The sequence below is a fragment of the Brachionichthys hirsutus genome, chromosome 20 (assembly GCF_040956055.1).
Source record: "Brachionichthys hirsutus isolate HB-005 chromosome 20, CSIRO-AGI_Bhir_v1, whole genome shotgun sequence".
Lineage (NCBI taxonomy): Eukaryota > Metazoa > Chordata > Actinopteri > Lophiiformes > Brachionichthyidae > Brachionichthys > Brachionichthys hirsutus.
The window spans coordinates 5,627,063-5,688,010 of NC_090916.1; the positions used below are offsets into that span (position 1 = coordinate 5,627,063).

General features: G+C 45.7%; 3 protein-coding genes across 3 annotated transcripts; all 3 read left to right on the top strand.

The window, feature by feature from the left end:
* The first annotated feature begins 39,206 nt into the window (after positions 1-39,206).
* kcnk13b (potassium channel, subfamily K, member 13b) lies at positions 39,207-41,834 on the top strand. The gene is made up of 3 exons (XM_068753644.1): positions 39,207-39,558; positions 40,290-41,080; positions 41,679-41,834. The coding sequence occupies exons 1-3, from the start codon at positions 39,213-39,215 to the stop codon at positions 41,832-41,834; spliced, it is 1,293 nt and encodes a 430-aa protein (XP_068609745.1). The 5' UTR covers positions 39,207-39,212.
* A 1,310-nt stretch (positions 41,835-43,144) lies between these two features.
* On the top strand, positions 43,145-47,559 carry psmc1b (proteasome 26S subunit, ATPase 1b). Its single transcript, XM_068753643.1, has 11 exons — positions 43,145-43,154; positions 43,627-43,680; positions 43,911-44,007; positions 44,135-44,259; positions 44,330-44,515; positions 44,656-44,784; positions 45,064-45,160; positions 45,409-45,598; positions 45,922-46,073; positions 46,451-46,605; positions 47,242-47,559. The coding sequence occupies exons 1-11, from the start codon at positions 43,152-43,154 to the stop codon at positions 47,374-47,376; spliced, it is 1,323 nt and encodes a 440-aa protein (XP_068609744.1). The 5' UTR covers positions 43,145-43,151; the 3' UTR covers positions 47,377-47,559.
* A 3,222-nt stretch (positions 47,560-50,781) lies between these two features.
* Positions 50,782-60,078, top strand: calm1b (calmodulin 1b). The gene is made up of 6 exons (XM_068753646.1): positions 50,782-50,888; positions 54,867-54,897; positions 55,349-55,492; positions 58,077-58,183; positions 58,365-58,500; positions 58,884-60,078. Exons 1-6 carry the CDS (start codon positions 50,886-50,888, stop codon positions 58,910-58,912), a joined length of 450 nt encoding a protein of 149 aa, XP_068609747.1. The 5' UTR covers positions 50,782-50,885; the 3' UTR covers positions 58,913-60,078.
* Positions 60,079-60,948: the final 870 nt, after the last annotated feature.

Here is a 60,948-nt window from a genome sequence, read left to right on the forward strand (position 1 = left end):
ACAAACATCGGCACGAAAATGTGCAAATATGTCGTCTCCAAACTGCTGTTCAGCTCATCTGAAAGATATTTAGAACCGTGAACATCCAAAGGTAAGAGGTAGGTTTTTCCTCAGCAAGTTGTTTTGTATCTATAACGGAGCTGTCACTATGGCAACAGCAGGGCAGAGGCAGAAGCAGAGAGCCATGTTAGGGGGGGGGGGGTGTAGGAGCCTTTATATAGGTGAAGGATAGAGGGGACATGTCCTTTGCTTCAGAAATGATATTTTCACCGTTTCCATGCTGAAGCCAGGACCTCACTGAGCAGCCTCTTCTTTTTTTTTTACATTTGTGTGTGACTATATCCACCCAAGGTCACACCGCCCACACACGAACCACTTGTAAAATAGTCACCAAATTGCATTTCTGTCTGAAGCTCAGGGACTGATCAACTCCCACTTGTATTTTAACATGCGAGTCATCTTCTCAAATAACCTCATCTTTGATGCGGCTACCTTCTTCCTCATCTCCTGCAAAACCTCCCTCTCATTTCTCCCTCCCGTTTTTTCCCCTCAGAGCGTCATCAGGTTGTCCTGGCAACGGCCCGCCTATGGGAGACATGAGATCAGATCCACGGGATCCAGAAACTGAAGGACATTTTATTATTTTTATTATTATTATTTTCTGCGAATACAGTGAAGTTGGAAACCTTAAGAGAAAAGCTTGAAGTCGATTTTATTTGAACTTACAGATGGATGCTTTTTCATGAGTTTTGGGATGGAAAGAACTAAAGAAAAAAGAAGAAGCTCTAAAGGTCCAATCAGAAATGTAGCGTCTGCGACTCCAGCTTTGTTGTAAATGAATAAACTGAATAAACCAGGATTTGATTTCACATGATGTAAACACTGTTGCCTCAAGAAATGGTTAACCAGGACTTGCGCGCAGACGTTGGAAATAATGAATCTGGCAGATGTGGCACCGACCGGCCTGCCGAAAGCCCGCAGTCAGGAAGCTCAAATCTGTTCTCGTTTTATTTCATGGGCGAGTGTGTCGCAAATACGCGAGATGGAAACGCAAAATGCACCAAGGAATTAGTTTAGTTTGATAACGATCAAAGAGAATTGTTGGGAAGGAAGAAGTGTGTTTGTTTACGAGTCCTCAAATCCAGTTTGCTTTTCCCTTTGCCTCTTATTAGTGGGAGGCTGCGTGCATATGTGTGTGTGTGTGTGTGTGTGTGTGTGTGTGTGTGTTTGTACTGGGAGCCCAGGGGGGGCGACATTAAGCTGATGTGACAGCAGGGATCTTTAAGAAGACTTCTGAAGTTTGCCATCAGGGGAGATCCTATAGCTCTGAACCCCAAAAACCAGTTGAGGGGAGGAGGTGGGAGGTTTAAACGGATGAGAGGAGGAGGTGACAACATGCGAAAGGTTGCGAAAGAGGAAGAGGAAGGTGACAGTTAAGCTCGGAAAAGTGAGGCAATTTTTAGGGTCGGTGACAAATAAAAATAAAAAAACGTGATAATAAAGTGTGACGATGGCTTAAAAGATCAACGACTGTGCTCGAAGGCCACCAATCAGGACTTAGAATGCACTGTGTCAAGCAGCTGTGATGTTTTCTGATGTTGCTAGGCGACTGTCAGTCAGTCTAAAGGCGCACAGCCCCGATAAAACAGGTCAGTTGAGCTTTCTAAGTGTTTAACCTTTGAATAAATTATATCTCGGGATGTTTTTAAACTTTCATTGTTGCTTAAATATTAAGGGCTGCACCGAGATGCTTCGGTTTTTGGCTTCCAGGGGCTTTTTCCGAAAAGAAGCCAAACTGTAACAGACTTGACAGATATAGGATAATAGTTCAATCAAAACAAAAAACACACCCTGAGCATCTTACGGCAGACGTATCTTTTGTGTTTTCATATATTGTCTGGATACAGACTGCACCTAAATGTTAATCACGACTCTGGACGGGACCCCGATCATGTCGCAGATTCTTCTGACGACTTGAGGTGGCTGCACTTTAAAAAAGACAGAGGGCTCGGCCGGGCGGGGACGAGGGCCCGCCGCCATGTGTTTGATGTGAAACATGCAGGCCTGCTGGCCGTCAATCAAACAGCTTCTTCCATTCTGCCTGTCTTTCTCTGTTTCACCACTTTTCACTCTCTTTTTTCCTCTCATTTCGTCTCGAACCTCAAAGTCTGACAAGAAAAAGATTTTCACTTACATCAGAGGAGAAAAATAAGTGAGACATAAAGAGACTCCCTGACTCGTTTTACCATTCTCTCTTACACACACACACACACACACACACACACACGTTGTCTCATATGTCTGAAAGCCAGTTAGTGGTGGTTTGTCATTGTAACAGTTTAGTTGACCGTGTTTCCCAATCACCCCTTACACTTCTTTGCAGACTTTCAGTCAAAGAGCATTCCTCAGAAGACGAAGACAGGCGGAGAGAGAGAGAGAGAGAGAGAGAGAGAGAGTGGTGAAGTTGTGTTCCAGCTCACTCTCTCTTTCCCCCGGTGCGGCTGAGTGCTCCACACGGATCGATAGTAATCCTCAGTGGGAGCTGTTTATTTTGGAATGTGCGTGAGGCCCAGTGGGTGACAGAATCCACATCCACACTCAAACATGTGCGCAACATTATAAATCTCGCTCGGGCCCCGAGTCGTAGCTGCCTTCGAACACCTCAAGCGCCGGCGTAGACAAACTGACACCAACTCACACGGGCTGACAAGTGCACACTCAACACGCTCGCTCAGGGCCTGACAAGCAGAGCTTCCTGTTGGGCCGGGCCCCCCCCACCCCCATCCTGCTAAGCAGGACTCACAGAGCTCCAGGCTGGAGGAGGAGACCCAGTGTGTCGCAACACTATCCCCTGCCAAGGCCTCCGTTCCTGGGGATGGCAGCTCTCAGCAGCGTGCAAAACTAAGTGGTGCTTAAAGTTACGTTGAAACCAGAGCAGTGATTTTTGTGAATCAGGGAAAACGACGATAAACGGCCGGTTAAAAAGTGGAATATAAAATTCCATGTGAGGATGTGAGAACCGGAGTCTAAGCAGAGCCAAGTCGTTACGTAAGGACGTCATTCCTGACCGTGAGGCTTTGGTGGCCTTTTTAACAACTCTTTCCCCGCACATAATTCAAGAAATCATTGCAAATGGGTTTAAGATTTCAGACGAGGAAGCTGCAAACACAGACATCCAATAATCACAGAAACCTCTGGAGGGTTTATAGCATGGGCTGCCAATGCGGAGACTTGTCTGGGCTTGGTGTCCGACGTTTTTTGGGGGGGATCATTTGGGATCTCTGGGTAGGAACATTCCCCACTGAGGAAGCCGTCAAGTCCCACATGCACACACACACACACACACTCACCTGTGCCTCGCCTGAGAGCATTGCATTATCTGAGGCAATCTAGCAGCACTTCCAATCATGCCGCCATTTCTGCAGGGCAGAAAGTGAGAGCAGTAAAAATGACCAAAAGCAGGGAAAGGAGCATTAATTTTGAACAATGGTCATTTTCAACGTAAAAATTGCATCATGGTACGGAATGTCACGCTAAAGCAAACACTGAGGAGGAAATTGATCTTTGTTAACACAAATCCATTTAGGTAATGCTTTTACACTGGATTTGTACATCAGGATTTAAACAGAGGACCTTTTGGGTATTATTTCATACCCCCCCCCACACCCCACACACACACACAAAAATACATTAAAAAAAATAATCACTGCATCATCATATAAGTGATGCAACTCAGTCTGACTCATCTCCAATCATTAAATTCCCATTTAACCCAGTCTAACATGCCTTTCTTTCTTTCTTTCTTTCTTTTATCAGATGTATATCTAACCCCTAAAGGGTTCAGCTGGTGCAGGAGGGGGGGGGGGGGGGGGGGGCGGCATGTGTCTGTGTTGCTCTACAGGCACACGGGAGCTGACCACTCAACTATCCCAGGGCTGTGCTGCAGTCAGCGATACAGACATATCCGCTCTCTTCCTCAGCAATACAGCCGACTCAAGAGTGCACCTCCTTCGGCGAGCTACAATCCGCCTCTTGTGACAACATTCCTAGCTCCTCAGGAGTCCCTCGACCTCCTCAAATACCCTCACACCATAAGATAAAGACATTAGAGACTATGGGATTTGCAGCAACTGGGTCTGCGATCTCCGATGCAGAGATACAGATACTAATGGAGGTTTGGGATCTTGCGGCGGGGCAGACGGCAGCAAAGCTCAGCATGAGGCCGAGCTCAGCGGCTTCCGTCAGTAGCTGCGCCAGCGCAATGCAAAGGAGGAGAAGTGATTTAAAGCGAGAAGAGCCAGTCAGTGCCGGTACATAATACTGCAGTAAAGGGTGTTCACAATGATGCCCGGAATAAAAGAGAAGAGAAAGTAAAGGACAAGAAGAAAACCTTTCGTGTCATATGTCTTCTCCCCTCTCCATCCATCTCCTCTCTCTCTCCTCCCTCGCTCTCTCGCTGTCCCTGGGTGGGATGAGTCATCGAGGAGAGAGAAGAAAAGAAAGGAGAGGAGTTTTATTTGTGCGCATGTGTGTTTTGTCTTTCCTCCTGAGGTGCTGTGCCCTTCACACTCCTTCTCATCTTCATGTCAGCCTTGCTGCTGGAGTGAAGATGTATGCAGCAAAAGTGCACACACACACACACACACACACACTCCAATATGTAAAATGGTTATATATAATCTCTTATATGTTTTGACAAAATGCTTCATGACCACCTACATTGGTTCCTTTAAACAAAGGAACCTACAAGTTACTCAGAATTGCTCTACAAAAAAAAGCAAGTATGATATAACATATAACTTCTTTTCACAAAATATTCCAGCAAAATATCACTCCTTCATACTTTCAGTGTCATTCTCGCCTTGGAGATTCTGAGAATCTTAACAGATAAAATAAATGAATACATTGTATTCAAGTATATTAAAGATTATGCGTCTCTTGTAATAAAGGTTATGACCCAGACAATGAAATAAACACCCCAAATATGTACGTCTTCAATCTTCATCACTCCTCCGCCGGTGTGGCTGTCCACGTTTGACAAAAACGTCCGAGATTCATTTGATCTGTCCCGTCGGTGAGGAAAACGATAGATTAGTAGAGACACGGGATCATTTAACGGTGATAATATATTTATAAAAGCAAAGTAGAGCTTCAAAGCACATGTGGGAGAATGTTGCATAGTTAAAGAAGAAAAATGACCAAATAAGGTACAATTAGAAACACGAGTGAGCCGTTAATAATGATCCCGTTAGTAAAAGAGGATGATGAACACTATTGTCCCACAATGCAGTTCTCAAAAAGAACAAAGGAGCTCCTTGAAGAAAAACAGTCCAGAGACACAAGAGAGACAGATGGACAGTCCAGCTCTCTCTTTCTCCATCCCTCCCATCATCTCTCTCTCTCTCTCTCTCTCTCTCTCTCTCTCTCTCTCTCTGTCAGAGAGCTCAGTCCTTACAGCTCTAAAGTATTTGGATTACATTTGCAGCAACAGGATATCCTCTGCGGAGTCTGGTCAAACGTGCAATGCAGCGGAGACACAACTCACTCCGGTTCAGGTCCAGGATCAGGACCCAACAATAAATGAATAGCATAAACCAGGCAGCACTCAAAGTGAAAACCTCTGCCAAGTCAATTTCTCCGTTACACCAGCGCACTTAAAAGCAGCAGTCCTGTCGTAGTTGAAGCTACAGTGAATTTAGCATCATATTTATTTCATTATATTATATGATATTCAAGAAAACTACATTTTACTAATGGCGGACTTTTTCCACCATCGAACTCTGTAATTTTTGAAAGTGCATCACATTTTATTCCAAGTTCAATCAGAACAGTTTCACAGTCTCAGATCTGGTCTGCATCATTTCATATCATGTGTTGTCTCACATGTAAATCCAAACATTCTGGATGAGCGGCTTTTACTACTTGGATCCAAATCAGACATATCGGAATGTCAACTAAAAACATCTGGATCCAGATACTGATACTGTATCAGCACTCAAGTTCAATGGACGTGTCCACGGGGCGGTACCCTAACCGCTCCATCAGTACTCATTCATAGCCTTTTATAGACAATGAAATATATTGAGATGGCAAATTAAATAAAGCAAATTAAAAAAGTTAAACCAGACCAACACCAGGAGAAAATGTCCGTCCTTGTCGGAGGAAGGAAGGAATTAAATAAATAAGAACCATCATCATTCTTGGACATACACGTAATTACTTGCGAACAGCACAAGTGAGCTTTGAAGTCCACCTGGTGCATACACACACACACACACACACACACACACACAGGAACACACATTAAGCAGCCAAGCCGAGCGTGCACCTCTCCAGAGCGCTGGACTGTCATTTCCATAAATACTCTTAAAAGGTGCAGCCAAAACCACAGAAGGGTGCGATTGCCTCTCGGCTAGAAACGCACAAAAAGGCTCTTTTCTCTTTCAAGAGACTGTAGGAGAGGATGACCCACTTAATCGAACAATTCGGAGCGCCTGCATGTGTGTGTGTGTGTGTGTGTGTGTGTGTGTGTGTGTGTGTATGTGTGCCTGCCAGTGCCCGGAGACAACCAATAAACAAAACCAACGAGCTTGTGGTATTGCAGAGACACGGTGTGAAGGCTGTTTTGCGCCAGCCACGTGTGTGTTGGTGTGTTGGTGTGTGTGTGTGTGTGTGCGCTACGTTAGTGAGTCATTTCCATCTACTGGACATCTACAGGTATGTTTCATCACAGTGCAGAGGTTATATGTTTTTTGTGGCATCTGTGTGTGTGCGCGCGTTTGTGTGTGTGTGTGTCATTCCCAAAGCTGTAGCTGTAATGATGCCGTCCATCTGCCGTTTGGAGGGTTTGTGTGTTATATGTAGAGAAGGGGGGGGGGGGGGGGTCAATCCTGGTTTAGCCTCGAAGCATTCCTGATGTCACCCATGTGGATTTTTGAAATTTACTTGCTTTTGTTTTCCATTTCTTTGCACAAGAATTACTCACACTGTCGGTCTCCAACACTCGCCAGAGGCTTTCATTTAATGATAAGGCATCATGCTAAGCAGATCTCAGATTCGCTCACTCTTTTACTTTTTGATCGTTTCCTTCTATCACCCCCCCCCCCCCCCCCACACACACACACACACACACACACACACCCCACACACACTCTTCACCAGCCACAGCCACGGGGATCCACTTTCATCTCCTTTTCATAAAGCCATAAAACATCGGGCAGAGACATAAATCTAACGTGTGATTGCTGTAATGGCCACGAGCTGCAGCATCGGCGACTAGAGCCCGACGGATGCATTACTCGCACAACACAGATGGTGTGTGTGTGGGGAGGGGGGGGGGGGGGGGTCAAGGCTGCCCGAGTGTGCGTCGCGTGGTGGCACATAGCTGCACAGACAGCAACAGAGCCGCTTCAACGTAGCCGGCTGGTTTGACATGCTACTCATGCACAGAGGGTAAATCTTACAGGTCAGATAGTGCTGTACACACACACACACACACACACAGACCCAGAGACACAGGCTGAATAGAACATTAATGGGATTCAATTTTCTGATACAGGCCATGCAGCCTAACACAAATATCACTCACAGAGGGGCCATTCACAAGAGAGGGGACAATGAATGCAGCCACAGCCCTTCATCCTACAAGCTACACACACACTCTCAGAGACACTTGAGCTGCAGGCAACCGGGCGTCCCGGCGAACGCTGCTGCAAGTGAAGGAATTCAAACGCTTGCATTTGTAATTGTGTGGTTTCAAACATCGTGGCCACTGCAGTGGATTCCATTTGTGGCGTAATATTTGTTTGCATGAATCTATTACGCTCTATCAACCTGCTTAAAACCCCCATTTACTTTCAAAAGGGTGAATGGGTAGTGATTCATTTCTCTTGGGGGGATGAAAGGTGTTTCAGCCACAGAGGTTAGACCCTTCTCATCCACTACAATGTCTGATTTGATCAAGATACTCAACTGAAATCAATTTGTCCTACAAATACTGATAACGCCGCTCGCCAAAAAGTTGCCTTAATATACAGCGGCATGCACATAGCTACAGACAACAAACAAATTATAAATCGATGTGCGACAAGAAGGCTAGATGGTCAACTTAGAGAGCAGCAAAGTCTACGGAGGGGAAATATCAATGGCCTTTATCTCGACTTTAATGGGATCTAAGAATGTAATCCAGTAACAACATGAATCCCACTCTGTGATTTCCTGACCTAAACTTCATAAACTTTCTTTGAAATCCTTGCTTAATTTTGCTGACTCGACACAGGACATCAATCATTCACTGGAATGAGACAATAAAAGTCAGTCTTCCCTTCAAGTTATCCGCAGAGAGACATGCACAAGCTGATTTCGTCAAACGATTATTTGCGTGAAACTGCACGTGTTCTTTTTTTTTGTTCCGCTGCTCTCTGCAGACCATCTGTTAATAAATCATCTCCTCTTACAGGCCAACCGTGTGAAAGCAGCAAATCTGAGATCGCTTTGACGTCGAGCCGCGTTACTGTTAACCAAATAGAAATGCATTTACAGTTGCTGAGATTAAGTTTGGGCGTCTTAACATTCTACCTCAGCCTGTTATTTATTAGACTGCTTGCCGTTTGTGTGCATTGATTGATTCAAGACCATGATTGTGACTCACACCACCTCGAGAGTTGTGCTTTTTTGTGTCCTAATTCTTACCCTAACCTATTTGACGCACATGTAAACAAGCATTTTCTGACCAAAAGGGGCATCTTTTCACAGAAATGAACATCTCTTCATGATCCTTTGCAGCATTTCTCTCATCGCTATACTCCTCAGCATCGTGACGCATCCTTGAATCGCAAGTTTAGGTCGATCGCTGCAAAAGAACAAGCTTTAACGCTGACAACAGACTTAGTCGCTGTAGAGTTTCTGAGAGTCAAGTGGCACAACACAAAGAAAACTGATTTCAATCCAGGGTCGTGCAGATTGGCATTGATCTGTGATAAGAGTGTTTATGATATTTGTAGCAGTCCAGACCTTTTAAATGATTGGGAATACATCAAATGATTCAAGTAACTAAAAGGAAAAAGAAGCAGCACATCCAGCAGCCGCTGGCTGCAGTCCATATATGCTGGAATAATACCAAGGATCTTTGTACTTATTAATCATCCAGACACCCAAACATGAATATGTAATGCCCAGCTTTACAAAATATCACTGTGACACCGCAATGAATCAATGGCGCTTAAACAAGCAGTCCATATTTATTACAGCCAGAACCTCCTGCAGCCTGAAGAGCTCTCCGCTCCTGCATCGGGTGATCTTCCTCTTTAAGCAGAGCCAAGACAACAAGCAGTTCCCTCAAAATGCCTTAATGCTCTTGACTCCGGGAGCGTTAAGTGCATCCCCATTGAGACAGGCCTGACCCCGACGGCAGCGCCAAAGGCCGTACATCACCGTGACCTTTCCGGAGCACCCCCCGCAGCCCGGCGCCTTTTGTGCGGCTAACGGGTGCCACACAAAGCGACTTTTGAGCCACAACAGAGAAGGAACGAGGGCAGAGATGGAGAGATAGTGGCGGAGGGGAGCGGATGAATGGACAAAGGGCCAGGCATCGGCTGGAGGTCTGCGCTAATGGCCCTGGTGTGTTTTGTAATTAGGAGCGGTGTCAAGGGAATGGGGGGGGGGGGGGGGGGGGGGGTCAGAAAATGGGGGGAAAAGAACAAGCTGAGAGAAGAGAGGGTGGGCAGAGGACAGATATCCAGATGGACAGAATTGAGCCTTGTGAAAGAAGGGGAAAAAAGAGAAGAGAGAAGAAGAAGAGATTAGGGGCCAATTAAGAGAGAGCTGGAGAGGTTGACTTCTAAAGAAAGCCAAGAGCTCCAATCATCTCTGATCATTAATTGATTTTGTGCCATGGCGCCTTCTGCATTCATATGAGTGTGTGTGTGTGTGTGTGTGTGTGCGTGTGTCTCAGCCCTCAGACTCCACTTTCTGAAGGCAAACCTAACGCCCACACAGACAGCTGGAGAGCAGAGAACATGTTTTTTTTTTTCTTTTCTGGAATTAAAGGCTTATCAAGCTCACTCAGTCAGGTTATTTTGCGAGGCCGATGTTCTCCAGGAAACTTTAAATCAAATATGTGGTTCTCATAATGATCAGGAGCTGCAGCATCAAGAACAGGTACCAGGGAAGTTATTTTGGGCCTGCATGGGGCTCTGGTTCCAGAAATATTTCCCCGCCTCCCTATCCCTGTTTATCATCAGCGGTTCTTAATGTCATCTCCCATTTATTTTTAAGGCCAGTAGATTCACTCAATTCTATTCTTTTATCATCCATTTGACATGACAGGTCTAAAATAAAGTTACAATCCAGGTAAACCTTGGCTGCTGTTGCCACGTAGAAACCGGCATGGCTCCACTGGCTGCAGGAATCAACCAAATGCCCCTAAAAAGTGAGTGAATTTAAGCTGCTGATTGGGCGTCATGTGTTTTGCTGTTGGCTGGGGGGGGCTAGCAAAGCAAGCCACACGATTGGATGTGCATTTGTGTCAATCAAGCTGTGATTCACTGGAGATCGTCTAAGGAGAAATGAATGACGCTCAGAACCAGTGGGGTCCGTCAAGTGCGTCACCACGGTTTCCATGGTGACACAACACGCTTGCTTTCTGGCTAAAGAGTTATCCCATCAGCTAAAAATAGATTGTTCCTGAGAAATTAATAGGATAAATTGTTACTCTGAATAAAGAATTTGTGCAGACGAGTGAGGTAAAAGCTTTTTACTTGTCGTATTTTAAATCCTGGATGTCTTAGAAATGTAAATATTAACCTTTAACGAAACTGAAGACATTTATTTGCCAGGTAATTAGTGATATTTCCATATATTTGGTTACAGTATCTGTAAATCTCAACAGACACCACGGTGCGTTTTTCTTTTCTTTTTTTTTAAGTGATTCAGAATTGACCTATAATATTTGTAATGTTTTGCGACCTCCATAAGTTCATCCTTGAACAGTAACAATGAATGCATGGAAGAACCTCATTCAGTGTGGATGCAGGAGGCTTCCTGCTTTCTTACCACACAGTGTCCACGAGACTCTTCATCCTCTGTGTGGGAGTGTGTGCATTAGTGTGTGTGTGTGAGCGTGTGCATTAGTGTGTGTAAGCGTGTGTTTGCTGCACGTGCGACGAGGGATGGGCACCACGAGGGCAGCGCCACGAGTGAACAGAGCAGTCGAAGACGTAAAGCTCCGCTCCCCATCGGAAGGGCCGAGGAGGCTTTGATGTTGACGTGAACAAATAAAAGGAAGCCAAAATGAGTGGGAATGGAGCATTATCTGCTGCGGAGAGGCCCATCGATGGAAGACAGCCCGTCTGCTTCGCCTCCAATCTTTGGGGGTTAGAGGAGGTGAGGGGGGGGAGAGTATTTGTCAAAGGCACACAAAAACTGCAAGAGAGGGGGGGTAAACCCAAATACTGTAGTATCCTGCCTTTGCTATGCCTTTTTACAATGCACACTTCGACATGTAATACTAACTTCAATGCTGCAAGAGGTCGAGTGAGGATGAAGGTCAGAGGAAGATGTTGTAATTGCTTGATTTGTGCAGCAAATTCCATCTCATTCATGAGGAAGACTATTAACAGCGAATGGTCCTAAAGGAAAAAATTCCTCTCCTGATGAAATAAGCAAAAAAAGGCATCAATTTCCTGCTGCCCTGGAGCAAATCTAACAGCACTGATCATAAGATATGTTAGTTATTAACTAATATGAACTCATAGAATGATGCAGGGCTGTTTGCCTCAAATAGGCAAAATCCAAAAATAAGCTACTGGGAGATGGGACGAGTTTGTAAAGTCACATCTGCTGCAGGGCAGTCAACTTTAATAGATAGGACCGTCCTTACTGGTCGTCAGGAGAACGGCTGCATCAGTCGGGTCCTTCATTCCCTTAGATGTTCCACTCTTCTGTGGTGACGACCCGCCCTGCTCCCCAGCTTCCTGTATCCATCTGGACTGAAACATCACATCTCTTTTTATGCAGCAGAATAAATCTTCCACAGTCAAGCATCGTCCGCTGAACTTTTATGGAATCTTAAACAGTTTCCGCAACTTGGATACTTCTGAGATCTGAGACGCCCTGTTTATTATGCCACCCCCCCCCCCCCCCACCCCCACCCCCCCGCCCCCTCCCATTGTCTGCTTCTCCTACTTTGTAGCTTCAAACATTTTTCTCAGGTTTTTTCCTGTTTTAAACTTGAGCACTGATCCTCTGAACCTGACCAAGACTTTGGTTTATTCATGAGATCCAATGAAGAGTGTCTTTTGGATTATTTAAGGCCAAAGCAAATCATATGTCTGTCAACAATTGGGATGCTTTTAAGTCAGATAAATAAGCGTGAAATATTGTGCACGTGTTCAGCAGAGCGATCACGCTTTTTTTTGCTGATTAAATATTCTTGTTGTTTTATTTCTACTGCCGATAGAGCTATTTTAAGGCACGTAATTATCAGATAGGACCCGAAACTGAAAGATGAGACTGGTACTGCTGGAATAACAATCGTGTGGAGGATTATTGGGCCTCGGTGGAGGTTTCTATTGTTACTTGATTGATGGTCTCAAAATAGACGGGAGCAGTCGGACTCAAAAGTGTCTTTGTTTCGAGTTGTAGTTAGTTTAGGGTCCATGGATGCAACCAGAACGTAAAATCTATCCAACATGTTTGGGGAAGTTTTAGTAATCACAAAACATGATATCATGTGAGCTGTTAGAATAATATTTAGAACTTTTGAATGTCAATTACGGTTTCACATTTATTGTAAACATGATTGTCCAACAGACAGAAATGTCACCAACGCTGCTTCCACTATTAAAGAAAGGCTGCGCAATGATTTTATTGCATGTCTACAATTTCCTCAATAATTATGCACCCTTTAAAAATATTTTCAACCTGTTTTTTTTTTTGTTTTAGTTTTTATGCTTTCAACTACTGTTTATCATCAGCGTTGAACCGCGAGGATGAAGCTGCGCTGAACTGGGGAATCTCTAGTGCATAAGGAGCGTTTATAGTTTATATAATAATCTATTAGTGATATCTCAACCCCACTGGTGTGCTCAGCAGCCTCACTTAGATGTTAAATTATGCACACTGTTGATAAGCCTGGTGATTAGCGATAGCTGAGACCCCCTGCTGGTCCCCAATGCTAAGTCCAGCGGGCATCGACGGAGCTCCGACTAATCTCAGCTTGTCTTTCATTTGATTTGTCCACCGAGTGGTAACAGAATCCTGCCTCGTGTGGCATCGTTAATCCTCCAGTTCTGTCGTAAAGCGACAGCATTGCACTTTCTGCTCTGTCGGTTCTTGTTGCCAGCATGCACAGGCAAATCCCTCCTCTGTCCAGCCGTCCCTGTCTTTGAATGTTGATATCATGCGATACCATTTCATAATGGGGTGTGAGGGCAGCGGAGGGAGCAGTGGCTAGAATCCTCACCTCGCCACGCTCCGCTGTTTTACCCCATGCGGCGGCACAGAGCGCAGGGAAGAGTGATATAATTAGAATGGAAATTACAGAAAGTTACAGGCGAGCTAAATCCCCCCCCCCCTTGCGCATCGCGTGGCTAAAAATGTCCTGGGCAACGCCAGTGGATGTATCACCATAGCAACAGCCTTCTTCCGCACTCTATTTTCAGACTGAAAAGGGATCCAGAGAGAGGAAGCGAGCGAGAGAGCAGCGAGAAATGCAAACATTGCCGTTTCTGTAGAAATGGATACATTATTCAAGTAAGGAAAACATCTCAGAGTGAGCGCCGGAGGAAGGGAGGTGGGCTGCGGCATGTGCAGGGCTAACCTGGACTGTCTTGGGGGGGCATTTGTGTGACAAGGACAATAGGGTTGGCTTACACGTCTCAGCAGAGGTCAGCACTGAAATCGACACCGACAGCCAGAGATGCTAACATCAATGCAGCGGGCAGGCTTTCTAATCAGTGCTGCACCGGCCTCTGTTCTAATCAGTCACACGTCAGATGGTTGGACGATGAACTGCAGTGGAAAGTGAATCGTGTTGTGGAGGAAATTGAATAACGTGGGCATTAAAAAAAAAAAACCTTCATCAATGAGCCCCAAGTGCAAGTCGGCATTCGAGTTCACCGCAGTGTCAAGGGCACGGGGTCGTTGCTCCGACTCGGCCACCGACTCAAGCGTCCGACTTGCACTTGACATCTTGAAATAGCTTTGACAGAGAAAATCACAAGATGAAGAACCCCCCCCCCCCCCGTCCAAATCTGCTTAAGTCTCTATTTCTCAATTCTTTTTCACTCCAGTTCTATTTATTATAATTCATCTCGGGCCCGTGTGGTTTATTGGCATGGCAGCGGAGAATGAAGCGCCAGAGCACCAAGACAAAAGAGCCAAATTTTCACTCTGCTGGTTTAATCAAGTCTTAAATGAAAGCGTACTCTCTCCCTCTCACTCACACTCTGTCCATCTTTCCGTCTCCTCATGTTGCCCCCCACACCCTCCACGGGGGGGTCTGATTGAGCTGGCTGGGGAGGCACAGATCGCTCTCTATTGATCGGCCTGCTGAATCACTTATCCCTTTTCCAATGGCCTTCATCACCACACTCAGGTTTTTAGCACTCACTGCATGTCGAGATTTCTTTACGTGTAACGACCAATATCCGGGCTTGGAAAGAAGCACTTCACAGGTGTGGTGAGAATATGGTGATTGAACGTCTAATGAATTACAGTTTCTGGACAAGGAGACATGCAAATCACGGCGATCAGATAACGTGCAACTCCAGGGACAAAAGGCATTGTCTAAGATGAACCCAATTTGCAGGAGCAATCAATAAGGTTGCCAAAAGGAAATTGGGTCATTATATATATATCGTATATATATATCATTACAATGTACAATATCCAGAATATACACAGCAAGGAAACGTACTCTTGTTTCTGACAGATGCTGTTGGAGATCAAAGCAGACGCACATAGCATGAAGAATTAGTGAATAAATTCCCATTCCTGCATGCAAAAGTGTGAAATCCATGCATAGGCATGTGCCCGTCCAGGGTTAATGTCCTCTAAGTAATGCCGTTGATTAATGTGAGGCCACTCGTCACAATTCTAATATCCCGTATTCAGTTGCCATGACATTCAATGATGACATTTTCCCACATCAAGAGAGAGCTCCTATTCAAGAGAGGCTTCACAATAAGACTGGATCAAAGCAGAGCCTGGACAGATGTAAAAACCCTTCATGTGTTTCAAAAGGCATCCAAAAGAGTCAAGCATCTGAACAATAAGCAGTAAAGTAGCCAGCGACAAATACGCAATGTGGTCAAAGCCCGACATTTTTCAGCGGTGAACGTATGCGACCACAATCCCTCCATCCGTGCCCACGTGGCTGAGAAACTAGGCAGAAGAGGCAACGCCTGGGCATACATTTATACGGCACGCTACGCAGGAATGCTGCAGTGCCCTATGCAAACCTTTTATTATCACCATCCATCAACTTGGCATGCATCACTTTTTTTTTTTCACTCCGCTGAACTGACCAGCTGAAGACAAAATGGGAAGAAAAAAAAACAAGAAACTGTCCTCACCGACTGCGATTTAAGCTGCATTCATCATCGTCTTCATCGTTCATTTCATCGGCGCAGAGAGGAGAAGAAACGTCATCGGAGGCCTGCGTCCTTTGAACCTCTGGACGACCCTTCTCGTCCTTTGTTTTTTGTTGCTGCTGCCTATTCAGCAGGTGACTGTCTCGGTTGGACTCCTGTAAAACACGCTTTAAGGCACTGTGGGGTTTTTTGGAACACTTTCTCCGCCTGGCACACTGAACGGTAGAAATACGCTCTCTCCAATGCTGCTGGGGATGCGCGAGAGCATGTTGCTACCATGGAAAACAGCAAGAAAAAGGGGCCAACACTGTAAAAAAAAAAACAGGTCCCTGGTGGTCCTGCAGCCTTTTGCTGCATCAACCAGATGCCTGTGGGCTGACAGAGACGCTTTCATTCTCCTTGCAGGACTGACACTGCCAGCCTCTGTCCAGGCAGAGAACCAGTCCCTGCATGCAGCCTGATAATGCCTGTTTCTGACCCCCCCCCCCACTCCGTTTCACTGTTTTCCACCATCTCTTTTCCCGTCTCTTTTATTTCCTGTATTCCCTCTGCTTTCTACGTGTCCTCTCTTCTGCTCAACTTTAAGAGGCTCTGACTTCCGGACCTCTTTGAACCCGTTGCCGTCCTCCTGTTGGGCTAACGCACGCAAGACAGAGGACAGACCAAAGAAAAGGGGGGAAAGTCCACTGGAAATGAGGGCATCAGATTAAATGAAAATAGCAGACGAATGTTGACAAAGAAAATGTGATGATTCCACGTTGAAATATCATTTGGGGCACCTCAGAGCTCAGATGATGCGGAGCGTGAAAATATGATGTAGTATCATGTTAACTCGTCATGACAACGTCCATATATTAAAGCAACAGGATTGCGAGCGCTAGTCCTGACAATATAAAAGACAAATGCATGGAAAACACACGACAAAAAAAACACACACAGTATGTATATCCATGCAATGTCGTCAGTCATCAGATGTAGGCCAAAGAAGCAGATGGCTGGATTGTAATGATTTACTCAGAGCAGACAAAGTAAGCAATGGAGGGAAGTGAAGAGAGAATAGAAAAAAATGACAATGAGAGATTTAAAGCAGGAGAGGAAGAAGAAGAAGAAGGTTTCTTGGAAAAGCAGATTTTCTCCGGAGCTCGGATGTTCAGAAGCCAAAATGACAACAACAGATCACCCCCTTGTTAAGTATGAGTTAAGTACATATCTTATGTCCAAGCCAAAAAAAAAAAAAAAAAGAGGACATATTGCCCTTTTCAGAAGGGAGAATAAGCTTTTTGAACATTCACAGTGTGTTTCCAGAACTGGACAGAGACCAGTGTAGACAGGAAAACCAAAGGGGTGGATGAACGTCCAGCTTTTGCCAAGTCGCCAGCGGTCTCAAACCAACATTTATGTATTTATTTTTACTACATGCTAGAGCCAACAGTACTCTAAAACAATCAGACTCTTCACTTTGCTCTGCATTGTTTTTACAGTTTAAAAAAAAGAAGGACAAGTATTCCAGTGAGAAACAAAAACCGTCTTTGTTTTTGTTTTTTTGTTGTTGTTGTACACAGGAACTGGAACGAGCAGAAGGAGCATGAGGCTGCAATATGTAGATTCAGAGGCACGGAAAACTGAATTAATCCCAAGATCCTTTGGCAAACAGTCAGTGGCTCACTTTGAGGCAAAAATCCACTTTATAGTCAACAGCGACTGTTTCAGATCATTTATGGGAAACAGTAAAGATACTAACTTCAGGCCCGAGTCCACTGCTTTAAGACCCCATAAAATTAGGTTGAAATCTCTACGGGTACCAGAATTTATAACCAATACAAGTAATCAGAGGAGGGATGTTTGTCTCAGGACATGGTTGCCAAAAGACCTGAGAAGCCATAGTTGTGGGTTTTTCTTTCTCTTTTTTTTAAGGAATAACGAACCGCTTTTATGACAATTTTCTAACACTTTCATAGTGTTCACTGATTTTTGAAAATCCAACCTGGAACCTGCAGGCGAACTAAGCCAAGAGCTAATTGATTTATAATCGAATAGTTATTACCGGTAGCTAACATCAACCTAAGCTTGAACATCAATGCTACCGACTGACATGCAATCATCAAACAGTTATGTACTGTATCGTTACCTAACTGCACATTTTCAGTTGTGAATCTGGCGGCAGCTAGCAGTGAGGGTTCTCTGAATCAGGCTGACAAATCAGTCCGCCGTAACCATGACATCTAAGGTTATTGTGTTTACGTTTATTCGAAATCAATTAAAATGACACCCGATGATTATTCCTGCATTGATCTCTATCATCTGTGTACTTAAACTGCAACTACAACGGAGCCAAGTGATAAACTGCATTTGGATTGATGGCGTAATTGATCTGCCCACCTACACACACACACACACACACACACAGGCCTCTCTTAGTTTGCACACACCGGTCCTCGTCTGTGGTTTTCATCAATCTCTAATTAATGTGTGTGTGTGATTATGTGCCCATGCAAAATGCTAACATAGCAGTCTGAGCTGGAGAGTATGCCACACACGCGCACGCACACACACACACACACTGACGTGCAACTTTGTGATTAGCAGGCGCTGACTGAGAGTTTCAACGATGGGGAATGACAACAAAGGGAGGGCAGACATTGCAGAGGCGTTGGGAGGGAGAGACATGAACAACACGTAGCTCAGGTTGACTCTGTGATGACAGCAGAGGTCATGGGGGGGGGGGGGGGGCAGCGGAAAGATGGGCTTTTGTGTGATGGGATGTAAAGGCAGATTGTTATAACATGTTAACACACAACCATCAAGCATTTCTATCTGCTGCTCCTAATTAGACGGGAGATTGTGTGCCCCCCCAGAAGCTAACAGGCGACCGATATACATCACATACATGCATGTATGAGACACCTTTAGTTCCTGCTGCTAACCTTCTGCTCTTTCCTGGGCTCCCCCGAGGCGAAGACGACCAATCATCATACCCTCTAATAGACGGGAACATTCTGGCTACAGCAGAAGACTTCAGGTATGTGAGGGTTTAGTCCACGCCCGGGGCGATGCAGACGCGTTCCGGACAGCAGAGGCTTGATAAAGAGGCCATTTTAGCCCATTTGGCTCCAGGTTATGATTAGCAACGACCCCGCGCCAGGTGAGGCGCCGGTGGCTACTGCGCTGCTTGGCCAATAACAAGAGAAGGATGGGGAAATAAAGCAGAGATAGAGAGGGATTCAAGGAAAGAGTGGTCAACCTGAAGGGAAATTAAATGCATCTTTAAGGGAGACAAGAATAGGATGGATAAATTGGTCAGTGGGAGTAAGAAAGAGTGGGAGAGACAGGAGAAAGAGGTTTCAGATGATGGTATCGTAAGCAGCAACAAAAGGCACGGGCCTCCAGTTGATAACAACATGCCAGCTCTTATAATGATTTAAAAACAGACATGGGGGGGGGGGGATAAAGGAAAAAACTCAAAAGGAGGCCCAGAGGAGAGGAGGGAATACGAATGAAGGAGTATGAATTGGGCAAATGGAGGAGATAGCGGTCGCTCTCTGTTGGGCAAAGCAGGTTAATTTGCTCTTGTCAGAACAAGGGGCCTTCCCTCAACGCCCTTATCTTTGTTGTCCTCCTGGATGCTGGTGTCAAACGGAGAGGCGGCGGTGTGTGGATCCCGCCTCTGCCGCCGCCACCTCGCCTGGTTACAACCCCGGACTGACAAAGTGGCAGCTTTACACTGTAATCCTGTAATTATGTCAATTACGGGGGGGGGGCTGAAGGTCTGAGCGGGGGAATCCAACTTATTAGAAAGTAAAATAACAGGTACACAAGTACGCATTAATATCTGACACCTAACGGAAAGGAAGAAGAAAAACAATCGAGGCTCAATTAATTTAGCTGTAGTGAGTTAAGACTGTTAAACAATGTCCGTTCATTCTTAACTGCTTTAGTTAAAGACTAAATGAAAAATGACTTGAATGATGGCGGGGGGGGGGGGCTAAATGCAAATTCAGGATGAGTGTTTGGCGAGAGGACTTCAAAGTGTCGTACTTTACCTCAAACAGGATTTGCAGCAGCTAAGAGAATAACGCAGTCGTGTCCTAATCGTGCACACGTCAAACTCCCGTAGAGGACCGCCGTTTGGTTCTTGTTTTAGAGGAGCTCTGGAAAAAAAAAAAAAAAAGATGGGGACGTTGGTTTAAAGCCGCTATGAGCTGATGTGGGGGGCGGGCAGTGGCTCGGCGGCTTGGGCCTTGGGCAGGGAAGCGGAGAAGTCCGCTGGTTCACGTCCCGGCCCGGACGAAACGAGGAATGTGAGAGAGACTGCCAGTTTTACCCGCAGAGCGCTGCCGAGGTGCCCTTGAGCAAGGCCAGCAATCCCCATGGAGACAACCCCTCGCTCGTGAACATCATCTCTCGGCATGGCAATTTGATGGATCCCCTCGCCATTTTGGTGCCTGTGGTTTGATGAAGTGGCGAGCAGGTAGATGGGGGTGTGGTAGGGGGGGGAGGGACTGGCAAAAAATGCACCCATAGCGTTTTGTCAACGTCAAGGAGGCGCACTCAGGGTTCCCTCAACGTGTGTGTGTGTGTGTGTGTGTGTGCGTGCGTAAATCATCATCAGGTACTGTATATCGTTTTATCTCATTGGAACTCAATCTAGTTCACAGTGAAATATTTACACACGGCTCAGCTCCCACAGCCCCGTCCTGTGATTTCTTTCCTGTCCTTGTTGAACCTTTACGCTGTGAACCAGCCCAAGATAAAGAGTCATGCAGGGAAGTGAAGGAGAGAGAGAAGAGGGAGGGAGGACAGATGCTGCGTGCTACACTCCCTGGAAACGTGTGAAGTCTCTGTTCCTCAAACGCTTTCATCTCACTTTAGTCTCGAGCTGAGCCGGCCCAGCAGGGGGGCCTCGCAGCCGAGAAGCCCTCCATTAGCTTGTGCAGTTAAAATGTAATTTAACTGCATGATAGCGTGTGCACAAGTGTGTGTGTGTGCGTGCGTGTGTGTGCGTGCGTGTGTGTGCGTGCGTGTGTGTGCGCGTGAACATCACACTGTATGTCGTGTATATGATACGAGGGGAGGCCTGCAGCTGGGTTTATGTCAAGGGCAAATCAGACCTGTCAGAAAGCATCAAGTCGCGTTGCCATGGCAACGATGCTACCGCTCACGAAGGTCACGAGACGGAGCGTTTTTCTCCCTCTCGCCGCGCGGCTGTCGTGACTGACACACACGCAGCCAAAGACAGACACAGAAATTCAATCTGTATTAACAATAAACCGCCGCGGAGAACGGCGTTCATCACCAACTGGTTCTTTTTTATTGGCGGGACGCGGGCTCGGCGACGCGTTACCAAGGGAGACGGCCGACGTTTGCTTCTGATGATGTATTTTATACGAAGAGCTGCGTTCTTAAGCCACGTGAGACGTATCGCATCTATTTATTTATTGATTTACAGATTTGAAAGAGCAGGACTGAGTATGCAACCACATCAGTATACACACACACACACACACACACACACACACACACTCACACACACACACTTCTCAGCAGGTTCACAGGCTCATTAGAGTTTTCCCAGCTGTCTGGAGAGGATCTGTGAGATGTCGCCATCATTTACCTCAACTACACAGGGATCTAACGCCAACGGCTACGCACACACACCTGCGGACACGCACACGTGCACACACACACACACACACACATCTGCCGCACCACAAGCAAATCTGAGCTCCCAGCATTGTGTATTGTCTCATCCACGGGGCCGGCTGGCGGCTCGATAGTGAATGAATGTGCTGCTCCTGCATGTGTCCTCCTTTTGTTCGTAGAGTGATGGAGCTACGGTGGCGCCCTCTGCTCCTCTCAGCTGCACCCAGGAAGTGGACATAAACAGGAGCATGGAGCCATAAAGCCCTTGGGTCAGAGAAGCACTGTAATTCTAACCTCATTACTGTTATGCATGGGTTGAGATTAAGTCCCTCTGCCTTGATGTGAGCCTTGCTTCTAAAAGGTAAGAACAAAATTAGGACTTAAGCGCATTGGGCCATCCTAGAAATCGTATCCGCCGTTCATCTTCGCCTCTGAGCGCTCGGAAGTAAAACCTTTTAAAATTTTAACGATAGCATTTAGCAAAAATCAGTAGCCCAGGCCTCGGGGCAGGACGTCAGCGCCGCCTCTCTCCTCCTACTCTCCTGGTCAACACCTGCCGCTCATTCTGATGAGCCATCTGCTTTGAAGTAGCATCTCGCCTCAGGCTGCCTGATCCTGCATTCAGCAGATACCGAAGACAGAAAGGTATTCTGAGTGGGTCTTATCTACGACGGTTGGGAGCGTGGAACGTTGTTTTTCACCAAACTTTCCACTTTGGTAGTTTGTTTGTTTGTAAGCAGGGCAGCTCTTAATGTTTAATGAGCATACTGGCAATTTAAAAGTGAAAATACGCAATTTGTATTGACAAGAATTTGCTGTTATACTCAGTTAAATACTTTGAAGAAAACAGTATAGTTTCAGATTACGTCAGAACAACTTCAAAACACAACACAGACCGGAAATACTAAGGATGTGTACAAGGAGTAGTTTTGAATGGTGAAGTTGGTTTTATTGTCTCTCTGCATCCAAAATGCACCACAAGTGGTTTTTCTTCTTCTAACATTTATTGATTTTTAAATAACATTTATGGTGATTACAGAGGAATGAACTTGGGACGATTAAAGAAAGCCCTCTGTTCATCAACCTGCTACAAAGCCATTGAAAGAGACGTCAACTGTCACATTTCTATGGGTTTTTTATTATTTTTATTGTATCATAGTGCCAATGTTTGTCAGCGTGCTGCTTTTCTACAAAGGCTGAATAGTCAGTTATGATCCCTTATCACCGCGGGTGCCGTGCTGTGCGTGTGACACACTTTAATCATGGCGAAGTATAGTTGAACTGCTTTCCCTGCTGAAGAAACAATCCTCTCAGCCTCGGGGGCGGGGGGGGGGGGGTCTCATGTCTAAGCATATACCTCACAGAATCATTATGATCAACTGCACAGTTCCCAAGGTGCTGCTTCAGTTGAAGTCATTTACTGCAAATTTAGTGTCTGTGTTGCAGCCAGGCCGTGCATAAAAGCAAAGAATCCGAGCTGTAATACAAGTGGGTGACATTTTCATATAAATAAAAGTCATTTGCAGTTTTTTTTTTTTTTTTTTTTGCTTTCATAAACAACTGATAAGTGGGCCACCGTTTCCTCAGAAAAACCCTTGGGTGAGCAGGCAGTAATGAATTTTGAAGCCTCTGCGCGAACAGCAGCTGCGGTTTATTTAAAATAAATAGCTAAACTGGGCACAAAGTCATCAAACTACCCTTGTTAAACACAATTACATTCAAAGCATCTTAATCTACAGATCTACAGTAGTGTATGCATCTTTGCAAGTGCAACACGCACACACACACGTCTGGATATATTTCCAAAAGACACAGTTGTGTATAAATACGCGTCGATCGTTATTCTCAGGGATGTTTTGGTCATTTTCCCCCGGAGACTTGAATCAGACAGAAATTGCAACCAATCTACGGTAAACTCTGATGGTGTAATTTCCTGCAGCCATATTGTACAATCAACATTTTAACTCCTAATGACACATTAAAGCAATAAAAACTTGTCCATTTGCCGGTTTAATTTTGATTTCAGTTCAACATTTCTGGGAATGGGGAAATACATTTTTCCTAATGTACACATTAATGTCAATACGCATGAATCTCCGTGTTATTTAAAGTCTTTTAAGCCGTCTTAGCGGCAGAGGAGCGCACGCTCGTGGTTGCGGCAGCTGCTGTCAGTCCAGTGATGTCAAAGTCACTGTGACACTGGTCTGAAGTGACTGCCGGGCCGAGCAGTGCCATAAGAAGAAAAAAAAAAAAAAGACTAATTATCACTTCAGCACATGGCAGCTAAAGTTTGCAACACCCGTCAAGCCAGCAAATGGCTAAACTCCTCTGGATCACGGCCTCCACAGCCTAACTACATGCTGGTTTTTTGTGTCATGGCTCCACTGGAAACACAGGATGACTTATTGGAAAATATGTTGGTGTCCAAACAGCAAAAAAAAAAAAATTAGAAAAGCAAAGTGTCTCAGAGTAACAAGCATTTCTCAGGGACCAAGACTGCCATGATTTTTGGCCGCCTTTGTTTTTTTGACAGCAGAAGTTCTATGTTATTAAGCAACAAGCCCCCCCCTCATAAAAAAAACAAAAAAAAAGCATGGGAAGGAAGGGGATTTTCAAAGTTGTGATGTTTGACCTAGAAAGAATGCCTACAAATCCTCTTTGAGTTGGCGTTTGGAATGAGAAGTGGCAGCACCACAAGCACTCGCTTCAGTAGCAAATGGATAACAGCCAGTCTCCGTTTTACAGGCGTCGGAATCACGCTTTATTTCTCAAGCTGGTAGATTGTGAACTATTTGCTATACATGCTAATTAAAGGGAAATGCTTATGGATGTTTATCAGCTTTTGATGAGAGGAATCTGCCACGTCATCAAGAGCCCGCCCTGGATTTATGGCTTCATTTATCTGGCACCGAGTCGTCGTCCCCCCGGAAGCCGTGCAGGCTCCTCACCTGTAAGGGTCTATTAGCGCACTTGCAAGCAAGAAGTAAATAAAATGCAGCAGTATAAGATCTCCCATACCGTGGTGCGTTGCAAAACGTGCACATCCACGCAATGTGTTGACACATTAAATGAAATAGCGTGTTGATTACAAGAAATGCTTCACCATCCCAACAGATGTTATGTGATCATAAACAAGAGAGGTTTTGTCAGAGCAATGAATCAAACTGTCTCCCCTAATGCTTCTGCGTGTCACAAAATCCTCATCAAGGTGCTTTTTATTATTCTGCACAGCCTTGCATTTCAGCCCAGAGCAAAGAACGGCGGCCTAAACTAAAGCTCTGCTTTAGTCCGTCTACCTCTTTGATCACGAGCGATAGCTCCAAAGGGATTCAAAAGAAACTCCGGGATTCTTCTTCTTTGCTTCATCTGATTACAACTTCCCATCCCCGACGCCGCTGCGTTCTGAAAGCACTCTTTATTTACTCGTGTGATCACATCAGGAGTTCTTGCGAGGTTTTATTGAACGGGCACGAAATCAATTAAAATCAAATTTAATGAAGGCTTCTGGTTTAAATTGCTTTGCTTAATCTTTGCTTGATATTTTCGATAATTCTCAAGACACACCGCAGCTCACTCCATTACACACTTCTGTGATTTCCCATGCACTTGAGAATTTCCCAGGTACTTCAGGTGCTGTTTGTCTACAGCTGTGCGATATAATGATGTAATGCTGGATTCAACCTGCTGGTGATGTACGAATGAACACCGACCGCTTGAGGGAGGATCAGGTGGTTTTTTTATTTTGCTTTAAATGAATCATTACAATTAACAGTAATTACAATTAAGAAAAATAAGTATTTCCCCCCCCCCCCTCTTCCAAAATCTTTACTGGCCACTTGTTTAATATGTGAAATGAGTCACAGCTCAAAACAATGAATGCTTTGCATGTTGAGTTGAAAGCAGTTTTTCCTGCTTCTTCAAAGGAGAAAACATTCATAGAACATACAAATTGCACAGATAGTACTTGAACCTGGTGCCTTCGTCTTGCTGTGAGGCGACAGCGCTAACCACTACACCACCGTGCCACCCAGGGATCTCGTGCATGTGAAGAATCACGTAAATCGCCGACTCCTTGCTACGAAGCCCGTCAGACGCTGAAAAATGTTCGCAAAGCTAACGGTTGCGCTTTGACTAGCCTGTGTTCCAGACGCCGTTACGTTAGCAGAGATGATACGCGTGCGCTCTGCTACGTGTAGAGTCAGTCAGGCTGTGACAGAGGGCCTCCTCATTAAGGTGTTAATTGGATGTGTTACCTGCAATGTCCCTGACTGCCCTGGGAAGTGTGTCGCTGTGTGTGTGTGTGCATGTGTGTGTGTGTGTGTTTTTAACCATATGGTCTGTGAAAATGTGGGTGGGTGTATTAAAAAAAAATGCAAAGATATAGGCAGAAGCCAAAACGAGGCGTGCGCTGATGAGGATGGGATCTAGGGAGAACCGCGGTTCTCTTGGGGAGCGGTGAGATCAAAACCAGCCGTGGGTTTTTGATGAGATGCTATTTGATTTTTGATTGATACAAGACCCTCTCTAATTGGCCTGCGCTGCAAGAGCGATGGCTCCCAGGCACAGCTGTCACTGGATCAGATTTACGCTGATGCGTCCCGGCATCATCAATGACCCTTTTTTTAAAAAAAAAAAAAAAAGATGGCTCGTCGTCGTTACAGGAAGCCGTCATGTTGAACGAATGAAACATGCTTGACTAGACAGGATTGTGTGAGTAAATCAATATATCCGGCTGCCTGGCCGTTAACTATACCTATCCCACCATAACCATACGGTTGGTTTTACATACACCAAAGCAGCTCAGTCAGGACCCGATCAATTGTTAACTCCCTTCTCCTGACGGGGAAAGAGATGACATCAGCACGCCATAAAATCAATGGATGTCTCATGAGCAAAATCATCACTCTTTTGGCTCTGCGCTTGCCGCCTGAGTCCTTACTGGCTGTTTTTTTCCTCCCACTTTGAGGAGTGGGGAAAGGGGGGGGGGGGGGGCTGGTGAAGGGACACGAATAGTGACAGTTCAATGTGCAGGGCTAAAGCTGCTGGTGATCGATACAGAGCTGGCAAAGGGCCGGGCCTCGGGATAAAGTGTGGAGATTGTGCTGAGGGACGAGCATTGATGTATAATTAAAGTCACAGAACCCCCCCCCCTGCCGCCCGGAACTTGTGAGTGAGATCTGTGACGCCGGGGTAATTGGTGTTGGGGAAAATCAATGGGTTTGGTGAGTGAGCTCTCGTCGAGGCTGTCATGGCTGCTTGATGGCACGGGGGCCGCCTGCCATTTTCATCCGAGGCTCAACTTGATGTTCTGAGTTTCTAATGGATTTAGGACCTGACTCAACCCAACGTGATCAGTTTGGCAGAAATATTGCTGAGAAGTGAACTCGGAGTCGTGTATATATATATATATATATTTATTTTTTTTTATTTATTTTTTTTTGCTGTATTCGCCAAGGGGCCTTTTCCCCAAAGCCAATGTCATAAAGTAAAGCAAAGAGGAGAAGCAAATTCACTCCATAATTCTCTGCAGGTTCACCATACTGAGAAAGTCCTATCACAGCGCCACATTCACACGGTGATGTTACATATTATTCATACCAAGTACATGAAATATCAGTGGCATGTAATATATTTAAGTGTCGGACTCATCCTCGACGCTGCGTTTACTTTGTGGTATATCGATTTCCTGGTCATCCCAGTTGTTCATCCAGACGTTTCTCTAGCAGCATCCCGACTGCAGTTTGATTACCTCATCATAATTTGCCTCACTGGTGTCACTTCCAAAGCGTCAGAGAGCCAAAGTACTCAGTGGATGTGAGTGTGTGAGTGTGTGTGCGTGTGTGTGTGTGAGTGGGTGTGTGGCAGTGGGTGTAATTATGTGTTTAACCGTGCTCGTGTGCATGACTCTGGCATGTTGTTCTTTTTAGTTTGTGGGTTCCAGCGGGTTTATTTGTGCTTGTGTGTTTTGGCTGAGTCATGTTAGTTCTGGCAGGGTGGAGGTCAGCTGGGCTGGAATGGGAGGAGTTTAGTCATGGTGGAGGAGCGGACGAGGGAACTCTCTCTCCTCCTCACCCATCTGCTCCTCTTGGTGGAAGTGCAAGAGGTGACAGTGTTGCGTGTGTGTGTTTGAGATAGCTAATCATATACCTGTACCTCATATACTGTTCCATGTATTGCATATATGGATGTATGCAAACACACCTGCAACTACAAAACTCCCTTTTAGACACACACACACACGCCTTTAAGTCACAGATGGCGGAGTGAGGGGTTTGGGACTTCCTGAGGTCTGTGCCTGAGCATCCTGTCAGCAACATCTCTAGAGCCAAGTTCTATCTTCCTCACCCTCTTCCTCCTCCTGACATGGCACTCATCCATCACCTGTAGATTGGGAGTCTGCCTTAGCATCATCAGTATGCAGGTGGTGCGTGACGCTAACCTTGGCCGACGGTTCGACGCTGTTGTCGCCAGGGTCCTGATGTGGCAGCAGGTGCGGCTGTGCACCATTTTCACCTGGTCTCACCTTTTATTCAGATATTTTGCCAGGAAAAGTCCTGTAACATAATCATCATCATCATCATCATCACATTCAGCAGTGATGATCTGCTTCTGGTTCGTCTGTAGAACACATGCATCAATGTGTTCAATCTGCTTTAGGATGCTATAACCTTCATTTCAGGCTTCCTCGCGCGTTTTAGTTTCCTATAACTTGAATATGATGAGTGTATTGCTGCGTCAGCAACTTTTCAGAGGGTTCCATCTTGCAATTAAGTGTAGTACTTTATTCCTTTATGGATACAAAACAACTGCATTCAAAACCTGAAGGCTTACGGCACAAATCAACTCGAAACGTTACAGCTTATTGCTGTAATGTGCTTTTTTTCTGCGTAAGAGGTGATGTTTTTTGCTGACATTTGTCTTTTTTGCTTGTCTATTAACAGGAGTGCACAAAAACTACTTGTTGGATAGTCATGAAAAATGAGATGCTAGTCATGATGATGGATTGCTAAATGCTATACGTCAGTGTGCTCGTTGCATGCCACAGCTGTAAATGTTAATAGTTGAGCCTGTTTAATGCCTTTACTGCGGTATTTCACAGTAACAGTTAACACACAACACACGCTCGACCCAAAAAGGAAAACTTCGCCCTTCGGCTCATCATAAAAATTATCATTAGATGCGGAGTTTCCTGGTTTTCATTGGACAGAGACCCTTTAGAATTGTATGTGACTAAAGTAACTATGGCAACAAATGTAGTGGAGTTGCATATAATAAACCATTTTCAGATTCCCCCTTTTCAGTGCGGTGAAGTTGAGGCAGAGGAAATCTGATGGTTATTGTTAATAAAAAAACAAACGCAAACATTGGCTGCTGGTTCTTTAAAGCTGAATGGAAAGCAAACCCTCACGCTCCCACACGACTACATGAAGGTTTCACTTCTTCCGCCTCTGAAACTGAATGTTGGAGCTAGACATAAATTGTACATTGTGGACTCATCCATTATAGATGTAGTTAATACATGGCGGGATAGACTGGACAAAGTACTCTACCGTTAAAGGGCAGCGGCTTCAAACAAAAGCTGCAACAACGGGAACTGAATGTAAAGATGTAACTTAAATGGAACTTTCATGAGGTGTTGGGGGGCAAAAATGGATATAATGTTTAAACAAAAACAAAAAAAGAATGAATTATTGAAGAAATATTGCAATAAAAATATAGGCAATATATGCAAAAATATGACAAAACAGATTGTGTGACTCAGAGAATCTCTTTGTGGTGACTATAAACACATTTGTGCATTGGCAGGTGGAAAGCAAGGCATATTGAATCATATACGTTGGATGCCACTGTGACTAAAGTGAATGAAAGAACACATGTTGCCTTGAGAAATGCACCCCCAGACCCCCCTCATTCACACATACAAACGCTCCTCCCCATAATCCCACCGCCGCTGAGTCCCTCCGAACCGGTGACATCCTGCACTGCACTGGTTTCAAATAATCTCATACAACAGATGGGTCCTCCCCCCCCCCCCCCCCCCCCCCCCAAGCCTGCGGGGCCAGCCTCGCCCAGCACCGCGGGGACTCATGGCAGTGAAAGTACGAAAGCTACCCACGCCAGGAGAGCGGATCCAATTCTCATCACAGTGCCCCACCAATGCTGCCGCCACCACACACACAGGCCTCCCCACCAATACAGGTTTCCATTCAGAAATACCGGTGGGCGTTCGATTCAATCCCTGCGCTTCTTCTGGGCCGAGGCACTGGAGCATGTTTGTGATTTTAGGATGCGGTGAAGTGAAAGAGTTGAGGGTTTGATGTGTGAGGCTGCAGCGACAGGTATAGGCACCAATCTGGCTGCACAATTAACAAATGGGCAGAAGACCAAGAAGACAAGAAAGGGAGGCTGCTAGTATATTAGGAAAGCTGGTCTGAGTCTCCACAGTGCTGTTAAATTCATCGGTCGCTGCAGGTTTACCTTTAAAGAGAACATATTATACCTTTTCTCCACAAGTTAACGCAGTCCCCAAACATTTATTCTCCTTCTTCATGCACATCTTCTGATGTTTTTTTTTTTTAACATATCAGACTTTCTTTGTAATTCGTAAATTAACAGCTGGTATTTTTATATATTTTTTTACTATCAGAATGTACATCCTGTCCATGCCGATTAATTTGCAATAGATAGTGTAGCAGATGGATTTTTTATTATTGCCAAGGTAACAGCAATATGGGTGTGAGGGAAGTCTACTCGGTGGCACCCATGGTGTCCTGAGGTTGCATTCTATTTGATTTGACCTGTGGATATGTAAGCTAAAATGGTGCCGTTTAGCTAACACACGTTTGTCCCGCTAGCATACCAATAGATTCTAAGCCTTTCCCTCTGTGGAGGCTTCGTCTTTAGCCATAATGCATTCCAGTGATAGTGGTATCAATCTTCTCGTACATTCAAGGAGAGATAAGGAACAGGAGTATTTCTCAAATTGTTTAATTTTGATATGAAAAAGCTACCTGCGGGTGCAGCTGTGACCTTTTGATAAGCCTGAACTGAAGTGTTCATTATGTTTATGCCCAGCTGATGGATATTGACCAGGATAAATTCTAGCTTCAAAGGCCTTTCTCTGCAACTAATACCTCTATTCAGCTGCTGACATGTGTGTGCGTGTGTGTGTGTGTGTGTGCTACCCCCCCCCAAAAAAAAACAAATCCTCACTGCATCCTAAATGAATCACGCCACCTTAACGTCTATGCGTTCTCTGCTGAGCCAGCTCTAACGTTGGAGTGAGTGTAGCGGAGCGAGAGAAAGGCTAAGCAACCTCCCAAAATCAGCAGTTAGTCATTCCTCCTTGTCTTCCCTCTTTCGTTTTCTCCTCCTTTCAGCCATCCGATTCTTCCCTCCACCTGCCTCACCTCCTCACTGCACCAACTTTTATGTGTCTCCATCAATCCGGTGTCCTCCTACTTGCATCCCGCCTCTGTTACCTCATTAATATCACCTCCAATCCTCCCTCCCTTGCAAATATTTTCTATTTTTCTCCTCCTCCTCCCCTCTATTCTCCTCTGTCCTCCACTTGCACCCCCCCCCCCCCCTCGTGCGCCCTTCTCCACGGCCTTTTGAGCGCCGCTCCGCTGCAGCTCAGCTGGTGACGACGTGCCAGGAGACTGCTCCTTTTGTGCCCCGCTGAAAAGGACTCCGAGTTTGTGTGTGAGAGAGAGAGTGTGTGTGTGTGTGTGTGTGTGTGTGTGTGTGTGTGAAAGGGTCCAGGAGAATGGGGAGTGGGTCAGGAAGACTGACATGGGCATCCATCAGCAGCGTGCCGATCGCTGTCACAGAGATCTCAGTCGAGCTTGTCCACATCAATTATGTTTGATAACTGGGACATACCGACTCACACCTACTATAAAACCCTTCCACACCATATAGCACCGCTGCAGCTTCATTAAAGTCTAATTTATGCCATCCCCTCTCTCATCAACACACACACACACACACAAAAGCTCAACAACCTCAATCTCATCTCTTTCAGCACCAGCCATAATAAGGGCACAATAGAGGGGCTTGGTGTTTTGAAGCCCAGCAGAGCATGACACTGAAGAGAAGGAGAAGTCTTGTTCAAAGCTCGAGCATCTCTCTCAGTGTCTCCCGCTAATGGATGGATAAATTTAGAAGTGTATAGTCAAAAGAAGGAGAGAGAGAGAGAGAGAGAGAGAGAGAGAGAGGGGATAGGAAAAGGGGAGGAAAGTGTTTCAATCTGAGGAAAAATTATTGTTTTCTTCTTTTTCATTGGAGGATTGTAAGGAGCTTTTCTTAATACGGCAAGTTTGAAAAGGACAGCCGGCCAAAAGTGTTTTAATCTAGAGGGGGGGCGGGGGGGGGGGGGGTCCACTTATAGCACACCGTCCTCTGATGCTTTGTGAGAACAATACCCACAGTAATTTTAAGATCTCTTATCAAGACAGTCAGCTATAAAATAATATAATGATAAGTTAGGAAGATTGATGGGACCGGAGCGGGATGATGTCATCATGGTATTCATCCTAATGCACCAGCTGGACGGTTATATGTAATGACTTATTGGCAGTGGCTTGTCCTTTGCCTGTCCAACTAAATAAAGACTTACTTAAAAAACTTAAACGCCGGCCCCTTCGGCAGCAGTTAAAACAAGGCGATCAAGACAGGAAGCAGAGCAAAGCTGCGTGCGCAGTTCATTCTGACATCTGGACATTAGCCGTAAGCTAACTAGCAATGGATTGGAAGAAAATGCGAGTTATTTATGCAACGCTATTTTTCTCAGAGCCGCTATGTTTATGCACATATTCATGGCGGGCTGCAAGTTTTACATTTTTGAATAGATGTTTTGTATATTTGCATAAATTAAAGACAGGAAGTCTGTGTTAATTAGCGACATGCTGATGGATTTGGTTTCTAATCCCACTGGAATACTTCAACTCCTTTGGACTGAGAAAACAAACTAGAATACAAATAAGGTAGCTGGACCCAACTTTCATCCTTGCAACTTAAACCGGCGCCTCATTAACACTAACATGTGGACGGGAAAAGGGTTTTGGACACCAAGGGAAATACACCAAACGGAGCCTGCAGGCCGGATCAGGACACGCATATGCGTTCTCATGCTAAGTCTGACTTCCTGTTGAATGAATCTGTCCAATGTATTCACGACATTAAAAGCTGAACGTTAACGCCGCCCCCTGGTGTGATCTTTCAGTCACTCAGTGGGCGCAACCGCAGTGTCTTCTGGCTAATCTGATGTTACATGTATAATCTCCAGTAGTGACAGCGCAAACATGACAGATTTTTCGGAACCACGGAGCGTGAAAACTATGCAGTGTGGGAACAGGATTCTGTAGGCATGCTAAAGGTGTGCTACATCTGAGCAAAAAGCATGCACGCTGTCTGCAAGCCTCTGGTGGTCGGAAGGAAAGGTTGAGAAAGTGGGTGAGACAATCAAACGAGAGTCTGGAGGGTCCTTAATTTGAATATTAACAGAGTAATTTCCTGTATTCTGAGGCATTTTAGAATCTGCCAGTGCGCCATTAGAACCATTCCTCATCCAGAGGAAGTGCTTAGCCACAGATCACATCATAGGCGATACATTCATACCAAATAAGATGAAAGACTGTGAAAATATGAATGAAACAGACTTCCGTCAGTTTTTTTCATTTTCAGTTTTATATAATTTGATGGAGATTTTCTTTAAACTTTCATTTGGGTGTTTTTGCCCTTATTGAACACAATGTTATGAATACAGCAGGGGGGGGGGGGGCATTAGAGAGGCTTGAGTCTATGTCCACCATGTGAGGCTTCTATTGACGGAATGGCTCTGAAGCCACTCACAAAGATATGCTTCTTTTTACATTTCTGTCAGAAGCAAGTCTCAAAGTTTCAAGTTGGGAACAGGAGAAACATTAGTCTGGAAAAGTTGTGGAATAATCAAAAACACACCTGATTGGGCCGCTCTTCTTATTCTTATGGTTTTGTTTACACAGATTTTCTCACACACACAACACTGGGAAGGGGGTAACGACATTGCTCAGACACCCCTATGTTCAGACAATTCGCCTGGTGACCTGCATGACCCCCCGCTCCCCGGCCCACCCCGAACCCTAACCCTTCATTTGCATACAACTCAAACACCTGCCCTGAACCTAGAGGAGACCCAGTTTGGGAGATTAGCATATCTCTGGTGATGTCAAACTAATTTTTTGAATAGAAAATAGTCAGCTATTTTCTATTCTCTGATCTGATCAGCCACTAATCATGATTGTGTATTGGTGGCTTTGGATCAATGCTATAGAAAACCCATTGAGCTGCACCCGGCAGCCCAAACTTTGAAACAGGAGGAGGGGTGCTGCTTATGAAGATAAAGAGGAGTGTTTGACTGTTCTGGAAAACTCATTAAACACATTCTGTCCTCCCTCAGCAGCTACCTCGCAGATACCCTTGAACAGGGCATCTGTGCTAGGAACTGCTCCAGCAGAGTCCAGTGTCCACAGGGGGACCATAGCAGGTACGTTCGGCTCCGTTTGGTTTTGCATTTGCTGCAAAATAGCAGGTGTGTTTCTTCGACCTATTGCAGGTTAATGAATGTGTCAAAAAATTAAATTAAAAAAAAATGCATTTTGGCATCACAGCAGTTTCCACCTTTTGTTAAAATGCAAAAAGGAAAAAAAAAATGTGCGTGTTATGTGCAAACCTAAAATACGTCACATTTGTGTCTCAATTCAGTCCCGGTGCAACGTTCCAGCCCGATGTTACGCTTTCATGCATGTCTCCTTGCCTGCCATCAAGACATTCAGACACAAAGACGCACGCCACAGCCATGCAAACAGGATTTTTACACTTTCAGACAAAATGAGATTATTATTTTTTTTGCCATTGAAATTATTCCAAGGAACCATTCATGTTATGTCTCAGCCTTGCTCAAGCACAAATTGCACTTCTGTACATTAAAAAATAAAATAAAACTAATCTTAATATAAGACGAATAGGAGTCAATTGCCTGCTTTCACCTGGAGGAATGAGCGCTTGCTCATTATTCACATTATTCATTATCCTCCTGAATATGTTTTTGGTGCCAGGAGAAATGAATTGTCTGCTTTGGCTGTGGCTTAAAAATAACACAAGCGCTGCTTTCAAGCCATTTCTAAACTGGAGAGGTGGTAAGCCCTGGCAATGGGCACTTTAGCCTGTGGTTGATAAGTGATTATTGTGGGCATGGGGCGATACAGTGATGGCAAACGAATGGCTGCAGACAACATCCCGTTCTCCCAGCCCGATCATAAACACAACACTTCATCTTCCTAACATCTCTCCCGGTGAATATGAACAAATTAACCACCGACTGTGTTTCACTCCAACTTCGTCTTTTATGCACTGATTGCATCTCGGATCATTTATAATTTTTTTTACCCTTGAGATGCGTGTTGAGCTCCGTGGCAACAGGACGAAAACACATTGCCGACCCCTTTTAATTTGGATGTCAAAATAATTAAGTGTCATTTATCAGCTTTGGTGTGTGTTTTTTTTTTTTTATTCCTCATCTAACATTTAACTAAAGTTTCTATGGATCTCAATAATTAAAAGATCACCATGTAACAGGTATGCCTGACGGAGACAGCTGCGCAGACACTGTAGTAGTTAATTTCCCATACTACTCCTGTGTGGCTTCAAATTGCAGCAATTGGATTTTAATCTGTGTACCACTGATTAGTCATTTGACTCCCCAGCCGCTGTGTAATTTGTTCCACAACAGAGAGCGGAACAGACACACACGCTCGCGCGCACACACAGTACACACATGCACACACAAATGCTGTGAGATATGGACACACAAGAGAGATGGAGAGAAGTAAGAGAGAGGAAAGGAGGAGGAGGAGGAGGGGGCTCAAAGAAATACCGGGGAGCAAACAGGAGATGTGAGAGTATCTCAGCTCCCTCTCATGGAGGCTAAAAACACAGCATGCACTTAAAAAAGCAGGATTGATTGTCTGCTCCGAGCGAATGTACAGCTGTCCAGAGGGGAAGGACAAGGTCATTCACTCCAGTCAGTCAATTCGTTTGGACTGTCACAGTGGCAGGGACTCCTGGAGCCACAAAGGTCAAGAGCCCAGCAGGGAGTCACAGAGGAGGAGGAGAAAAGAGTCATTTCACCTGACAGACAAGGACAGGGGCATACATACGGGTGTGATTGAGTGTTACTGAACGCAGCTCATGACCCTTCATCCTCTTGTTGGGCAAGTCGTCAAACTTTGTACTTTCAGCTAAAACAGCCTCAAATTGAGCTCGAGACTGTTTGTGAGGCGACGACTGTCAGTTCTGTTTCAGCACCTGACAGGATGCTGCACTTTCCCTACAATGATAATATGAGCATTACGAATCCAGGCCAAAGTTTTTTTTATTTATTTAAATGTTTTTGTCATGTTTACAAAATTTTCTTTCAGACTTTTTTAATTCGTGATGTAACAAAAATCCATGCATCAACAAAAATAATAGTTATAATAATATTATTATTAGACATCTTTATTGGCTGATTTTGGTTGGTTATTTAGACTGTACGTCACATCTACGACCACTAGATGGAAACAGTAGCACGATGCATCCTCACCGCCATTGCCCTGCAATGAATGAAACCAACGCTCATCAGAGAGAAAAGGGACTTTGGGGTATAAGAGGATGAAAATCTGCTGAGACCTGCGCCACATTTACAGGGCAACCTCTCACACACTCATTCATGCACAGTTCTATCAGCAATAAGACCCGTTTTGGTACTTCAGCACAGATTTGTTCTGTGGCACAAGAGTCATTCAGGCCTTGCCTCTCTGTTATTTCTCATCATAATCATTTGTTATCTCGTTCAATCGACTTCTGATCACCTTTCATCTGTCTAGTTTATTTTCTTCTCTTTCCCACTGGCCTTCTGAACCTCTATGACTAGACCTGAGCTGTTTCAACGGGAAGTTGAGACATTTGTTTTTGTCAGTCAGCCAAAGTGAAGACAGCAAGGAGTGTAGCGCATGAGAACAAATCTCCATTCGCTTAACATTGCTTAGCTGAATTCATAAAATAAATGTATTCTTCCATTTCCTTGACCCTTTACCTCTGGAGCAATCCCTACATTAATATCTGCTGGCCTTAATATCACTAGCACGGAGTTGCTAGGAAACGGCAGTGAGTGGGTTGGATGGCTGGACGATTGGAGGGGTGGATGGAGATAAGAGAGCAGGGTCGGGGCGATGAAGAGCTCCTGGCACTCTTCTCTTTAATATTCTTGCAGGTCCTACTCGCTTGTCAGATGCCACACGTGGCCAATTAGTCATGGAGTTTTTCTCATGATAGGAACTGCATTCATTTAACAACGGGGTGGGGTGGTGGGGCGGGTTCAGAATCCAGCTGATGAGACACTTGGGATAAGTTCAATTGGTTGTTTGTTCTGGTCCTGATGGAGTGCAATCATCAAAATGGGTGATATCGCTCTATAAAAATGATCTGCGCTTATACTGCAGTCCCAGCGCGATTCATGCAGCACTTGATGCACCTACGCCTTTGCACTATAAATTCATGACTTTATAATCCATCACTCGGACTCAAATGCCCTCTCAACATAGAAAGCTGAGATGAATTGGCATAGCAGAAATATACATCAAACATATTTTGAAACCAGCTCTAATCATTATTTTTAAATCGCATTTTAATATCAAACTATAGAAAAGCACTCAGAGAGCGCAGACCTCCGCCGAGCAGCAAATTCCCCTCGTACTTTGATTTACACCATGGTTACACATGGTGATCTGGATCAGCACAAAGAGGTTCTAAATTATTCCTGGTATCTTTATACACCAACCATGAAAATCATATCGACCTACTTAGGAAGGTCAGCGAATGAGGATCAGCTATACAATGTCTGGCATCAGGAGGATTCCGCCTGTATTATCCCGTATTAACACACGGTGTGTTGCCCATGGACATTTTGTGCTTGTGTGTAAATTATTAAAAAGCTTGCCTAATGATGCAGTTCATGTTTCTGGTTGAGATGAGGTGAAGAGCCCACTTACAGATCTCGGGGCTGATGACAAATGGCCGTAACCTTGGCAGAACACGGTTGTGGGTGAATCACCGCTGCTGATGCTGCGACACTCATGGCACATTGATTAAGAACGCCATTTCCAATAAATAGGATGATTTGGACTGGGTGATGGAGAAAAGAACGACAATGAAGGAGAACAGGAGGAAGGAGTCGACAGAAACTGGAAGTCACATGTGCATAAGCATGAGTATTATGCATCGTACATGTACGCAGTACTTACAAATGTATTTGGTTTAGAACTACTTTCAGGCTTTTACAAACACAACAGCTGCCGACTGGAAAGTCCGCTACGATTTATATTATTAATAAAGTCAGTCTAATGATCTCAAGAGTCGCATAAAATAAGAACAGAATATTGAATCAATTTTAGATTTAGATGCAGTGCACAGGACCAGCTATTAGGAATAACTGGCAGCAAAATCAAGTTCCGTGAAGTAAAGTAGGAAAGCGCTTAAAAAAAACAAAATGGAGACTTTCTGTAAGAACAAGATTAGAGGGGCACGTGGATAATTGGGGTTGGATGAAAACATCGCAGATGAAAGCGTTCATCTGCGCGCTTTGCTTTTGAATTGTCAGTGGAGTCATTTTCTACTTCTGTTAGAAATTCCTGTGTCAATACACACATACTAAAGCTGTGCTTGACAGGACTGGAAGAGTCTGGCTCCCCATCTCTATACAAAAGGTGCTGAATTAATTTCACTGCAGTTCATATTATAAAACCAAGCAACAAAACTAAAAGATAATAGTTACAAGGCCGACAGAAAAAGTGACCATTTAGCTAAATATTCTAAATGTGAATAATTTCCTCCACATCTGTATCCTCTTGCATTTTACCTTCCTGTAACAAAGGCAGGAGAGTTCCTTATCATTTAAAATGAATGCAGATTGTGTCTGGAAGGATTTTATTTATTTTTTAATTTAATTTTTTGCAGCTTTATTACATGCTCATAATTCTTATCAAAAGTACCTTTATTGATAAGGCTCGTTCAATATTTTAATTCTGGTATTTGCATATGTTCCATAATAACTATAGTTCATTATCACTTTGTTATTAAAAAAGAGTTAATTAAATTATTTTAAACTCAAGAACATAATAGTTACTCTTTCTTAGAGCACTGCACCACGTGATTTATACGCGAAGTGGAAGGATATAGCCTAAAATTGCCCAGGACGCATAATTAAAGTTGCACGTTTGACAGAAATAGCTCTTTGTTTTCATTGTCAATAATTTATTAGGAACCTTCGTTCTTTTCTGACATTTGCTCACATGCTCCCCCGGTAAGCCATGGGCAGCAGCACAAATCCCTCCTCAGAGCCCGGAAAGGTCAAGTAATATTGATTTCACTCTGCAAACGCGTTAGAACCAAACCTCTAAAAGCCCAGCTCGGGAAGAATTATTCTTGTTTTTTTGCAGCCAGATCGGGAATAATTACAAGATGTTGGCTCTTTTTCAACGTTGACATGGCGATGCCACTGGATAAACCATGTGAATAATGTCTGGTATTAGTGTTTGTTGATCTGATTCACTGTGCGTAAAAACGCGCGCTCAGGTGGGGGGGTGGGTACTTTGGAGAGGCAGAGCCCGGAGCGCACGGAGCGCAGCGACTCCCGCAACCACAGGTTGCTCCGCAGCTTTGTAAAGCATCTTGGTCGCCCCAGAAGGAAAAGTGTACCTGATGAAGATGAATGGAGGATAATGCATTTGGCTGCACGCTTTGGACTTGTGTGGGGGGGCTTAAACGCAACATGTCTAATCTAATGGAAATGGAATGGTTTCGCGTTGGGACGCACGCAGTCCAGGTTTCCTCCGAGGACTGTGCGTATTATTTTAAAGCATCATGCGAGAGATCCACGGAGACACCAGCGACAGCGTAATGGCGTGTAGGAGCGGCTGCTGCTGCTGCGGCGGCGGCTCCGGTCCGATCAACGAAGATAACGCGAGGTTCTTGCTGCTGGCGTTGTTCATCCTCATCTACCTCCTCTGCGGCGCCGCCGTCTTCTCGGCGCTGGAGCAGCCGAAGGAGCGGGAGGCGAAGGCGCGCTGGGCGCAGAGGTTCGAGCGGTTCAGCCACAAGTATAATCTCAGTAAGAAAGACCTGGAGAACTTCCTCAGGAGCTACGAGGAGGCGAGCGCAGCGGGGATCCGGGTGGACACGATCAGACCTCGGTGGGATTTCCCCGGCGCGCTTTACTTCGTCGGAACTGTGGTATCAACCATTGGTGAGAGGCAGAGAAGAGCAAAAGCAAAAGTTAAAAACAATAGTCTGTATTTTGGGAAGTACACTAATTATGTTGCATGCTGGGAGCTCGATGAGGGAATCATTCCTGTTATGCATCTGACAAACAGAACTAAATTACCGATAATTGCTCTCATAATTCACGTGGGATGGATCACATTTGCCGCCCACCTACAGCCGAGGTCCGCACGAAATGCTGCCAAATGATACATCGTCACAAAAAAAATGTAATAAATGGTTCAGAGTCAGAGGAATAGGTGCTGCTCCCTGTTCCGCAGCATTCTGTCCCTGCATCGGTGGAGTCTTTGGAAATATACCTTGTACCTCAAGTCACTGGTCAAGTCAAAAGCAACAAAGGAAAAGTCACATTCAAAGAGAATGGCAGATCCCAATAGGAACAAAATCCAACAACGAGATACAAAAATAATCAGCCTGAGATTGTGAAGTAGCTTTAGTGGGTCCTTCAGACGCCCAATAATCACCAGGAACACAAAGATATATTCAGAGCAGGGAATTGTTGTGAAAACCCACACGCACACTCAGGGCTGTTCGCTGGGGTGTGTTTCGTCTTATGGCGTCTCACGTGGTGAACTGAGATTGACAGAATAAAGGGAAGCGAAGAGTGTGTCGCCAATGGCAACCCGGAGAACTGAGACAGTTGTGAGTGCGTGACTGCCGTGGAGTTTTAAGTGTGTACATTTGTGTGTACTCCAGGGTTTGGGATGACCACCCCTGCCACCGTTGGAGGAAAAGTCTTCCTGATGTTCTACGGCTTGCTTGGCTGTGCGGCCACCATCCTTTTCTTCAACCTCTTTCTGGAGCGTGTCATAACCGTCATCGCCGTCGTCCTCAAGTCCTTTTACGAGCGACACCGTGACAGAGCCGCGCCGCCAGACAATGGCCAGCGGGCCCCTGAAGGAAACGGGGCAGGCGGCGCTCGGGGAGTTGGGGGAGCAAGAGGAGGAGATCCGACCGGTTGGAAGCCTTCGGTCTACTGCGTCATGCTCATTCTAGGAGTTGCGGCCATCTTGGTGTCCTGCTGCGCCTCGCTCATGTACTCGGTAGCCGAGGGATGGGGCTACCTTGACTCGCTGTACTTCTGCTTTGTCGCCTTCAGTACCATCGGGTTTGGAGACATGGTGAGCAGTCAGCGGGTCGTCTATGAGGGCAGCGCCACCGCTGCGTACCAGCTGGGCAACTTGCTCTTCATCCTGACGGGAGTCTGTTGCATCTACTCCCTCTTCAACGTCATCTCCATCGTCATCAAGCAGGTCCTCAACTGGCTTCTGAGGAGGATGGAGGCGGCCTTTCGCCGTTGTTCCCCCCGCAGAGGGCAACGGCCACATCGGCACCCCCGGCGGCGGAATGTTGTGGCCCCGGGTAACCTGCGCGCCCGTCGAGATTTGTCCATCGAGACAGACGCCATAAACGAGAGTGAGACTGACAATGGGCGGAGGATGTCAGGGGAGATGATCTCCATGAGGGACTTTCTTGCAACTAATAAGGTGAGAATTTCAGCTGGTCCGAACTGATCAGCTGTTTTTCCATGCAGGATATTCACTCACATATAAGAATTGCCAAATAATATTAAAACATTTTTTTTATTCATGATACTTTGAGAAATATCTCCGGAGTCATTGAAGAGAATCTGAATATAGCCACAGCAAAATGTCATGGCAATCTATCAAATCAAATTTGTTGGTCATTTTATCAAAAATTAACAAAGAAGATAAGAAGATCAGCCAAATAAATAAAAGTGTTCCCTGTGGGTAGAACAAGTGACTGTCATTCTGGATTAAACTGGCGTTCTTATAAACACCTCCATTCCATTTGGTTTGCAATTGATGGAGCACGTTCAAAGCGGCATTAACTATCTTTTGCTTTGATGACTTGAAAAGCAAAATCTGATCATCAGAAGTAAAAAAAAATATCCCTCACTTCGTTCACTCATGCTCACACAGTTTATGTGGTAGCCTTGAATCACACCTGCTTCCAGCACAGCCTATCAACGCTTGTTTCACGAGGCTTCACGCATGCATCACTTCCAAGCCAGCAGAATATTCCCTCTTTCGCTGATTTCTTCATGTCTCTCCTGGCCTGCAGGTGAATCTTGCTATTATGCAGAAGCAGCTTTCAGAGATGGCCATCGCGCATCTGCGCCAGCCCGGCTCCACTTCACACCAGAATGGATTCTCAGGAGGGGTGGGCGCCCTTGGCATCATGAACAACCGGTTGGCGGAGACTAGCGTGGACAGATAAGAGAAGCAGCATGACTCCTCTTTTAAAAGGACAACAAAGGACTGAAAGGACAAGTTCACACTGTGGACCACTTCCCTGGATGATTGAGAATCGGACCGTCTGTACTCTATGAAGCGCTGCTGTTGCATGCATTCCTACCTAGTTCCTATGCTATAGTCCACTGTTAGACTCTAGGCAGGAAACAGAATGTATTTCTTTTACGAGAATCTGAGCTTTGTTGTTTGGTCAGACCACAGCCGTTAGCGTGTTGTTATGTTGTACTGTGTTGTGCTTGTTCCTCATGTGCTATGATGTGGAGTAGATGGAAGCCCCATCTCTGACCAGGTGACAGGCCCCGCCTCCTGGCAGTCAGCTGGTCCTCAGCAGCTGGTTGGATCAGCTGATTGAGCCAGCATAAGAACTGTGCACTGCCATACTGTGCCGCACAATACCGCCACCTGCTGGATCTTAGAAATTATGACTGACTCATATGGCATACTGACTTAATGACCGGCTACAATAATATAATATAAGGTCATTTGTTTTATATTGTATTATGTCATATCTTAATTAAAGTTTCAATCTTTGCTACAACACGATGGTAGTATTTACTAGTTGGTAGTATTGTTGCCATTAGACCGGTCTGCTCCCCTCCTGTCCGGTTTGGTACTCCACAGCCTCCACAGCCCCTGTCCGATTCTGTTATGACAGGCTTCTCCTGACATTCATGGAAGCCTGTCTTGTTTTGCTCCATCTGCTGGACTCCATTATTACATACAGGTGACTGTGGAGAAGGAGGAGGAGCTCCTGGTTGGAGTCCACCTGCGCTGAAGGCTTGATAAGACAGCTTTGATGGCATTTTCAGGGGTCTCCCTCCACACACCTACTTGGATTGGTTTGTTCGGTTGCTTTTGGCTTTATGTTTTTGCACCCTACCACACCCAACACTGCAAACATTACTGCTTTACAGACTGCAGACATTTTTCATCCACTTTTGGCCTGTTTTATAAATAAATGTTCCTGTTTTATATCGGAACTATCTGTGTGGTCGCCCTTTTTGTCCTTTCCATTGAGCCAGGGTCGTGACACAAAGGCGGCGGCGCGGCTGCAGACTCTCTTACAATGTTATTCTCTCAATAATTACGGCTGATCCTTTAGTTTACAATTTATTGAACCATTACTCTTTTGGGCTTCCACAATTACAGTCATTTTGCTGATATTTCTCTGCTCGGCCTACTTTCAGTGTAACCTCTTCCAAGTGATTGTTTGCTTTTCCAAAGGTTTCTGTCCTTTTGAGGACCCGTACAATCTGACGTCATATTATTGCGACGGGTGAAAATGGTAAGTGAGCAAGCAATTTTCTCTGTGCTCTGAATGCTACATAACAAACCTTATATTCGGCAGTAGAGCGACACTCGCGTCGCTTGAAACGTTTGAATTTTTGTTTCCACGAAGCTTCAAAAGGGATTTACGCCTTGCCTGTAGTATGAAAACAAAGTACGAGCCCGCTAGCCGAGGGTTAGCATAGCTAGCTATTTGCTCCCGTTGACGACGTTATCCTTGCTTTCATAATCAGTCATCCACATTTTAAAAACGACTTACCTTAAAGATGTATCGCCATGGAGTCTGTATTTGCATTAACGAAGTTTAACAAATTCGAGTGTTGTTACCCGAACTGGAGACGGAAGCTAACTTTAGTGCTAACATAAGTAGCTTCGCTAATGACCTCCTTTTTAATAAAGGCAATATTTGTATGTAACACTTGCAGTGTCCTGATGGCTGTGTAACCAACCTTAACCTGGTTGTCTTGTAGGGTCAAAGCCAGAGTGGGGGCCACGGTCCTGGGGGAGGCAAGAAGGATGACAAGGTGGGAATGACGCAGATTCTGCTCGCTAATACTCCGATGTCTTGTCCGTGGATGGGTTCAATTCATTTCTAATTGTTGCTATATGCATAGTATGATAGTACTCTGATTATCTGAACCATCTACCGCAAGTGCATACTGTTGTTGTTGTTTTTTTTACAATAGTAATTCAAAACTTTATGTATGTTGATTTGGTTATAATCTTTTTTATTTCTCATTTATGCCAATGGAAGGATAAGAAAAAGAAGTACGAGCCTCCAATTCCCACCAGAGTTGGCAAGAGAAAGAAGAAGACTAAGGGACCAGACGCTGCTAGCAAGCTACCACTGGGTAAGAAACGGAGAGAGGAGCTGCCTCTGTTCGCTTTTATTTATATTTGTGTTTAGTTCTCCTGACGAGCAGTATTTGGGGGCTCATTTGTTCATGTATGCTATAAAGGTCCTTGTTTATCTTCTAGTCACTCCCCACACTCAATGCCGCCTGAAGCTGCTGAAGCAGGAGCGGATCAAAGACTACTTACTGATGGAGGAGGAGTTCATTAGGAACCAAGAGCAGATGAAGCCTTTAGAGGAGAAACAAGAGGTCGGATTAAGTTACGCATGTGCCTCGTTTGACTGTAGCTACAATAATATGAATCTTATATACTGCACAGGAGGAGAGGTCAAAGGTGGATGACCTGCGAGGGACCCCCATGTCTGTAGGCACTCTAGAGGAAATCATTGATGACAACCACGCCATCGTCTCCACCTCCGTGGGATCAGAGCACTACGTCAGTATCCTGTCCTTTGTGGATAAGGATTTGCTGGAACCTGGCTGCTCAGTCCTACTCAACCACAAGGTAGTGAGAGTCCTTTGTAAAATGAATTACTGGTCATATACCTTTTAGTTTTAATACCAGCACAGTATCTACAATTCCCCAAACACTTAATTTCTTCACATTTCAGCCACGTCTTCTGTGTTTTGTGCGAAACTGCGTAGGTTCACGCTGTGATTGGGGTGCTGATGGATGACACCGATCCCTTAGTGACAGTAATGAAGGTGGAGAAAGCTCCCCAAGAAACCTACGCCGACATTGGGGGCCTGGACAATCAGATCCAGGAAATCAAGGTATATCACAAATTTACCATTTTAAAAAGTATGTGCTTCTTATTTTTATGAAACAAGAAGCACTGACTCGTATACAAGTTTTATATTATTTTTGTGTTATTATTTAGCCCATGTAAATTTGGTTCAATGATTTTTAATGGATGTGGTCATTTTTGCATTTAATTTCAACTAGAAAAAAAAAAAATATATATTGTTTTTTATTCCCTCCCCGTGCTTTCTGTATTCTGAGAATATTGTGGATGACTGTGCAGTCTTTGTTTTGTTTTCGTCTTGAATCAGGAGTCGGTGGAGTTACCTCTCACACACCCAGAGTATTATGAAGAGATGGGCATTAAGCCTCCCAAGGGGGTCATCTTGTATGGACCACCTGGCACGGGTAAATCCTTCCGTTAAACATTTTACAATCGGCTACTCTCAGATTCTTAAAACTCCCAACAGATAATTGATAGATTCCAACGTCCTTCTAAGGTAGACACTAAATGTCACGAGTAACTCCAAAAGCTTTGAAGATGGTTCCTGGCAGAGGAAAGGGATCTGTGTGTTCACAGCGTTTGACGTTCCTCAGGAGTAAATTCTGCAGTGAACAGGGTCTGACTGGAAACGCCATTCTTCATGTTGCAACAGGCAAGACCCTCCTCGCCAAGGCCGTAGCCAATCAGACATCAGCCACCTTCCTGCGCGTGGTGGGCTCCGAGCTGATCCAGAAGTACCTGGGAGACGGCCCCAAGCTGGTGCGAGAGCTCTTCAGGGTGGCGGAGGAGCACGCCCCCTCCATCGTCTTCATCGATGAGATCGATGCGATCGGCACAAAGAGGTATTTCAGCGCTATGAGAAAGAAAGTAAAACGTAACGCTCTGAAGGCTTAAAAGCTGCTGGCGTGTTGGATCAGTAAGTGTGAATTCTATTTTCGGTGTCGTATTCTTCCACAGCACATGACGGACCTGTTGGCGAAATGTTTAACGCTTTCCGAGTACGAGCTGTTTCTATTTGAGTTGTTGAATAAAAATGTAAGCCTGTTAGCTCGCATGGAACGCGGCTCTCTTAAAGGGTTCAGTGCAAATAAGTGCAGGATGGACAAGTTTGCAGATGTAGTGGATTCTATCAGTAAGATTAATGCTTCCTGTTTGTGTTGTGAAGGTATGATTCTAACTCTGGTGGTGAGAGGGAGATCCAGAGGACCATGTTGGAGCTGCTTAACCAATTGGATGGCTTTGACTCGCGGGGAGACGTTAAAGTTATCATGGCCACCAACCGGATAGAAACCCTGGACCCGGCCCTCATCAGACCCGGTCGGTAGGGCGAACGAACGAGTCTGCTTGTCAGCTGTTTGCTCGCTTCTTTATCTTTATCCCAAAGACATTCCAGAAATGGTTGTATTCTGCCGAGTCACATCAGGAAGCAGATAAATCTTTAAAAAAAACATCGAGAAAATTAATTTTGGCCTTTTTTTCTTCCAACATCCAAAGAAATTGGTCAGTTGTCAGTCGGGTTACCCCAAAGCATCATTTCTATTTTAAATTGATCAGTTAGATAAATGTCACTGTCTCCGTCTCTCTCGTGATGGTTTGAGATTTTTGTAGTTGTTAAAATAATAAATTCCATTAACATTTGAATTGAGTGAAAACTGTAAACAAATTAAAAAAAAAATAATAATATCTTCCTTTAGGGAGAATCGACCGTAAGATTGAGTTCCCGCTGCCGGATGAGAAGACCAAAAGGAGAATCTTTCAGATCCACACCAGCCGCATGACGGTAGCAGATGATGTCACCCTCGATGACCTCATCCTGGCTAAGGATGACCTATCAGGAGCAGACATTAAGGTAAACCGGCTTCATCCCCTCATCGCGAACGGAAAGCAATAAAGACGCAGACTCAACATTTATTGAGCAGCTAATTCATCCACCGTTTCCCTCGTCCTTGCAGCCACTCATTCGGCTCTGCTGCCCTCTCGTGGCTACTCGCACAATCACACTTTGACTTGGGTTCCTGCTTTGTGATTGACGTTTCGTATCTTTTTCACATGATCAGTGTTGTCATGTAATTTATGCGAGTCGTACCTAAAATACAAGAGGATTGGCTGTCAAAGTCTTTATATGAGTCCGACTCGAGGAATGAAATTGAGACCTCATTTTAACCTGAGGTAGCTGTCATCTTCATCGCGTGGTCATAATCATGACCGATTATAAATAAAGAATTAAAGTAGAATAATAAAAGAAACACCTGCAGCCATCGTTTGTCCAACAGGCTCGTAATAAATTAGAAACTAAAGAAGTTTTACTTCTGCTTTGTGACATCGCTTTGCTAGAAATGGAGTATTGCACAGTGTAGAATTGCAATAGAACCGTTTGGCTGCTATTTTAAGAGCCGTGTGCCTTTTTTATACTTAACGGAAACACTTGTTAGCCTGATTATTATTATTGTTTCTTTTTTTCCCCCTCCTGCACCTTGTCCTCCAGGCCATCTGCACAGAAGCAGGCCTCATGGCTTTGCGGGAGCGCCGCATGAAAGTTACCAACGAAGATTTCAAGAAATCCAAGGAAAATGTCCTGTACAAGAAGCAGGAGGGCACGCCAGAAGGGCTTTACCTTTAACTTTGAACGTTCACCCCATCCTCACCGCTTCACTGTTGCTGCCTGAGAGACGGAAGGCAGCTGCTGAGTGATCCTCCCCCCCCCCCAGAATCAGTTTTGTTATATTCTGTGCATGTCTCGTTTGGCTTATCCAACTTCTGCTCTTGCCATTTTGTGTTTAAACAATAAATGAAAGAAAAAAATGATGCATCCTCGTGTGTCTTTTCATTCTTTCATTTGCGCCCATATAGATCTTGTTTGTGTCTGGTTTCTATTCGGTTCCTGAACATTCATTTCTTCTGTGTCGTAATATATCCAGACAACGACATGAATGATTTAATTAGTTCCATCTCCCTCAGGATCACAACCAGAACTGTATCGGTTTACAGCGTTACGGTTCCATAGATGGTTTATACTTTCAAAGGGAATACGATGCGAAAGGGGCCTGAACGTTCTCCCACACATTCGAAGACACCTCAGATACTCCTAATTAAATCTCTGTTTTACGGAATTAGGCTAAACATCTCGACTGAACCACGTTGCATCACATCCCAAGTGTTGCCAAGCGATGCAGAGACGGTGAAATGACCTTGTTTTCTGCATGTGTAATCTGGAAGGCAGTGGTTGAGGATCGTCTCTGCTTCGATTGTGCTTGTCTTGCCTTCAACCGGCCTTTATATTATTACGCCGTGGTTAAGTAAATCTAGCTTAAGCTGCCCTTTGCTGCAGTGTTGATTTAATTCCTTTTGATGTGGAGCCATGTGCAACTCGGTGCTCAGCAGAAAGTGGCCCCCGTGCAGCAGCCATCAAACCACTTTGCAGGGCCCCCATCTCTGCGAGAATGAAGCTACTGCTGCAGCACCCACCCCCCCTCCTCGGAAACACTCTCCTTATTAAATCAGTCACGCATTTCAACCGCAGCTCGTACATCGCAGCGCATTCAGCAAATGGAACAAACAGAAAAAAAGGGGAGAAAAGTGTTTAAATCAAGCGAGCTGTGGTTGGGCCAGAGCGGCTGGGAAGGTTCCAGAAAGATGGGCGTGCTTCTAATGAGGCATTTGCCCTGTCAGCTCAAGGCAAATTCAGAGTTTAGGCATTTCAGCCGGGCTGATGTTGGTGTTGACATTCTCTGAAATGTCATATCCACATTATTGTTCGTTCCCTGTGTGTACAGATTCTCCTCAAGACAATAGTGCTCTTAATAAAATCATCTTTATTTAAATAATACCTTAAACACATCCCAGGGAATCATTTCAACATAACACAAATGGATTAAAATATTACTGCCATGCAAAAGGTTTTACTTAGATAAATCCTACAGCCAACTGAAGAGTGGTTGCTTGTTTCCCCCCCCCCCCCCCCCCCCCAAAGGCCTGCAAATGTAGTGAAAGTCAAATGGATACCTCAGTAACAGCACAGTTTAAGATGCACATGTCCTCCATTGTGTATTTACGTGACTCGAGACGGAAGAAGTATGCGCTTGTGAGGTGCGGACAGGGGGAGAAACAAATCTGCGAGAACGATGTGCATCCGCTTATGCAATAAATGCATCTCCTGGTAAACGGAGCAAAACGATGAACCGAATCAGCGAGGAAGGCCTGATTAGTTCCAGCAGATTAACACATGAAATAGCTCAACTTCAGTTGCAGTTAGAGAAGAGAGAACTAGAAACATTCTGGACGCAGACCAAGACTGAAAGTTTGTAGTTTTTGTTTTAGCTATGGTGAGTTCAACAACCTGGAGGCCAATAGAAACAATAGATGTATTTATGATGGAGGATATACACTAATGCACTTCAGTGTATTTACTGTTTCTATATGGAAATATAAAGTAATAAATTCACTCAAGTGCAATAAACATCCTGTTTAAGAAATATAAACCATCTTAAATCGACATATGACCTACACTGGATTAGTTAGAATAATTTACATTACGGTCTATTAAATTAGAATACATGCTTTATTATTTTGTCATAACAAAAATGTTGGTGGTAATTTGCAACACTTTACTGAGTTCAGAGATTAATAGGTGGGGTCCTATAAAAACTATGGAAATAAAACATAAAAGTACATTTTTTTTCAAATCAAGTGATTTGGAGCATCTCTACAGTTTGTCCATTGGGTGGCGCTGCTGCCAGGAACACTTCACGCACTCTAACAGATTGGCTGGTTCACGTGTGAGTGGAGGATCGATCATGACAACGCGCTGTACTGTCTGTCTTCCCCAATTTTCCGCGTCGTCATCCCACCTTAGGTTATTTGTGTGTGTTTTCCGGAGGTAGATAAAAATAGTTTTAGCTTTGCTAAATGGCACAAGAAGCTAGTTCCGTGTGTGTAATAACGCAACTACATCAGACACGCTTCATTGTTAATTTCCACACAGGCTTCCTTAGACTTCGTAGTAGCCAATAGCACGCATGCGCACTTCCGATGTCGGAGCCTATCAAACTATTCCCCGTGTCAATGGAACCCTCTCTCGCATTTTTGTTCCGTTTCGACCAAACTAAATGAGACAATAATAGAGTCCATAATAAGCAGAAGTAAGCGGGCGCTAAATTAAGCGTTGGTTTTTACGTTTCCTGTATTTATATTTATTATATTCCCCATCAAGCGCCACTGTCTGGTGCAATGCAGGTCCCGTCTAGCCAATCGGTGCGGCCGACAGATGGAGTGTAATATTGCGGGTCTGCAGCGGCCAATCAGAAACGCGCTTACACAACGGCACAGCAAATTCTCCTGTGTCAACTCGACTGCTTCCTAAAACACAAGTATCCTTCCGCACGCAGCGAACTAGTTCCCTGTGTTGGGAGAACGTACTTTCTGGAATAATGAGAAACAACCAGATGATAGATTAACGGTTCCTCAAAAAGTACTGGGCATTTTATACTCATATTTATATTTCATTTTGTCATTTAAAATGGGCCTCACATTTATTTTCTCCCCTTTGAAGTGACAAATGCTACACTTTAATGCAAATCAGGTTTCAGGCATCTTTGAGTTCTGGTTTTTATTATTATTACTTATTTTGGTTCTTCTGCTGTTGAATTATTTGCCCTTTGATAGCAACAACGATAACCTTGTAATGATTAAAGACCTCCAACAGGTGATTAAAGCTTCCAAGTAAAAACCTTCACATGACTTTTAACACCACTCCATGTGACAAGAGGCCAAAGTCCCACCAAGATGAGGCCGATAACGACGTATAAAGTTTGGCCTCCATTAATAAATGTTATCTAACTCGTAATTTATAACCGCCGGGCGAAATGGCTGCAGGTGTTTTACGCCCCGGCGACCGGCACGTCTCCTGCTGCTCGAGGCCTGAGCCGCTGATTTGAAACGAGGAAGTGAGAGTGATCAGTGCGGGCGCGGCGGAAGGATACACAAAGGCGCACCCCCTCCTCCCCCCCCCCCGAACCTGACCACAGCCGATATACTCGCTCCTATCCCGTCGGTGGAACTCCATCTAAGGAACGAGCACACTCCCGACTCGAGGCTGCCTCCACTGACCAACACGCGCACAACCCTTCCGACATGGTACGTATCCCCATTCGTGTGATAATTACGGTAAATAATGCTAACTTTGCGACGTGTTTTAACGCTTTTCTCCGTCCGTCCCCCGCCTGCCCGGCCTGTCTGTCCGCGCGCATTGATTCGTCTCGTGGGGTGTTTCATTTTCAGTGGAGCGGCGACGGAAAACGCCCGCAGGGCGCGTTTTACGGGTTTAAGCTCGCGCGCGAGGATAACGCGACGTCTCGTTATCTTCGGCCGTCTTCGGTGTTTTACGGCAGAAACGAACGTCTTTATAACTGCGCAATTCAAAACGGCATTATTATTATTATTATTATTATTACCCATTCGGCTGTGTCGGTCGAAGGAGCTGGTTGCCGGCTAAAAAAATATATATTTTATTTTTTATTGGACAAGATTGAGTTGTGTCGCAAAACCTAGCGAGCCATTCCGAGTTATTATAAACCATAACTCCCGCAGCCATATCAGCTTGGAGATTTTACAACCCGCCATGTTGGCGCAGCTTCTCGAAAAGCCCGCGTTATTAGCCTCCCCGCGTTCACACGGGACATTTAGTCATGTTTATCCGACGGTGGAGACGCGAGTGACGCTCCTCCTCATGAGGAGAAAGGAGGAGGAGGAGAAGAAAAAAAAAAGCTGCGTTTGGCTTTCTCCATGTCGATGTTGGCACCCATCAAACGGACTCTACTCTATAGTTACAAGGTTATAACAACATTATTAAATCTCATGTCTCTAAATTAGGGGGGGGGGGGGGCTGCAAAAACGAGACACAGCTCCGCCTTCGCTGCAGCCCCCCCCCCCCCCCCCCCCCCCATGTCGTCTATTTGTGTTTATCGTCGTGTGATTTGGTTTCCTCTTTGCAAATCCTCGATGTTACGCAAATGCAGCGATCCACAACATTACCTACGAGACGGTGGCGGCCATCAAAGTGACGCGCAGGGAGAGGTTAAATGGTGGAGAGGTTCCTCCACCAACCCTTTGATGAGCAGGCTCTGGGGAGTAAAGTAGCTGTAGACCCCCCCCCCCCCCCCCCCTGCTGCTCTGATCAAATATCCCATATATGGCGTTGAGCTGCAATGCAGCTTCACGTTGCAACGCGGTGCAGGAATCTACATCTCTGGAAAAGATGAGTCGCTTTGCCTGCATCGATACGCCCAATGAAGTGGACACAGCCCCCCCCCCCCCCCATTGAGGTGGAAGTATTGAATGAATATTGGAACCGTGGCGGGGGGCCCTGTCCAATTCCTGTTTGCTGATGCATGTTTAGTGACTTGAGGGACATCTGATCCTCTGCGGTGCATAATTTATAAGCGTCACGGCAACACGGCGCCGTGTTCCGAGTGTCGAGCAGCGCTGAAGTGCTCTGCGTGGTGCGGAGGAGTACCCAGCCACCCACCCACCGTGCCATATGGCCGAGCGGGGCTGGGGTTGTTTACGGCCTCCCTCCCTCCCTCTCTCTCTCTCTCTCTCTCCCCCGCCTCCTCCCTCCCGTCCAGACTCGGCCCAGCCCTGCGGCCCCGCGGTCTTCTGTCCGGCTTCAATGGCGAGAGGCGTTCGAGCGCTCTGCGGAGCGCGTGTATCGCACTGACTCTTTGTGTTTGTGCTTGTGTTGGGATGAATGGAGGCGTGTGTGTGTGTGCGTGTTTGTGTTTGTGTGTCACGCCCATCTGTCAAAGCGGCTGGTGTGTCACCTTTCACTCCGACGCAGAGAGAACCTGCTCGTTTGGGTTTGTTGCCTCAAAGTGTGTCCCGTCTTGAAGAAGAAGATAATCGCTCGCCTTTCTCGGATGCCTTGTTTCCCCCCCCGACCAAATAAAAGCGGAGCAGCGCAGTGAGGGTGACGGGACTTCAAGGGACAGCAGAAGACATTCCTTGCTGGCCCAGTGAACTGCCTCCCACGGTTCCTGTGTGGAGCACATTGCGTGCGCTGACTGCCTAGGCAACAGTGGGAGTTGTTGACCCCCCTGCCAGCAGAGCTCCCCTAGCGAATTCATTTTCCTCTGTAGACTGTTATTAAGGCTGGAAGCCTTGGCAGGGAACGGTCCCGTCCGTGAGACGACGTGGACGGTGAATGACGGGGAGTTTCCTCTGAAAGAGAGGGAGGCCAAGAGGGGAAAGGTCTGGAGGCGGAGTCTGCACTGACCGGAGGAAAGGAAGAGGTGGGCCTGGCGCTGCAGCATCATCACGGGGGGGGGCCTCGACGGCTTGGGGCTCAGCCAAGGGAGGATCCGTATCACTGAGTCACCAAACCCCCCCCCTCACACCCGGTTCGCTTGGAGAGACGGCGGGGGACACAGAGTGACTAAGGGAGGACGAGAAGGAGGCTCATTCGCGAGGACGGAGGATCGGTCAAACCGGGCGGCGTGTTTCACTGATTAAATGGAGAGAGAGGGAGGAGGGAGGAGGAACACGAGGGGTGCTGTGTGCACGTTACCGACCCATGCGAGCTCATTGTGGGAGCGCTGCTGGAGTCACTCATGGACATCTTGCTGGATCGGCTGCTGCCAGTTAGAGCAGAGGAGCAGCAGTGTTTTCATTAAAAAAAAAGCAAAATGTGTGGAATGCAGCAAAACACCTAATCTTATTTGGCCTAATGAAGCCGGACGTTGTGCAACAAATGAGATTTACTCTCACTCTCTCCTCCGAGCGTGGACTTGACAAAGCTCATGTTTGTTTGCTGTGTCTGAAGCCTTGCTGCTACGCACAAATAAGAACGCTGATGGGCTGGAAAAATGAGCTCTCATGCAGAACTGACAAATTAGCAAAACATGCGAGTGGAAAGTATTTGAGGAAAAGGTTGTTAAATGTTGTGTTTGCACTGACGCGCGTCTCCTGTCACTGTGGCCTGTTGACGACGACGACGACAACGATAATAACGACGGTAATCATTTTGAATAAAGAATGGATTCCATGAAAAGCTCTGTAATGGAGGAATAACATCGGTTAACGATTTCACTCAAAATCATGACTCCTTTGCGTAGAAGCTTGAGCCGTTGAACAGCGTGTAGCTCAGTCATTATCGTTTAAGAGCGGTTGGAGGAGGAGAACAGGTTTGGGGGGGGGGGGGGGGGATCCATACCAGCCCAACAGGCCTAGTTTTTTCCTTCCTGGAAAGAGCGTGGCCAACACGCCCATACAGATGCCTTCTCAAATGGCTCTCCAAACATTTACTTCCTGTCTGGAGACGCCATTTCTTCCGTTTAATTACACTCTGTTTGCCCAGCAGTCCCTGCTGTTGTGCGAACGGCGACGAAGCGCCGCCCTAATTTGGACGTGGCGTGAGTCGAGCCCGTGAAACCGCTCATCAGCTGGAAATTAAATTTTATAGCTGCGTAACCGACTGACAGAACTTTATTAATCCGCCATCGGGGAGACGGTCTTCTTACAGCAGCGAAACGGAGAAGGTGATAAACGACATCAAATAAAGCAAAAACTCAAAATAGTAAAGGCAGCATCTTCTAATCGGTTATTTATTGATCTAATTAAGTGCTCTTGAGGGTAATGATCTCCGTGGAACTTCTGTGTTAGCACAACCTCTGCTTCAACATTTAAATGGCATCCGGCTAAGCCGTCTGAATCCAATGATTGATTTCCCGTTATTAGCTTTGTGGCTTTCATAGTCGAACTGGGATCGGCATGGATTCCAAATGGCGTAAAAAACCCAAAAGGAAAGCGAGAAGTATCGAATCGCGTCGTCTCTCTGCATCAACGTTCCCAGCCTGTCGACAGCCAGTTAGCAACAATGGCAGTAAATTAAGGGTATTGTCATTGGGGAAATCTTGGCAGCGCTGGGGGGGGGGCAGGCACAGTGTTGGGCCGACATCCCTCAACACTGTGCTATGCTATGTGGAGATCAGCGTGTGGACATTGAGGAATGGAATGACGAAGCGCTTTCGGGCTTAGAACACATGCCTTGTTGAATAACTTCATTGTTTGTTAACCCGGTGTCTTTTTGTGTTCTTTTTTTTTTTTTTTTTAACCCAGGCTGACCAACTAACAGAGGAACAGATCGCAGGTAAGGGCGGCGGTTTTCTTCTTCTTTACTTTCCCTGAGCCGAGGTCTTTCTTTGCATGTACTTGATTTACCGCTTCTCGATCAATTCTGCATTAAGTTGTTCATTAAAAGTTCTCCTGTCAAACCAGGAAGGTGATTTCTCGTTAGCTGCTCTTGCGGAGAACAAGAAATTGAAGGCTGTAGTTTCCTCTCAGTCGAAACTCCTCTGTGGCTAATTAGCTTGTGCTAAGGCTCCAAGGCTAATGCTCACGGGGCGGCCTCCGTTTCCCTGGATGGGTTTTTGTGTCCATTCGTTTTTACGAGTAAAATCTGGCAGGTCTTTGTTCATCTTTTGTGTCGCTGTGAGATCAGACCTCCGGTTGGGTTAGAACTCGATCACAAGCGTGGTTAGTTTCACTTCGGTCAAATTAACGGAACCTTAACACCCCCCACTGTTGACACCCACCCGCAGAGTTCAAGGAGGCGTTCTCCTTATTCGACAAGGACGGCGACGGCACCATCACCACCAAAGAGCTCGGCACCGTCATGAGGTCGCTGGGTCAGAACCCCACGGAGGCCGAGCTGCAGGACATGATCAATGAGGTGGACGCTGACGGTCAGTATGCTCTTATCATAAATGGATTATTCCATGTTGGGCCACATAAAAAGGAAGGGGGGGAAGCTAGAAGAGAGATTATTAGCAAATAATCAGTATTTAAGTCAACTTGAAGAGGGAAGGCTTTTAAGATGTCATTCATTTTCCAGCAGAAGTGAAAGTGATCATTTCACCCTGATTTGCTGCAAAGCAGTAAAAGTCTCTCCGGCGTGAGTTCAGCGAAAGGTGAAGCTACGCATTATCCTTTCATTCAAATCTTTGAGCGTGTAAAACCGGCGTATCTCCAGGGATTGGATTAAAGCATCCGTTACCACCCCACCTAGAGACGTTTGGGCACCGTCCCTCCCTCGTCCCCCCCTCGTCCCTCCCTCTTCCAACCGACTGTCCGGCCGTCCCAAATCTCTGTCCGAGGTTTAGTCACTGCGAGCTCGGCTCCGTCGTGATTGGCAACGCGAGGAAAACGACTGTTAGCACGTCTCGCTCGGCGTGGCCAATCGAAGAGATTCTTCTGCTCACCTCATGGCTCCGTCGGCTTATAGGATTTTGTAAATGCGACTACATTGATCAGGACAAATCAATTGCGCCGCAGCTTGGCGGCCCCCCTTTTATTGCAATGTCCTCAGAGCCCTCCCCTTCAGTAACGCCCAAGATTAAATTTACACGCACACGCACGCACACGCCATCATTAACATCCTCTTGTTCTGCCTCTGCCTCCCTTGGCTGATGCAATCTAGGTCAGACAGCAATGAAGCTAGTAATGGAAAATAAAAGTGGTTACGTAAGGCCTCTCTGCGCGCCGCACATCCAGTTCCCACATCAGAAGCGGTCGGACGTCGGCCGGCCCGTTGAGAATCGGCTTTATTTACCAAACAAGGAGGCCGTGGCGGTGAATTGCAATGAATGGAGGGTTTTTAGTGAGACGGGGGCTGTTTTTAAAAGAGAATGTCCTTTGGCTGTTTGACCATAAGAGCCACGCTGGTTTTGCAGGACAGTGTGGATAACGGTGTGGGCTAGCAGCTGTTTGAGGGGCGAAAGTCTCGGGATCCCCGACCGAATATCGGGCTGAAATGCGCAAGAGAAAATGGGGTACGGCGTGACGAGGGTTTAATTATAGACGGCGGTATGACTAAAATATTAGCCGTAGCACCACAGCATCACTCATCGTTGCGTAACCCGACCCCTCTCTCATCTCGGGGATGAAGTTCGCCTCTGTGATGCAGGACGACCACACACGAGCGTGCGGAGATGCCTCAGCCCGCCATGGTTTGCGTCAGCTCCCGTTATGTGTGATCGCAGCGTCTCCCACTCGGTTCACTCCTCGTATTCTCTTCACGTCTCCCTCTCTCCCTCTCTCTCTCTACCACCCACCCACTCACTCCCTCCCTCCTGCTCTATTTTCTCTCCCGTTTGCCTCCCACCATTTTCTCTCTGTTCCCTATCTTGATCCTTCCTTGCTTCTCATCCCACCCTCCAGCTGGAGGTGCGTTTGAGCAGATTTAACACGAGGGCTGCTTTGGTTTTCGAGTCATCGTCCCCCCCCCCCCCCACCCTTCCAGTTGCAGTTGTGCACTTCTACCCAAGACTCTGTCCCTCAACCCCCTGTGGCAACATGTGTTCTCTCTGTGTTAGATAACAGGTCCTTAGACTGTTACCCCCCCCCCCCCCCCCGGGCCATGAGACCACCATCTGCCCCATCGCATCGTAGCAACCCTTTTCCGTTCACACACACATCTCTTCTCACAGGTTCTCTGTGTGTGAGGCCTGCTCGGGTATTTGTTAATCTGCATACAATCCCTTGCTCCATCCGTCCCACCCCAGGGCTAATCCCCATGTGGACTTTACCCTCTGCGTCCCCGACCTTCATTTCAATCCCCTGACTTTTTTTTTGGTCCCGTTTTAATTATAATACTACGTCACTCTTAACGCCCCACATCTCCGAGTCTATATAAAAGAGAGTCCTACAATCCCCATCAGCCACAGCGCCGGCCCTCCCAGCTCCCCGCCGGCGGACGCTGCTACACCCCCCCCCCCCACAGGGTGTGATCCCCTGGTAATCCTGTCTTTACAACAGCAACATGGATATTGATCCTGCTGCACCAGAAGCACAGCAGGACCGAAAACCAACCAATTATTCTGAATTAATTGTTAAGGACGAGGCAAGAATCCATAAAAACAGTGGAAGCGAAAGAAGAGCGACTTAAAAATCCACAGACTTCAGGATGGATCACAGTGTGAAAGAGGGATTGAACATCTGGATGAAGTCCCCCCCCCCCCCCCCCCAGTGATTCTGACAGGGATAGAGTCTTTGATTTATCCAGGCTCTTTAAAGGCCAAGCTGCACAGTATATTCTGCCTGCATTATGGATGACTGGGCACAGCCCCCCCCCCCGTAATACATGCACATCTTCACGGGGCTTCCCCGAGGAAGAGGGGGAAACGTACACACAGTTACACGCTTACATCCAGCCTCCGGTGGCTGATGGAGCCTGAATCTAATCGGCTAAATGCTTATCTGAGTTTGCGTTTGAGTAAGTGCATTTTTCTTTGCTGATTTAAAATGCGCCTCATTGATCACCCGTTTCAGGAAATGGAACCATCGACTTCCCAGAGTTCCTGACCATGATGGCCAGAAAAATGAAGGACACGGACAGCGAGGAGGAGATCCGCGAAGCTTTCCGAGTATTTGACAAGGTATGTATGGTTAAATCTAAGAGAACTTGTTTCCGTGCTGACAAATATTTTTTTGGGGGGGGGGGGGAGAAGTCCAGTTGTATTCCTTTTCTACAAAATATGTCTTAATCCGGGTTGTAAGCATGAAGAGTCGCAGATGACGCATTCGATTTAAAATGTATCCTGCGCCTGATGCTTCCAGGACGGAAACGGCTACATCAGCGCTGCAGAGCTTCGTCACGTCATGACGAACCTGGGAGAGAAGCTAACGGACGAGGAGGTGGACGAGATGATCAGAGAAGCAGACATCGACGGGGACGGACAGGTTAACTACGAAGGTGAGAGGAATCGGGTGCACGGGAAGCGCTCACCGAAGCGCCACGGGGCACAGACGAGCTCGGGTTTCTAGGCCAGGCTGTTGGCGTTTATTAAACTGGGGACCTGTTAAGCTGTGTGTTTCTCTAAGGGCGACTGTAAGACAAAGTCAGCCGCACAGAATATTAGTGGGTTGCGGATGGAGCCTTCTGAAATGGAAATTATTCGTGAAGGAAATCCACAAGAGGAAAGGACAATGGGTTTAATGAGATGAATCCGTCTTGGGACAAATAAGGAGCCGTTTGAACCTCAGCTTGATAGCAACGATAGCTTAGCGTGAGACTGTTTGTGTGTCCGAGCCTCACGTCCTTATTGTCCTCATTGTCCTCTCTTTGTGTCTCTGCAGAGTTTGTACAGATGATGACTGCAAAGTGAAGCTTGCCCGCCCCCCCTGTCCTGTCCCCTCTTAGAAGAAAAATAGGAAAAAAGGAAAGAGAAAAAAAAAAGTCAAAATGTTTTACTTACCTCTTGGGGAGAAAAAAAAAATATGTTCATTTATTCATACCGTTTCTGTATAGAAAATAATTGAATGTTGAAATAAAATATCCTTCTGTCTCCACACAGGAAAAATATACAAAAAATATCTGCATGAAAATGATGGTTAGTGACCCTGTCCCCCCCCGGAGATCAGTTTAGCATCAGTACTTAACAAGTAATAACAACCAACCCTGTAACTACTACCTTCAGACTGAATCAAAAGCATTTGGGGAACTCCTCGTTCCCTTTGCTGGCGGTAAATGTCTGGACTGGCCATCTCTTCTTTCTCTGTTTTCTGTTCTTCATGCATGCAGCTTGAGACCGGAGCACTAACCCCCCCCGTCCCCCCCCCTTCTCCAGTCCCGGGCTATCAGGGCGTGCTGATTCCACTATAAGCTGTCCTATTGTTGGTTTGGTACAGTTGTTTTTTTTGTATTTGGACAGGAACCCTGAGAGAATATACCTGGTATAGCTCGAGTGGCTTGGGAGTAATCGTACGCTAAATAACGAGAAAATATGTACAAAAGAAAATTACATTTTCAAATGTTTGGCATGTTCTTTTGATTTTATGTTGTTCGGACAGCCATCTTAGTAGTTGTGCGTCCTGCCCCATCAAAGGGGGGGGGGGGGGGCATAAAGAGTCTTACGGTGAGCTTTCTACTTTATCTTTTCTTTCGCTGAGATGGAGTGTCTGTCCATTTTGATTTTAATTTTTTTTCTTGACGGAGAGAATCACTGGCCTTCGCTTTTCTTTCTGTTCTTCTGTTTCTCGACTCAGACGAGAGCACGGCGAGGGGGGTGCGCTGCGTTCACGGCGCATGCCGTTAGGAGCGCACCAGTCTCTGCAGGCTTATCTGAGTTCAGTTTACATTCATTCCAAGTTGTACATGCTAGTCTCCTTTTTTTTTTTTTTTTTCAAAATAAAAAGACCATGAACTTTATTACGTCTTATGTCACCTTTCTTATATGCTCGACTGTGAAAGTGATCTATGAGGACAGTTCAACAAACCTGTATGTTTAGCCAGTAGACTAACGTGTCACTAATAAATGGCTGGTTGTGTTTATGTGCGGTGTAATTGTTCGGCAGAGGGCGGGGCTAGCGTTCGGCTCTGCGCTCATCGCAAGGCGGTGAGGTTGTGGAGAGACTGAGCTGTTCACAGTGGGGGGGGGGGGGGTGGGGGGAGTGTTTGCTCTCGCGCTCAGCGCTGGATATTCATACACATCTATGACGCCTCTCTTCTCTCTTAAGACCCGGCCAGGTTGCTAGGCAACAGGAGCATGCTCTAACTGGGATGTTTTTTTTTGGTTTAGTTTTTTTGGGAAAGGCAAGTGGGAGTTTGAATAAACCCTCCTGCTTCTGCCAATGACTCCACGTTGGCCTGTCCTAGTAAGTCCTAGTAAGGCGAACCGGGACGCAGCGCTGCTGCCGTGCGCGCTTATCAAGCAGGACGGGGCAGGACGCCACGCTACCTAAATGTCTAAAAGTCCTGAAAGGGCCGCGTTGTTTTACTATATTTGGACTGCAGTCCGACCATGTTTCCAAAGCGGCAGAGGCTGAGACGGCTCTCGCCCACCTACAGCAGGAAGAGAGCGCTTCTCTTCTTTACCATATCTATACTTAGCCATGCATGGGATGAAGAAGAACAACATTCCCCACATTACCGCCGCAGAACTGGTTTCATTTAGACGCCGTTATTTATTTTAGATAATCTCAAGTTCATTTCAGGGACTCTGCTCGAGCCATGAGCTTTTATTTTGAAAAGAAAAGGAAGAACCCAGGCATACGCAATACTTAAATGCCGTTTTATATAACCGGAGAGCAGAATCGTTGCACCCAGGGTTTATCACGCTTTGGCGTTGTTGCCATGGTAATGATTTAATTGAATCTGCCTCTGCCAAATAAAGTTACACCAGATATTTCACTGATCCTGGTA

Coding starts and splice junctions, on each gene's coding strand:
- kcnk13b (XM_068753644.1), top strand. CDS start 39,213: ATGGCGTGTAGGAGCGGCTGCTGCTGCTGCGGCGGCGGCTCCGGTCCG. Junction 39,559..40,289: donor AACTGTGGTATCAACCATTG/GTGAGAGGCAGA, acceptor TGTGTACTCCAG/GGTTTGGGATGACCACCCCT. Junction 41,081..41,678: donor ACTTTCTTGCAACTAATAAG/GTGAGAATTTCA, acceptor CCTGGCCTGCAG/GTGAATCTTGCTATTATGCA.
- calm1b (XM_068753646.1), top strand. Junction 54,898..55,348: donor AACAGAGGAACAGATCGCAG/GTAAGGGCGGCG, acceptor ACCCACCCGCAG/AGTTCAAGGAGGCGTTCTCC. Junction 58,184..58,364: donor CTTTCCGAGTATTTGACAAG/GTATGTATGGTT, acceptor TGATGCTTCCAG/GACGGAAACGGCTACATCAG.
- psmc1b (XM_068753643.1), top strand. Junction 44,008..44,134: donor TGCTAGCAAGCTACCACTGG/GTAAGAAACGGA, acceptor TTTATCTTCTAG/TCACTCCCCACACTCAATGC. Junction 45,161..45,408: donor GTATGGACCACCTGGCACGG/GTAAATCCTTCC, acceptor ATGTTGCAACAG/GCAAGACCCTCCTCGCCAAG.